The sequence below is a fragment of the Triticum urartu genome, chromosome 1A (assembly GCF_056163025.1).
Source record: "Triticum urartu cultivar PI428250 chromosome 1A, HENAU_Tu73, whole genome shotgun sequence".
In the NCBI taxonomy this organism is placed as follows: Eukaryota; Viridiplantae; Streptophyta; class Magnoliopsida; order Poales; family Poaceae; genus Triticum; species Triticum urartu.
In genome coordinates this window covers 581,075,782-581,147,870 of record NC_141873.1, presented here as the reverse complement: position 1 = coordinate 581,147,870, position 72,089 = coordinate 581,075,782, and the positions used below count along the sequence as shown (strand labels likewise).

Below are 72,089 nucleotides of genomic sequence, written 5' to 3'. Positions count from 1 at the left end.
TCTCCAGACAGCAATAGCTCGGTGCATGTGTATCGAGGAAAAGCACTTCCGGTTTAGGCCTCACATTCTACCTAGGTTGCATTATTACTAGAACTTAGCCCGCAATAATTGGCAAAAGTTTAGATGCAATTTGCCAAACCAAATACTCAACAACAATTGCTAGAGTACTCGATCTTATTGCACAACTGTATTTCCACACATATACTAGGCATTATTTGCATTTCCCGGGACAAGTAAATATGCATGTAAGCAATTTGACTAGGCTGGAAAATTAAGGAGCAGGTAAAGGAGGAGGGGATGTCCTGGCCCGTAGTATGTCTTCTGAAGATGAGGATTTTTTACATTCCCTCGTGCACTCATCCATAGTCGAGTAGCAGATCGAATCTACCAAACAACAGTCGCATAGTCCATGAGCGCCGCAATGAATTCAACTCTCATGGGCGCATAGCCCGTTTGGTAAATTGATCTTCTCGATATCCATGTCAACCATGATTCGGCCTATGGAATAACAAACAAATATTCAATTGTTATGCAATTGTATACTTTAGAGTAGAATAAATAAACACACAAGAGATTAAACAAAAAAAAACCTCCTTACTAGCTGTACTACATATAGACTTCCAAGAGAAGTGAAGAAATAAAAATTGATTGGTGTGCTTACATTGTACAACAGTAGCAGAGCATATGAGCTGTAGAGACAGGAGGGCTAGTGCAAGGATGTGAATTGTGTACTTGTCCATACCCCACCTGATAAAACACTAGGTTGTCAATCACTTAGGTTGTTAAAAAAAATACCAGCGAAAAAAAACCACTTTGGTTGTTGATGTGAAATATTTGCTAGCAACACATGACATGACCCGTATATATAGAGAGAGAGGTTAAGAGAAGAGAGATCCGGTGCTATAGCTCATCCCGATCCCATGCAGTAGACATCGAGCGATAAAATTGAAATTATTTATTGTCTTTTCGTAGTATGAACCTCATTATATAGACATAAATGAAGTAAAATTAAATTTTCTCCTCTTTTAGACAAGTTCCCAAAATTAGGAACTTATAATTTGTCAAAGTTATCTCGTACAATGTTTACATTTCTGAACTGTACTTCTCCAATATTGATTGCCTCGTTTGAAGTTATTGTTTGGCAATAGCATTAATTAGTTCTATAGTTGGAAGGAGAGATTTAAGGTGGTGTTTGGTTCTTCTCTAGTCCTAGGACTTTTTCTAATTCCTAGGATTTTTTGAAAAAGACTCTCAAGCAGGTGTTTCTAAAGACTTTTAGCAAAAAGTCCCGCCCTGTTTGGTTTGCTAGGGACTTTTTCTAGTCCCAACACAAAAAAGTCCCTGAAACCAAACACCCCCTAAGTAACACTTCTCCTAATTTTCAGCCATCTGTTTTTCATTTTTCCTGTGTGAGTCAGGTTTTTCTTTCATTTTAGAGCATCTCCAATAGATATGTAAATTTGGAGATGTAAAAATGGATGTTGTATAATAGACTTCACCAAAAAGTGACTTTTACATCACCAAAAAAGAGCCAACCCCAGCAAATGATGTATATTTTTGTGATGTAAACCTCCTACTCCAACAGATGATGTATGTTTGGTGATGTAAACCTCCTACTCCAACAAATAATTTGGTCGAACACATTGCGTGCGAGGTGGAAGAAACCGGCCAACGGCGGGTCGGAGCATTGCAGGGCAGCACAAAGCCCGTTTGGGGTGGGTGGCAGCTGCTTCAATAGCCTCTGGACAGCCACGCGGCTACCGGAGGACTCCGTCGTGGCGACGTAGTGGTGGCGGCAACGATTGAGAGACCCCTAGCTCGGCGGGTTGTGGTGGTCACGTGGCTTCCCTACTAGCTTCGGCGGTATGCAGCAGTACCAAGGAAGGCGGCCGTGAGCTAGTACAACCATTACGGCCGTCGGAGCTCCAACGAAGCTCTGAATCGGCCGTGCGGTCATTGGCCTAGCGGATGCAAATCGGAAGGTCATCGGCATCTGGGATAGCCCGCCTGGCCGCGACGGGGTGGGGGATGGACGGACGGGCGGCGGCGGAATTTCCAGGCACAAATCGCCGGCGACGGAGGTGGGCGGTCGTCGGCGGGGCGGACCCAAATGGTGGGTCGTCGGTGGCTAGGGCGGCGCGGCTGGCGGCGGGGACGAGGATGGACGGATGGGCGGCAGCGGCGTTTCCCGGCAGAAATCGCCGACGGCTGAGGTTGGCGGGCGTCGAGCGGAAATGAAATGAACGAGGTTGGGTGGTTGGCGCGCGACTGGACTTTTACATCACTTGGGAGATTAAGATGCAAATTTGCATCTCCTAGTGTTGAATTTTACATCATTGAAGGAGGTGATGTAATTTTTTGCATCTAGATCATCTATTGGAGCAACATTTTGGGACCTTGAAGATGTATAAGTTAATTATTTTTGTGTCTGCATCATCAATTAAAGATGCTCTTAAGGTTTGTAGGTCCCCATCGGGATTTTGCTCCCCGAGTCGCATGCACAATTGATTTTTTTTCTACTAGCACATATGCCCGTGCATTGCAACGAGAGAGATTTTTTTTACGAGAAGCAGCAGAGAGATAATTGATATGTCCATTAAAACAGTCTCCGCGGTGGTGGGGCTACAGAGCGAGGAGCTGCGATGTTCTCACGGGTCATGTTTGGCCCATGAGATCTTAATAGTGATGAGGTTGGTCGGAGTGGTGGCCACCACCCAACTTGTGCCTTTTTTTGTTTGGGTCCGCCACCGTGTCTAGGTTGTGGTTGCCTCATTTTGTGGTAGTACGGCGACCTTTAAGGCATAGTTGCTTCAACCACCCACTCCTATGATGGCGTAACGGATATAGTATGAATTGCAGTGAATCCTGTTTCATTGGTATAATCAATACATAACCATCTAGTCCCTATTTTACCAGGGTCTATTCTCTGTAATTATTTCAGCGCTCACTTGTCCAAATATTCTTAGTCAGCCAAATCAACATATCCTCTTTTAGTGACATGTGCCCACAATTTCTTTTACTTATAATCAACCAACATATTCTCTTTTATTGTCAAATAGCACGTCGGATGCACAACAGTTCGAGTCTGCCTAGGCCAATGGCAGGCACCAAAATGACATGTGTTTGTAAGGTGCGAACAAAAATCGAAAACAACCACTGAGTTGAAGGATCAAACTCACAACCTAAAAAACTCGACCACGTGCTGCTAGCCACTTGAACAAACAACTCTTGTTAACAAATGGCCAGCGCGAATGTTTAAGAATATACTGTAGCATACCATTCAAAACATTTTTTATTTCTCTCATCTTTTTTGAACTTATCAAAAAATAAATTAATAATTATGATATTTTGAATATTCTTCAAAACGTGAACAATTTCTTGAAATTAACAAAAAAATAGAAAACATTAACCTTTTGTAAGAAAACAAACATTTTTTGAATATGTGAACAATTTTTGAAAATGAAAACATGTTTTGAACATTGAAACAATTTTCAAAAACATGTTTTATAACACAAGCATTACTTTGAATTTGTGAACACTTCAATAAAAATGAATATTTTTTGAATTTGTATCATTTTCTAAAATGCAATTTATTTTAAAAATATCAAACAATTTTGGAAAACATCAAAATACTTAAAATGCGTACATTTTCTGTAGTTTTGAATAAATTTTGGAATGGGAAAAAAAATTTAATGTTTGGAAAAAAATTCAAAATGGGAACAAAAAGTTAAATTCTAGAGATTTTACGAAAACTTAATCAAAAACTAAAATTCTGAAAAATTGAAAATTTAATTTATGAAAAAATAAAAAAATAGAAATAAACCTGGAAGAGAAAAAAGAAAAAGTAAAGAGAAAAGAACAAGGGAAAAGAAGCATAACAGAGAAAAAAAATGAAAACGGGCCTTCCCAATACTGGGCGCCATATGTGAAACTTCGTCTATTTGCCGCCCTGTGTGGTAAATAAGGGTTCTCGGCTGAATGGGCAGGAAATAAAGGGCTGGCTTCGCTGTGTGCGGCCACGTATGAAATTTTGGATAAAACTGTTTTTTTTCTAGCAGTTGGACAGACAAAAAATTAGTATCACCTTGGATAGAATGAAAAAATTGATGGTGAACGGATGAAAAAATGAAAGAAACGCACCTTGCTTTATTAGTAGGGGTATAGATATAGATATAAATATAGATATAGATTCAGTTCGTCCGCAGCCTATGTTTCACTTTTTGTCCTTGCATAAATGACGTAGGGACTGTAAAGCAGAGGGGACGGAGTCGATGGAGGAAGGGGCATCTCCCCTGTGAATGAACAACATGGATTGATAGAGATGGTTGGCGGTGCTATCGCACCCGGGCTCACCATTAGCAAGCAACCGCCGGGTCGCAGGCACACGCATGTGTCCCAGGCAAATTGAGTGTTTACATTTGTAATTCTATGTGGTGTATGGTTAACCAGAACTGTATAGAGCCTCCGTCTGTTAGTTATTGTAAGGCTAAGGCATCTGAAACGGCAATGCTTGCTGATGTGATTATGATGCACTGTTGATCAGAATGAGGGTTAGTGTCAAGGATGATGATACGTTTAGAGCATCTAATTAAACTGCAGTTACTGATGTGATGTGGCTTAGATTGATATGCTTGTTTGGTTCTTGCTTAGTTGCAAGTAGCAACTGTAAATGCTTATTTTTCCAATTATGATGAAATGAAAAGGTCCTTGTACTTCCTAGAACTTTTGAAGATTATGGCAATGTGATGTGATTTTTAATTGTATTGCCACGGTGCCTTTTGTTAGACTTGCCTTGCCCGTGGATGATATCTGTGATTCGACAAACAAACTACTCGTAGTAAAACTAGGTAGAGTTGGTGCAATCCAAACTCCAAACTAAACAAGTGGCAATCAGTATTTATAGAGGAAGTGTTTGATGTTCCTGATCTCAGCATTACTTCAACACATCAAGACTAAGTTTTAGTTTTCATATTTAGATTAGATCCAGTTTTAATTGTTTTCTTATATCATTTTCTCAGCATTAGTTCAGTTTCTTAAGTCATTCAGTTTTCAACCATGAATGTGATTCATTTTTTTTAAGTTAACACTATTCGTTATATTGAGAAAGGACTTTTTTGCGAGAAACTTTCAATCTATTAATTTTCAATCATGGCAGTGCAAAGAACAATAGTTATAATAAAAATTACAACCATGTTAGTGGACCACCTAGCGACAACTACAAGTACCGAAGCGAGCCGAAGGCGCGCCGCCATTATAGCCCGTCCCTCGCCGGAACCGAACAAACCTTGTCGTAGTAATCAGTTGGGAAGTCGTCGTGCTAAGGTCCTATAGGACCAGCGCACCGGAGTAGCAACCATCACCGATGAAGAAAATCATAGATCAGAAGTATCAAATCATGTAAACACCCAACGAAGACGAACGAAGACCGGATTCAAACAGATCCACCGAAGACCAGCACCGACCGAATCCCGCGAGATCCAACAGAGACAAACCTCCACATGCCCTCCAACGATGCTAGACACACCATCTGGCTGGCGATAGAACGTGGGAGACATTATTCCTACCAAGGGACATTGCCACGGCCACAAAGCCCCAACCAAAACGCTGAATCTAACAAGAATAAGAATGGGGTCGCTCCCGTCGGCGAGGGGCCGAGATCCTCCGCACCTCCATGGCCCAGTGGCAATCGGAGATGGGGCGGACCGGCGGTGGCACCGACGGGAGGAGAAGAGCTTCTTGTGAAGGAGGAAAGAGGAGCCATCTTTAAAAAAAGGACTTGTCATAATTAATGTTTGTTCTTAGTTGTTCAGTCAGGTTTATGCTAACAATTATTTTTCTGCCATAGGTCTAAGAGGGATGGTGTGCAAATCAGCAAGGCTGACTGCTCTGACGGTACCTGGCGAAAACCATAGATTGTGCATTCCACGAGTACCGGAGCTTCATCGCCTCCTGGCAGCCCCATTTCAGTTACCACATCTCGGAAGCCGCTATTAATGGCGAAGATCATTTCATCCTGATACCCCGCACGTTGTTGCGGGAATATTTGCAATACATTTTGATGATATGTGATTTCTATGGAACGTGAATAGTGATACTACGAAAACTAAAATTGCAAATCCATATGCTTTATTGTGTTTGATTAATGTATTGTAAAATATCTAATATATGTTTGCATGTTGAGGTGGATATTTTCATGTGCATGAATGCATGTTGTGGTGGGCCGTTTGCCATGCATGTTGCTTGATGATGTGGCATGCTTGCATGTTGAGAGAAATATGTTAATGGGGGCTAGCTATTTAGATATAGAAGATGTGCCAAACCAAATACTCAACAACAATTGCTAGAGTATTACTCAATCTTATTGCACAACGGTATTTCCACACACATATCAGGCATTATATTTATTTCCACACACATATCAGGCATTATATTTATTTCTTGGGACAAGTAAATATGCAAGAAAGCCAATTTGACTAGGCTGGAAAATTAAGGAGCGGGTAAATAAGGAGGGGATGTCATCGTCCGTAGTATGTCTTCTAAAGACAAGGATTTTTTACACTTTCTCTCGCACTCATCCATAGTTGGATAGCACAAATCATCTACCAAACAACAGTCGCAATATCGTTCAACACTACAATAAACCCGACCCACATGAGCGCATAGGCCGTGTGGTAAACTAATCTTCTCGATATCCACGTCAGACATGATTCGGCCTATGAAATAACAAACAACCAGTTAATTGTTATGCAACTATATATTTTAGAGTGGAATAAATAAACGCACAAGAGATAGACAAAAAAAGTAAAACAAAAAGCCTCCTTTATGGGAGGGGCGCTTTGACTCCTGGGTGAACAGTATCCCGAAGAAAAGAGTAAATATTTTCAAAAAATTCTGAATTTTCTTTTGTAGATGATGGTGTTGGTGTCGCAAGCATTCTTGACAATTTAGGGCATCTCCAGCCATTCGGCCCCCAGGGCGCCTAAATAGAGCGGCCTGGGGGCGTGCCGACGCTAGTTCGGCCCCTGGGGGCGACCTAGCTCCCAGTCACGCCCCCAAGCGCCGGCCCCAGGATGTGAGAAATTTGAACTAGGTCGTTCCCGCTCACAAAAGACGCCACAAATACGGCGATCGGACGTAGTCTGGCGTTACAAAAACAGAGCGCCGCACGCCGCAAGTTCGCGTGCGCAACGAATCACTCGGCAGGGTCGGCTCCAGGCGTTGGCGGAGTCGGCATGCGCGGGCTCGGCGGTGTCGGAGCTGCTTCGGTGTTGGGCTGTGTCGGCGCGGCTTCGGTACTGCTGGGCGGCGATGTAGAGGTGTCGTTCGGGCTTGGCGTCTGTGCGGCCGTGGGCGCGGGAGCTGGCGTCGTCGGCGTTGCCGTCTGCATCTGGTTCAGGATGAGGCCGCACTCCGCCATATACCACGCCCTGAGCTGCTCGTCGTTGCTCTGGAGCATGTCCGCCCCGCCCATCAGAAAAGCCATGTCGGTGTTCCTCTTCTTCGCGGCGACGTTCGTCCGGAGCAGGTCGTCGTTGGTCCGGAGCAGGTCGAGCTTGATGGCGCTGTTCGTCATCAGCAACGACCACCGCGCCTCGGTCTTCTCTTCACGTAGGATGGCCCGGGCCTGGGCGTTGGCGAGGCAATGCTCGATGGACTCCTGCCCTCGCGCGGTTGCCGCGTCGGCGTTTTTCCCCTTCTTTGCCAATTTGTGGCCGTCCGGCCGCCCCTCTGACGCGCCCGGAGTCGTCGCGTCCGGCTTGTATGTCTCCTTGGCCTTGTCGAGGGTACGTCGGACTTCCGCCCACTTCTCCCACTTGTCAATGCGCTTGTAGACGTGGAGGAACTTGAAGTCGGCGTCGAGGTTGTCGCGCCGATACATGGTGAACATGCGCAGCAACTGCGCGGAGGAACAAACAGTTGGCGGGCGGCGGGCGTAGACGACGAAGAGATGCGGGCGAACGGCGTGCGTACCTGATCCTCAACGCTGACGCCGCTCTCCGGGCGAGCCGCGACCTCCTCGACGATTCCATGCCATTTGTTGCACGCCCCCTGGATACGCCCCCAATGGTTCGCCATCGCCTTGGAGCCGCGCTGCATGTAGACGCCTTTGAAGTAGGGGTCGATGAGCTTCCGCTCGTCGAACTCGGCCTTGATGCGGTCCCAGTGCGTCTCGAAGCTCTGGTTCGTGCCGGTGGTCGGGTCGAGGTAGACGACTTTCCATGCTTCGGCGAGGCATTCCTCCTCCTTGGACGTCCACTTGATGCGCGGTTCGCTTGGCCTAGCCGCCCGCTTCTTCTTCTGGCGCCCCTTCGTCGGATCAGGAGCCGGCTCCTCCTCCTCCTCCTCGTCGTCCTCCTCCTCCTCCTCCTCGGGTTCCTGCGCTTCGTGCGCGTCCTCGCCGTAGACGTAGCCGAGCTCGGCCTCCATGTCGCCGCTGAGATCCACTACCTCGTCCTGGGTGGCGAACCCAGGAGACGCGGTGGCCGCGGTCGATCCTGTCGCGATGATGTCGTCCATGTCGGCTCCTGTGTCGTCGGTGTCGCCGAGGTGCGAGAAGGGCAGCGGTCCACGGTGGAGATGGGGCGTCGGCGTGGACGCGTAGGCGGGCGGCGAGTAGTTGTATGAAGGGTACTGCATGCCGACGAAGGCGGGCGAGGGTGTGCGCGTCGCGGGGTGGCCATGGGGGAAGGTCACGTTTGGGTTGAACCCACTGTGCGCGTCGCCGTCGGCGTAGCCGGACGACGACGATCCCCATGGAGATCCGACGCCTTGCTGTCCCCAGGGCGCGTACTGGGCGTGGCTAACGACAGGTGGGTTCATCATCCCCGCGTGGTCGGCCGATGAGGAGGACGCCGCCGTGAGCGCCGCTTTGTCGCGGGCCTTCTTAGCGATGGCCCTGTTCCGCCGGTCAGCGGTGACTGCGTCGCGTCGCTGAACTTCCACCCTCCACTCGGCGTTCGACATGCCCAGTGGCTTCAATCGCGGCGCCCTCGGCTTCCTCTGCTTCGGCTGGGCCACGATGCCAGTCGTTGTTGCCGCCGTGCGCGGCATGGCGTACTTCTTCGGCGGCATGGCGGCGACTGGAAGGCGAGCGGGAGGGGGTTTGGCGGGAGAAAGGGAGGGAATGGCGGGAGGAAGGCGAGCGAGCGGGAGGGATGCGAGGGAAAAAGCGTCAAGAAACGGCGGGAAAAGGCCCTCGGGTCGCCGCCGGGGCGAACCCACGCGCCTTTTTCGCTTGTGCCGGCTCCCCAAGCGCCCCCCAGGGCACCGGGTTCGGCCTGGGTCCGCCGGCACCAGTTTTGGCCCGAGCCGGCGAAAAACGGGTTTCTGGGGGCGCGACTAGGCCCTTTTTTTGGCGCCGGCGCGGCAAAAACGTCCGGGGAGGGCCTGTTGGGGGCGCGACTGGAGATGCTCTTAGTCTTTGTCTATGAAAAAAATATTGGGGTGAAATTTGGTCGGTGAAAAAATATTGGGGTGAAATTTGGTCTTTGATTTGTTTTTTTTCTTTGCGCAGGCCAATATGCTTAACCTTTTTCATCAAAATTTAGCGGTAGCATTTGTATGACACAAAGATCACAAAAAAATTGTTTGAATTATTTTGACATTTGAAAAAAAATCGGCCCCGCCGGGAGCATGTGCTCCTGGAGCCAAATTGGATTTCCGCTTCTTCACTAGCTATACTGCACATATTCTTTCAAGAGAAGTGAAAAAATGAAACTCAATTACTGTGCTTACATTGAACAACAGTGGTAGAGCATACGAGATGTAGAGACAGTAGGGCTAGTGCAAGGATGCGAATTGTGTACTTGTCCATACTCCACCCGATACAACACTAGGTTGCTGATCACTTTGATTGCTGATGCGAAATATTTGCTAGCAACACATGACATGACCCGTATATATAGAGAGAGAGGGGTTAAGAGAAGAGAGATCTGGTGCTATAGCTCATCCCGATCCTGTGCAGTAAACTTCGAGAAATAAAATTGGAATTATTTATTATCTTTCCATAGTATGAACCCTCGTTCTATAGACACAAATAAAGTAAAATTAATTTTTCTCCTCCTTTAGACAAGTTGCAAGATTAGGAAGTTATTGTTTGTCAAAATTATCTCGTACTATGTTTATATTTCTGAATTGTAATTCTCCAATATTGATTGCCTTGTTTGGTGTATTACCATTGCCAATAGCATTAATTAGTTCTATATTTTGAACGAAAGATTTAAGTAACATTTTTCCTAAATTTGTGCCATCTAATTTTCATTTACCTTTAGGTTGTTTTTGTGGCCGTCTGTTCCTTTTTTCGGAAACCGTCGATATATTCATTTTCAATCATGGTAGTAGAACAAACACTGAAAATAATAAAAATTACATGCAGATTCATAGACCACTTAGCGACGACTACAAGCACTGAAGCGAGCCGAAGACGCACCGCCGTCATCACCCCTCCCTCGCCGGAGCCGGGCACAACTTGTTGTAGTAGACAGTCGGGAAGTTGTTGAGGTAAAGTCCCATAGGACCAACGTCCTAGAACAGCAACCGCCGCCGAGGAAGAGAATTTTAGATCGGAAGGATCCAACCTGAAGACACATGAATAAAGACGAACAAAGACCGGATCCGAGCGGATCCACCAAAGACAACCACCAACCAAATCTTGTGAGATCCGCCGGAGACACACCTCCCCATGCCCTCCGACGATACTAGACACACCATTGGGACGGGGGCTAGGCGGGGAGAACCTTATTCCATCTTCAAGAAGCCGCCGTCGTCTCGTCTTCTTGAGTAGGACACAAACCCTAACAAAACTTGATGAAGCACCTGAAAACGGAGCCTTCCCGCCGGCAAGGGCCAGGATCCACCGCGCACCCATGGCCCTAAGGCCACAGGAGACGTGGGAGATCGGCGGCGTCACCGACGGGAGGAAGAAACCCTAGCCACTTTTTCTTGGAGGAGAGACAAAGGAAGGAGACGTCTTGTTCATTTAGATACATGTTGGCCGTCTGTTCCTTACGAACCTCAGCGCTCGAGGGGTCGCCTCATTCGAGTGTCCAGCATGTGTGAGTCGGGTTTTTTTTTCATTTTCATGTTTGCAGGTCACCCATCTGGGTTTTGCTCCCCGGCTCGCATGCACAATTGAGTTTTGATATTTTTTATGTTCAGCTAGTCAATAGCCTATGTTTCACTTTTTTGTCCTTGCATATCTGAGGTGGGACTGGAAAGCGGCGGGACGGGGACATAAAACTTTCCCCTCTCGCGGCTCTCCTGCGAGCGCCCCGAGGGGAACCCCAAATCACCGCCCCCTCCTCTCCATCCTCTGCCAACCTCCTGATACGTCTCCAACGTATCTACTTTTCCAAACACTTTTGCTCTTGTTTTGGACTCTAACTTGCATGATTTGAATGAAACTAACCCGGGCTGACGCCGTTTTCAGCAGAACTGCCATGGCGTTATTTTTGTGCAGAAACAGAAGTTCTCAGAATGACCTGAAAATCCACGGAGACACGTTTTGGAATTAATGAAAAATACCGGCGAAAGAATTAGCATCAGGGGGCCCATACCCTGTCCACGAGGGTGCAGGGCGCGCCCCTTGCCTCGTGGGCCCCTTGGGACTCCATCGACCTCAACCCCAACTCCATATATTCACTTTCGGGGAGAGAAAAAAAATCAGAGAGAAGGATTCATCGCGTTTTACGATACAGAGTCGCCGCGAAGCCCTAATCTTTCTCGAGAGGGCTGATCTGGAGTCCGTTCGGGGCTCCAGAAAGAGGAATCCGTCGTCATCATCATCATCCACCATCCTCCATCACCGATTTCATGATGCTCACCGCCGTGCGTGAGTAATCTTATCATAGGCTTGCTGGACGGTGATGGGTTGGATGGAATTTACCATGTAATCGAGTTAGTTTTGTTAGGGTTTGATCCCTAGTATCCATTATGTTCTCAGATTGATGTTGCTATGACTTTGCTATGCTTAATGCTTGTCACTAGGGCCCGAGTGCCATGATTTCAGATCTGAACCTATTATGTTTTCATGAATATATATGTGAGTCCTTGATCCTATCTTGCAAGTCAATAGTCACCTACTATGTGTTATGATCCGGCAACCCCGAAGTGACAATAATCGGGACAACTCCCGGTGATGACCATAGTTTGAGGAGTTCATGTATTCACTGTGTTAATGATTTGGTCCGGTACTCTATTAAAAGGAGGCCATAATATCCCTTAGTTTCCAATAGGACCCCGCTGCCACGGGAGGGTAGGACAAAAGATTTCATGCAAGTTCTTTTTCATAAGCACGTATGTCTATATTTGGAATACATGCCTACATTACATTGATGAACTGGAGCTAGTTCGGTGTCACCCTATGTTATAACTATTGCATGAGGAATCGCATCCGACATAATTATCCATCATTTATCCATTGCCTACGAGCTTTTCACATATTGATCTTTGCTTAGTTACTTTTCCATTGCCACTGTTACGATTGCTACAAAAACTACTATTGTTACTTTTGCCACCGTTACCGTTACTTCCATACTACTTTGCTACTAAATACTTTGCTGCAGATATTAAGTCTTTTAGGTGTGGTTGAATTGACAACTCAACTGCTAATACTTGAGAATATTATTTGGCTCCCCTTGTGTTGAATCAATAAATTTGGGTTGAATACTCTACCCTCAAAAACTATTGCGATCACCTATACTTGTGGGTTATCAAGACTATTTTCTAGTGCCGTTCCGGGGAGCATAGCTTTATTCTTTGAGTCACTTGGGATTTATATCTGTTGATCACTATGAGGAACTTGAAAGATGAAAGAACCAAGATTTTTCACTCAACTACGAGGGGAGGTAAGGAACTGCCATCTAGCTCTGCACTTGATTCACCTTCTATTATGAGTAAATTTGCGACACCTACACCTGTTATTGATTCTGATATGTTGCATGGTATTGATGATGCCACTTCTGCTATGCATGATGCTTATGATGAAACTACTTCTATGCTTGATAATACCGTGCCATTAGGTGAATTTCTTGATGAACAACTTGCTAGGGTTAGAAAGAATGAGATTATTGAAACAGATAATATTGATGAAAGTGATGATGAAGATTCTCCCCCTAGATATGAATTGCCTAATGTGCCTGAGGGATATGTTATGGATGAAGAAACTACTAGAGATCTTTTTGCTTGCGAAGATAGATATGATTTTAAGAAACTGTTAGCTACGTTGAAAGAAAAGTCTTTGATTGCTAGAATGAAATATGACCCTGCTTTTGCTACTTCGCCTATCTGTATTTCTGATAAGGATTATGATTTCTCTGTCGATCCTGAGTTAATTACTTTGGTTGAATCTGATCCTTTTTATGGCTATAAATCTGAAACTGTTGTGGCACATCTTACTAAATTGAATGATATAGCCACCCTATTCACTCATGAGGAAAAAATTCGTTACTGCTATATCCTTAAGTTATTTCCGTTCTCAGTAAAGGGTGATGCTAAAACATGGTTTAATTCTCTTGCTCCTGGTTGTGTGCGTAATCCCCAGGATATGATTTATTACTTCTCTGCTACATATTTCCCTGCTCATAAGAAACAAGATGCCTTAAGGGAAATATATAATTTTGTGCAAATTGACGAAGAGAGTCTCCCACAAGCTTGGGGGGCTTCTCCGAGTACTTAATGCTTTGCCTGATCATCCTCTCAAGAAAAATGAAATACTTGATATCTTTTATAATGGACTAACCGATGCTTCCAGAGACCACCTGGATAGTTGTCCTGATTGTGTTTTCAAGGAAAGAACTGTTGAGCAAGCTGAATTTCTATTAAATAATATATTGAGTAATGATAATGATTGGACACTTTCTGAATCAACTCCTAAGCCAAATCCGAAGAAAGGGGGTATTCTATTTCTCAGTCCTGAAGATATGCAAGAGGCAAAGAAATCTCTGAAAGAAAAGGGTATTAAAGCTGAAGATGTTAAGAATTTACCACCTGTTGAAGAAATACATGGTCTTAATAACCCGGCACAGGTAGTAAAGGTAAATTCTCTCTACAGATTTGATGAAGGTGATATTCCTCGTAATAAGTCTGCTAGCCAATGTTTGGATGAGTTTGATAATTTTATTGTTAAACAAGAAAACTTCAATGCTTATGTTGGTAGACAATTGAAATGTAATGCTTATATGATTGAACACTTGAGTGATTATATGTCTAGAGTTAAAGGTGACCTTAAACTTATTAGTAAACATGCTTCTATGGTTACCACTCAAGTAGAACAAGTGCTTAAAGCACAAGATGATTTGCTTAATGAATTAAATAATAAGAAAAATGATAATGTTGTTAGAGTTATGACTAGAGGGGGTAGAATGACTCAGAAACCTTTGTATCCTGAGGGCCACCCTAAGAGAGTTGAGCAAGATTCTCAGAGAACTAATGTTGATGCACCTAGTCCTTCTAAGAAGAAGAAAAAGAAAAATGATAGGACTTTGCATGCTTCTAGTGAACCTATTGTTGACACACCTGAGAATCCAAATGATATTTCTATTTCTGATTCTGAAAGACAATCTGGTAATGAACATGAACCTAGTGATAATGAAGATGTTCATGTTGATGCTCAACCTAGCAATAACAATGATGTAGAGATTGAACCTGCTGTTGATCTTGATAACCCACAATCAAAGAATCAACGTTATGATAAGAGAGACTTCGTTGCTAGGAAGCACGGTAAAGAAAGAGAACCATGGGTTCAGAAACCCATGACTTTTCCTCCTAAACCATCCAAGAAAAAGGATGATGAGGGTTTTGAGTGCTTTGCTGAAATGATTAGACCTATCTTTTTGCGTATGCGTTTGACTGATATGCTTAAAATGAATCCATATGCTAAGTATATGAAAGATATTGTTACAAATAAAAGAAAGATACCGGAAGCTGAAATTTCCACCATGCTTGGCAATTATACTTTTAAAGGTGAAATACCAAAGAAACTAGGAGATCCCGAAGTACCAACTATACCATGCTCCATTAAAAGAAACTATGTTAAAACTGCTTTATGTGATCTTGGAGCTGGTGTTAGTGTTATGCCTCTCTCTTTATATCGTAGACTTGATTTGAATAAGTTGACACCTACTGAAATATTTTTGCAAATGGCCGATAAATCAACTGATATACCTGTCGGTATTTGCGAGGATGTGCTCACAGACATGACGAGGAGTCTCGAAATGGTCAAGACGTAAAGATCGATATATTAGACGACTATGTTCGGACACCGAAAGTATTTCGGGAGGTTTCGGACATATACCGGAGTACCGAGGGGTTACCGGAACCCCCAAGGCGTATATTGGCCTAATGGGCCTTAGTGGGAGAAGAGAAGGGCCAGCCAGGGTAGCCGCGCGCCCCCTCCCCCTCTAGTCCGAATTGGACAAGGAGGGGGGCGCCCCCCTTTCCTTCTCTTCTTCTCTCCCTTCCTCTCCTACTCCTACTACTACTTGGAAGGGGGGAGTCCTACTCCCGGTGGGAGTAGGACTCCTCATGAGGCGTGCCATAGGAGGTCGGCCCCCTCCCCCTCCTCCACTCATTTATATACGGGGAGGGGGCACCCCTTGGAGACACAACAATTGATCATTGATCTTTTAGCCGTGTGCGGTGTCCCCCTCCACCATAATCCACCTCGGTCATATCGTAGCGATTCTTAGGCGAAGCCCTGCGTCGGTAGCTTCATCAACACCGTCACCACGCCGTCGTGCTGGCGAACCTCTTCCCGGAAGCTCTACTGGATTGTGAGATTTGCGGGACGTCACCGAGCTGAACGTGTGTTGAACACGGAGGTGTCGTACGTTCAGTATTAAGGGTCAGTCGATCGTGAAGACGTACGACTACATCAACCGTGTTATCATAACGCTTCCACTTATGGTCTACGAGGGTACGTAGATGACACTCTTCCCTCTCGTTGCTATGCATCACCATGATCTTGCATGTGCGTAGGAAAATTTTGAAATTAGTACGTTCCCCAACAATTGTACCCCTGGGGGTAGGCCTATATAAATCCCTCAGGGCACCCATGCAATGGTTCAGATTCTTAGAGAAACACACACACATAAAGAGAGAGTTAGGGCTAGCCTTGTTCTTCTTCCTCCTCTAGAGAAACAGCTCAAGGAGCATCTTGTAGCCACTCTTGTTGAGTTAGTGATCATGCGGAGACCCTGCAGAGCAGGACTAGGGGCGTTATCTCCTAGGAGAGACCCGAACCTGGGTAAGATTTGCCAGCGTGCATGTCTTCGCCTCATCCCGTTTCCTGGCACCGGCGACGTCTTATTAGCCCCCTGCATGATAAGCCATCCTTTGGCATATGTCGCACGACACCCCCGACAGGACCGGCGGCGGCACCGGCGGGAGGAGAAGAGCTTCTTGTGAAGGAGGAAAGAGGAGCCATATTTAAAAAAAAGACATGTCATAATTAATGTTTTCCTTAGTTGTTTAGTCAGGTTTATGCTAACAATTATTTTTCTGCCATAGGTGTAAGAGGGATGGTGTGCAAAATCTGCAAGGCTGACTGCTGTGGCGGTACCTGGCGTAGATTGTGCATTCCACGACTACCGGAGCGTCATCACCTCCTGGCAGCCCCATTTCAGTTACCACATCTCGGAAGCCGCTATTAATGGCGAAGATCATCTCATCCCGACATGCTAGTAGCTCCATGAAGAACGGGTAAGGGAATGCCTCATATTTATTGCAACTTGCCAAACCAAATACTCAACAACAATTGCTAGAGTATTACTCAATCTTATTGCACAACTGTATTTCCACACACATATCAGGCATTATATTTATTTCTCGGGACAAGTAAATATGCAAGAAAGCCAATTTGACTAGGCTGGAAAATTAAGGAGCAGGTAAATAAGGAGGGGATGTCATCGCCCGTAGTATGTCTTCTGAAGACAAGGATTTTTTACACTCTCTCTCGCACTCATCCATAGTCGGATAGCACATATGATCTACCAAACAACAGTCGCAATATCCCTCAACGCTACAATGAAACCGACCCACATGAACGCATAGGCCGTGTGGTAAAGTAATCTTCTCGATATCCATGTCAGACATGATTCGGCCTATGAAATAACAAACGAACAGTTAACTCTTATGCAACTTTTAGAGTGGAATAAATAAACGCACAAGAGATTAGACCAAAAAAAGTAAAAGAAAAAGGCTCCTTTATGGGAGGGGCGTTTTGGCTCCCGGGTGAACAGTATCCCTAAAAAAAGACTAAAAAAAGACTAAATATCTTGCCTATGTCCCAATTGCTTACACTTCTTACACTAGCAAATCTTTTTCTTCCCATCTCTCAACAAAAGCTGTTAGCAGCTTCCAATAATTATCAATCCTCCCAACTGATTCAAAGTGATTGTCTTGCACAAAATATGGACCTCTTGCCTACTTCCCCAAATAATTTTGGACCGAATGAGTTCTACCATTTTTTCAACCGTAAAATGTTTCATGTTAACCTCAAACTCAATATCATGCTCGGCAACCTGATTCTCGCTGCCATCGTCAAGCTTTGCGACAAATTGGAGAAGGAGAACTCTAACAGTTAATTTATAAATGACAATGCACGACTCTGCACCTTCTTCCCTACAAAATTACACAGATTTTTAAAACACAAACAATGGTTAGGTTAACTATTCATAAAAAAACTGACGTTAACAATTCACAGGGTTTATGGCTAACCCTTCTGGAACTGCACGGTGGCTAAAAAAATTACAGTCGTGAAGCCAACACACTAGCTGTCCTCCACAAAATCTCCATGATCCAAGGTTCCTGGATGACTCGGCTTCCTGATTCCACATGTGAGATCAGATTAGAGGAAGACAGATATATAGAGATAAGGGGGAGAAAGAGAGATCAAGAGAGAAGATGGGAGACTCATGGCAAGATGAGGCGGCGGCGGCAGAATGGGTGGAGCGACGGGAGACGAGAAGAAGCGAGGCGAAGCAATGGGTGATGACGGCAGCACGTCGGTGCAGAGGCACGGCGAGGCAACGGCGATGGAATTCACGACGCGTGTGGGAGGAAGCCGGCGAGGCGGCGGCCCGTCTTCCTCTCTGCCGCGCTTGCGTCGCTTTCCTCTGTCTGTTTCGATTGAACCTATTGACCGGGCAGAAAAGACCAAAGGGAAAATTTGTCCAAAATATTATGAAGCGTAGGTCCATACCAGAAATCTGAGGAAAAAAGGTCAGTTTGTGCCATTTTATCCAGACATGGAGGAAAAGTGTGCCATTTAATCAAACAAAAAGAAAAGTGTCCTATTTTATCAAGGTACGAGGAAAGATGTGCTATTTTATCAAATTGCTCGGATTTTAGGGTGGCGCCGCCAAATGTATCACAGGGAAAGGGCAATGGTTTCGCTGCAAATTTAACATGGGCCGAGCCCACCATGCGAGGTACGGGCTTTCACATTTCTTTTTTTTCTACTCTATATTAGGAAAGAGGCCATCACAATGCGAAGTAATTATATTTCAAAGTTTTTTTAAAAATATTTACATGTTCACTAGGGATCAGTAAAATTGTGTTTCAAATAATATGGTGATTGGTAAGCTAACAAAAGGTCTTGGAACAACAACAAATCTTCCAATTTTGATATAGGCATTTGCCTTTTTGTATGCCACGCATGAAAGTGTATTATTATAAAAATTCATATTTATGCAGTATGCACATATATGCGTATGCACAATTTGTTTTTGAATTTATTAGGAACATAAATACAATAGTTGAATACCGGCGACCGTGGAGCCCATCCTCCAATAGACCTGTTGGAAAGCCATCATGACTATATTTATTAATTTAAATAATAGTTACAGCATCAATCAATAAAATGAATTCCTAACCTCTCCTTTCTCTGAGGAGGAAATTCGGACTGCGGTATTTCAAATGGAACATAACAAATCTCCGGGCCCGGATGGTTTTCTGGCGGAGTTCTATCAATATTTTTGGGATATGTTAAAATCTGACTTGGTTTAGTTGTTCAATGAACTGCATGCTCATAGACTCGACATTTCCCGTCTTAATTTTGGTGAAATTATTCTTGTACCCAAGACGAAAGATGCTAGTCGGATTCAACAATACAGACCGATTTGCTTATTATATGTAAGTTTTTAAATCTTCACTAAAGTTGCGACTAACCGGCTGAACGGGGTGGCAGACCATGTAGTCAAGCCAACCCAAACAGCTTTCATGCAAGGACGGAACATTTTGGACGGTGTTGCTGTCCTACATGCACTACAACAAGAACCCCCCTTCAACAACACATCGATGCGTTGTCGTATGTCCATATAATCGTTGCTAAGGTATACACCAACGGATTATTATGCGTTGCCGTTGGTGGCGTTGCAAGGGTCTACAACAACATATATACATGCGTTGGTAAATGATGTGAATAAGCGTTGCCGGGTAGCTACATATAAAGTTAGAACCTAACAACGCTTCATATGCGTTGGTGACTACCCTGCACAAAATGTTTTTCAAATGGGCATAAATGGTCATTACAATGCCTAGAAGCATTCCTTCATAGCATGAAAATTAATGGTACTTCATATATTGCCATCTAGAGTTACCATGTCAATGCTGATAAAGCACATATATGAACCACAATATAATAAGCAAAAAAAGTCTCATTTATTAATTTGACTGTTGCATTACAAAGAACGCGATCCAAAGATTACAAGATGTGAACTATCTAGTAGCAGCAGCCTAATTCTCGACCTTGCAATTAACATCTCAGCCATTGTAAAAACACAATGTTTGAAGCATTGATCTTGCAAAAAAAATTCTAAAACATCAAGTGGAACTATCTAGTAGTAGCTTCATTCTCGACCTTGCAATTAACATCTCAGCCATTGTAAAAACACAATGTTTGAAGCATTGATCTTGCAAAAAAAATTCTAAAACATCATGTGGAACTATCTAGTAGTAGCTTCATTCTCGACCTTGCAATCCACACCCGAGCCATGCATATTAGTTTATCTTCGCAATCTGCAACAGCAAAGAAATGAGATAACTTACATTAGAGAAAATCAGATTAACAGAGAAGTAAAATTTGGAGGAGCAACGTACAGAGAATGTCATGCGATACTCAATTCCACTACATCTATTGAGCAGCATGTTCTAAGCCATCAACATTTTTCCACCTTCTATAGTGAATAACTGTCTTGATACAATGTAAATTGTGGGTTTTTTAATCAAAAGTCAGTAGGGAAGGTCATACAAACACATAAAGGCTCACAAGTTACTTACCTTACATCTGTTGTCCAACCGAGGCTGCCACCCTCAAACCCAGCACCATATAACCAATGAAGAATGAATGCTGAGAGGTGGTAAGCCAAAGGAAGAGTTAGGCGAAGAATAAAAACAAAAAAAAGGTTATCTAGTTTACTGAATTTACAATAGAGAATATAGCTGGCCCTAGATCAGCCTTGGCTCTATGTAGCAGAAGGGAATAGTCTCGCTTAAATACAGTTTTCCAGGAATCAAATGATGGGTCAATATTCCAAAATATCTTGTGATTTCTTTCCTTCCAAATGATCTAGGTTGCAGTTATGAAGACTAGATGCATTGTGTGATTATTGCAAAAAGAAAAACAAACATAGAACTTCATAGATAGCTTGATGTCACATCGTTAACCTATTAAAATATAAAGCTATGTTGTATGCTGAGTTGCAAACATAAGACATTAAGGAGAAAATAATTGATATTCCAAAATTTAGGAATTAAAGATGCATTGGCTCTTATCCATTTTTAGAGGCATTATATGCTTGAAAATAATAGAAAAGAAGGCATGACTGATATATAATTTCTACATTTAGGGGTAGTAATAGGAAGATATGCCAAAAAAGCAGATTTAAAATGCTTTGTGAAACTGAATGGGAAATATGTGCAAGCATTATGTTATTAGTTTGTCATAAGTTTCAGTTTCAGTATAGTATGGTACAAGAAAGACAAAAAAATAAAAAGGAAGAATTTCAAATGCTAGAGCCAAATATATTATATGTTGATAGGTTATAAATCTTACCATCTTACTTCTACAAGAGTGCAGCTAGCTATCATTATGTAGTCCTCTCCTCCGACGAAAAAAATAAGTCCCCTGCAGTACTCCCGTAACTGTACTCTTGTACAAATAAGGTGGGGAAAAAGATGAAGGCATATGGTAGATAATAAAAATATTTAGGATTGCTATTAATAATCCAATTTAGTATATATACATTTTGTAATTAACCTGCAGATTCATTGTACGGATTGGTAAATTTTGTAATTAACCTGCATATTCATATATAATATGGATTGGTAACTTAGAAGTCCACGAATCATTATTTCAAATGTATATATACTGAAATCAAATATGTCTAGACAAGCCGTCGCCTCAGCTAATACCCTGGGTGGACCAGAGAAGCAAATTTTAGGTTCTGCTATTACAATCATGCAGTAGCTGGGTTGCCAGTCATCAGAAAATCATTACTCAAACAAAGGTCTCTAGCCTAAAATGGTTTTTTCTGAAAATGAACCTTCTAAGTTAATCCGGATACTGAGAATTTGATGCACGTTCGTACTGTCAATATATATGACAAGTAAATAAATTTTCTCTAGGGAGATGGTTCAGTATTTCAGGTATAAGATTATGGTCCTAATTGGCAAGCAACTTTTTCAATAGTAGTCCATGTTGTTTCAAAGAGGAAAATTAGAGACTGCAAGTTGAAGATTGTGTAATCAGTTTCTAGTATATTTCTAAATAAGATCGGTGATGTAAGAAAGAATATCCTCGTACTTGCCTAGGTATCTAACTGTTCCTCCTTGGTTCTAGTATCCATGTAACTTCTAACTTCTGCATCTTCAGTCTAGTGTAGGAATATGACTAAGTTCCGCTTAAAAATTATACATAAATCAACAGAAATGCAAAAAACACAAACCACAAATCAGAGGAAGACGAGCAGCAAAATGCCCCATGGCTGTCCCTGAACTTGATGGTGTCGTAGCGGAGCATCCCGGGGACGACGACAAATGACAGCATAGTGCACACGTTCTTCCACTCAAACGCTCTGCTGATGCACGAGTAGCACTGCTACACGAACATTGGCCCCACTGTGTCCCCCACCGTAGACCCCTCTACGTGCTCCGGCAAGCTCACCACCACCCTGCACGCAGCACCACCCAAATTCACAGAGTGTGTGTTCATCACATCTTATACATCTGCCTTTGTCCCCGGCCGTCTTCACATACTCATCAGCCGCAAAATCCAAGAAACTTAACCACAGGCCTCGTGTCCTAAGAAGATCCTATGAAACCGAAAGTGATTCAGGAACAAAGTTAGTAGCAGGTACTACACTTTTGTACTTCTGAATCCTTCGCTGTATACGTACCTTGCCTTGCAAGGAGATGATGTCGGTGTGGCAGGGATTGGTGCAGATGACCTTCATGTGGATCTCATAGGCTTTTGCAGTCCATCGAGGATCCATCAACCCTGCCCCTGCACTGTTGACACATCATCCAAATTCCAATCCAGCGAGGGTCAACCAGATGGATTAGTATTGGTAAGAATGATGATTGACACTAGCTGGATCAGAGGGGCAGCACAACAAAATAGGGAAGTAGAGATGCAGACCTAGGCGGAGATTTGGAATGGAAGGCGCCGCCGCCGATTATGGATCAAGAGATTCTTCCAGGGCTTCTCGCGGCAGAAAAGTTGGGAAGTTTCTATTACGGGCGGGAGAAGATGAGAGATCTACGGAGACTCTTCTCAAGACATGCGAGAGGTCAAATAAAAAACATGGGAGAGGTGGGATACGTGGGGCTACTTGCAACACATCTGATTTTTCGTTGGAAACTATCCGTTGCCATAGGGGGGTTGTTGTTGTAGTGATGAAACTGTCCATGAGCTTCATCATAAAAAGTTGAACAGTGTCATTTTTAAAATTGACTTCGAGAAAGCTTATGATAAAGTGAAGTGGCCCTTTTTGTTACAAACATTACGTATGAAAGGGTTTTTCGATACTTGGTGCCGATGGGTTGAGAGCTTTGTGTCCGGAGGTAGCGTGGCCATTAAGGTAAATGATGATGTAGGCAACTATTTCCAGACAAGGAAGGGGCTCCGTCAAGGGGACCCCGCATCACCCATCTTGTTCAATATTGTGGCTGATATGCTAGCTACTCTCATTGAGAGGGCCAAGTCAGCTGGTCAAATCACCGGGGTCATTCCTCATTTAGTAGAAGGAGGCCTATCAATTTTACAGTACGCGGACGACACTATTTTGTTTTTGGACCACGACTTAGAAAAGGCTAGAAACCTCAAATTGCTGTTATGTGCTTTTGAGGATCTTTCTGGACTTAAGATTAATTTTCACAAGAGTGAACTCTTCTGCTTTGGCGAGGCCGCAGAAAACTCACAAGATTATGCTGAAATCTTTGGCTGTCAACTCGGACAATTTCCGATTCGCTATCTAGGTATCCCTATTCATTATCGGCAATTGACAATCGCTGAATGGAAGCATGTTGAAGAGAGACCGGAGAAACGGTTGGCTAGCTGGAAGGCCAAACTCTGTCCTACGAGGGTTGATTAGTTTTGATCAACTCTGTCCTTACCAATATGGTTCTTTACATGCTATCATTCTTTAATCTGCCAAAAGGAGTGCTCCAACGTCTTGATTACTTTAAATCAAGATTTTTTTGGCAGAGTGATAATGAAATCAAGAAATATCATTTGGCTAGGTGGAATATATTATGCCGTCCTAAAAGCCAAGGGGGCCTTGGAATCCAGGATCTTGAGATCAAAAACATTGCATTGCTCAACAAATGGGTATACAAATTACTCATTGAGAATGGTGTTTGGCAGGAAATCATTCGTAATAAAAACGTGGGCTCTAAAGCAATTTCTCAAGTCTACTGGAAACCGGGCGATTCACATTTTTGGAGTTGGGTAATGAAAGCTAAAGAATTCTTTTTCCAATTTGGAACGTTCTCGGTTAGGGACGGCTCCCAAATACGTTTCTGGGAAGACACCTGGCTCGGGACCACCCCATTAAACGTGCAATACCCAAGCTTATATCGAATAGTTAGACATAAGTTTGTCACGACTAAGCAGGTGCTGGGCCAAGAAAACCCAGATATTTCTTTTCGCAGAACCCTCAGTGGACCTCGTTTCGTAGCATGGGATGATTTGCTAACCCGATTGGGAGCCATCCAACTGTTGGCAGAACCGGATATCTTTAAATAGAAACTGCATCAGAGTGGGAAGTTTTTGGTCAAATCTATGTATGATGCATTGGTTCATAACGAGGTTCCAATTGACAATAGAAAATTGTAGAAGCTGAAGATTCCTCTAAAAGTGAAAATTTTCCTATGGTTTCTCAATAAAGGAGTTATCTTAACTAGGGACAATTTGGCACGACGAAATTAGCAAGGTTGCAAAAAATATGTTTTCTGCCACCATGATGAGTCCATTCAACACTTATTTTTTGATTGCAAGTTTGCTCGATCTGTATGGGCCATTGTCCAAATAGCTTCAAATCTATATCCTCCATGTAGTGCACGGAATATGTTCGGCAATTGGTTGAGGGGTATAGATAAACAGTTTTCTAAACACATTCTTGTGGGGGCGGCTGCCTTATGTTGGGCGCTGTGGCTCACTAGGAATGACATTGTTTTTAACCGTAAATGCGTTTCATCTCCTATGTAGGTTATTCATATATGTTCACGATGGCTCCGTATGTGGTCTATCCTGCAGAGGCCGGAGGACAGAGACCTTTTTATGATGGCTTCTACTCGGCTGGAGCGTTCGGCCAGGGAGATTTTTTACCCCCATGGATGGCGGTGTGATCTTCGGTTAGGATCGGCCTCCCTATAGGCATTTTTATTTTCTCTTGTTCTGGCTATTTTGCCACTTTATTTCGGTTTACAGTACTTCGAACTTTTGGCTGTGTGCATCTAACTATGCAGAGGCCGGGTGATCTTTGATGCGGTTGTATCAACTCGATATTTCAATTCAATGAAAAGCCCTTTATCGAAAAAAATCAATCAATAAAAATTGAATTGAAGTCTGAGAGACATCTAGCCGCAAACGAACACTCGAGACTACTCCTAGTATGTGTCCAGTATGTGGTCTAGAACCCGAGGATAACTTTCATCCCTTCTGCAGATGCCCAAGAGGCCGTCAACTCTGGAAGTGCATGTCGGAAGTATGGCACCTTCCGGCTGTGGATCAGGTCAAGCATACTGGGAAGGAATGGCTATTTCATATATTGGAACCCCTATCTGAGATTGAGAGAAGCAGGCTGCTCATGACTCTATGGCGTTGTTGGTTCATTCGGAATGATATAGTTCATCTAAGGAAGCCACCCCCACTTGAAGTTTCCAAGAAATTCCTCGTCAGTTATCTTGAGTCGTTAGTTGCTATTAAGGTGAATTCAAATTGTGACCCACTGAAAGGAAAAAACGGTTATTTCTTATGATCATTTGCTACACAAAAGACCGAATCAGAATGTGGAACCCTTGCCTCCTTGGGCTCCCCCACCGGCTGGTTGGGTCAAACTAAATTCAGATGGATCATATGCTGTGGATAGTGCAGGAGCAGGTATGGTACTGCGAGACTCTGAAGGTAGTATCATCTTTTCTGCTTGCAAGAAGTTATTATCGTGTCGTGAAGCACTAGAGGCAGAGTTGTGTGCCTGCATGAAAGGATTATCATTGGCAATTCAAAGGAGTGATCTCCCGGTTATTATTGAGCTGGACTCATCAGTTGCAGTTAAGATGATCCAAGGTCGAGACCACGATAGATCGATTTATGCTTTTTAGTTAAAGAGATTAGATATCTCTTGTCTCTTTGAGAAAATTGTATTACTCATGTTAGCCGGTCACAAAATAAGGTTAGCGATAGTCTAGCAAATTTCGCTCGTGTTGAGGGTAGAACCATGACTTGGATCGGCTCTGGTCCCTCTATTGTGGTTGTGCTAGCCTCTGCTGATTGTAATCTGTTGGTGGTTGAGTAATACAAATTTTTCACTCGCAAAAAAAAAGACATCTAGCCGCACTCCAGGTGGCTTATCCCTTCAAAAATGAGCTAGCTCATGAGCCATCGCGGTCGACTCATGATAAGAGTGTTGAAAAATAATCTTGTGACTACCAGAGGGGATTTCCATATTGTTAATGTTAAAAATACTATTAACGTTCAAAAAAACTAAGACTGACTAAACAGACCACACTTCCACAATTTCTCCAACCAACTCCCATACTTCCTTGAAACAAAGGACTCACAAGCTGCATACACAGATGCGCCCCAACACATGCTTCAGGTCAATGTGGAGAAAGAGCAAGAAGCCTTCAGGTCCTTACTGTCACCCTTGCGGCTCCTGTACTTCTACAACATCCTCCTCCCCCTATTTTTTTAACACACATAAAAGGATCTGTCCAAACTAAAAAAGCAAACCAAATTGTTACCACAACAGTTTGTTTTGACCTTCCGTGGTGGGTGCATCCCTCTTATAGGAGGAGAAAGGCGACATCACACCCCACCACGATACCATTGGTGCAATCGGTAGCGACAGACCCACCGTCTTCTTCAAATAACAAATCGATTCAATGAGGCACATCATAATTTTACAAACATACAACTGAATCAACAGGAAACCATAGCAAATAGAAATAGAGTATGAACATGTATAGCTCGACGGTGGACGATGCGCAAGTGAAACGTCCCTTGGAGCAAGCAACACCAGTGATGTGTCAACCGCAAAAAAAAGAAAAAAAAACACCAGTGATGTGAGAGCGGTAAATGGCCCCAGCAACCGCCCAGCCAGCCCCGCATAAAGTCGGAGGAGATGCATGTAGGCATAAATGCAAGTTTGTGTTGGTTAGGATTAATTAGCAGGAGCTGTCTTGTTGTGAGTCAAGTTAGTTTCCAAGTTCTAGGAAATGAGTCTTGTTTCGGTACACCTCCCCTTAAAAATTTGCATGAATCTTAAAGTTATTTAATAAAGCTATGATCATATCAGCCTTTTTTTTAGAAATGGAGGAAGATCATCGGCCTCTGCATCTGGAGGATGCATGCAGCCATTTTATTAATGGTTCACATAAGATCTTACAAAGTAATACAACAGTAAGACTAAAGCCACCGTCTAGACAACATCCGTCGCTACACCTATCCAATTGATGAAGGGATGCTGATAGTCTAGGCCTAATACCAAACAGACCTCACAGCCAAACCTAACATCTAAGACCTGAGGTCCCATCCAGGACACCTGCTGGGTATGGGTCACCCACCGGTCCGGCGCACTCCTCACCCAGGACGTCTGCCGGGAATGAGGCCGCCGCAGCCACCTGTCATCAATCCATCTTCAGAACTGTACTGCTGCATCTACCTTGCCCAGTCTAGCTTTCGTCGACGCCACCACGACACCAGACCACGTCACCCTCCTGCGTGAGTCCATCTCCGTGCATCGGACACCGAGTCACCACAGCGCCATGCCGCCGAGACCCGCCGCCATCAATGAGTGAGATGACACACCGCTCCACCAAAGAATTCGTCCTCTGGTCCCTCGATCACGTGTGTGCCTCCAAGAAAGATGCCCCCAAGGGGGGAACGACACCAGAGCGCCACCGTCATCCGATCATCCAATCTAGGGTTTCCCCCGGAGGTAGTAGAGAGTGGCCTTGAACTTCTCCACGACGATGCCTTCAAGAAGGGAACGATGCAGATAGCGCCGCTACCGCCGGCCTTGGCAGTAGCCGAAAGCAAGTTTGCACCCAGATCTATTCGAAAGAATCCAACTCCCATGCACGGCCGCCGCCACCACCAGGCTAAGCACACGCCGCCTCTGGTACCTCCACGATCGAAGTCACCGGCGGAGCCTGGCCACCAGATGCACCACCACCGCCATCCCGCAGGGCCACCAGCCACTCCCATCTCCAAGCCTCCATCCCCGATCCAATCTGGGAGTACCTAGATCCGCCGCCAGGAGGCAGCGCCCATGCCAGGGACGCCGCACCACCGTAAGGGATGCCACGCCGTCGCGCTAGCAGGGCGTCAGGGGAAGGCGCTGGGGACGGAAGTGACCTGCTGCCCTACGGCGTTGTTGAGGAGAAGGAGCCCCGCAGCCCACCACGCGGAACAGGTGACGAGTTGCCCCGCCGCCGCCAACGCCACGAGGGCTTTGCCCAGTGGCGCCCGTCAGCGGTGGCGAGGGGAAGGGCGGCGGGGAAGGAAACCCCTAGGCGGCGGCGGCGCCCTCCTGGGTCGCCCATGGAGGGGGGGGGGGTTGGTGGGGGACACGGGAGTCGCGTATTGTCTGCAGATCAAAAATATTGAGTAGTCTAATTTGATTGGAAAAGATTATATTATCATTCTTTATTGAAGGGTACCTTCTGATCTTCACCTTTAATCTACGCCGAGATCCTTAAACTTTTCTGAGGGGGAGGGGGGGTACCAAATAAAAGTTTGATAGATTATACTAATAAAATGTGCCATTACATAACTAGAAGTCAGTGAAGCCGATACTACCACATAAGAAAGCTTGTGCAACCATGTGGCCCGCTTGACATGCATGAGTACATTTAGGGATCACAATCAACCGAACATTTATGTTTCAAGCTACAGGTGTAGTGGTGCAAACACAAAAGAAGATGAATCCTACCATGTAGATACCACTGCAAGCTGAGAAACAAAGAAGGCCGGCCAATCCATTTCAAAGGGCACAGTCTTTTCCCGATTGAGGCGACGAGTGTGTGGCGAATCTATCACCTCTTGCACCACCCCCGTGTTGATATCGATAACGTAGGCATCATGATGGTTGTCCTTGATGATCAATGTTCCGTTCTTCTCTCCCAAGCAAGTGTAAAGAACTTCTCCTTGAGTCTTGTTCTCATTTTTCTTCTGGTTCGGTTGTTTTAGCTTACGCGCCAAGGCATGGTGCCACCTCCCGTTGTTGTGAGACGTGCATATCTCCAGCCAGTAACCTCTCTTGTTCAAGTAGACCAACATGAGCCTCCCGTTCCCGTTGACAGCGAGGTAGGGTGCATCATAAGTAGGGCGACCAAAGTAGTTATCGATCCGTCCCATGTCCAACAAGTTTGTAAAGGACACGTGATCAGTCCGGGCGTCTACATCTAGCGTGTACAAGCCCGATGTGCTCGAAAAGAGCCAATGCGCCATTCCGCGGCACACCACCGCGTTGTGCTGCCTAAGTACCATGTAGATGCTCTGGCTCTTGTTCTTCTCGAGACTCCCGAAGGATATTCTCCATCCCGACTCATTGGCCGATGAAATTGTTTGGAGATTGTACTGCATCATGTTCACATCGATGGTCAGGATCATCACCTTGAAAAAGGGCAACTGCTGCTCCTCGGGGTGGTCCCCCGAGCTCGAACAACCTCTAGCCGTCAGTATAGCATAGCCAGCCAGGTGGTTGCTGTCGGAACTCCATGTATGCTGTAGAGGGGGGAGCACGTCGAATGCGCCGGTGATCAGGTTGCACACGCCAAGGAGGCCGCAACCCTGATACCGGTTCAGGCGCACGAGGAGGAGGCCCTGGCGTGAGGTGAGCGGCACCGGCTGGTTAAACTTGTCGTTGATGTTGGGGACGAGGGAGCCAAGGAAACGGCGACTGGGGTCCAGAACAGGACGCGCCCCTGGAATGAAGGGGACGCCGTCGCGGCACCGTTGCTGCGTAAAGAAGCCAACAAAGGGATAACATGCGTCCTCCGGCAAGCAGCGGCGAAGGAAGGTGGGGTTGGCGACGACAAGGCGGCACCAACCCTTGCATGCCGTCGCGCAGCGGAAGAGGGTGGCTACGTCTTTGACACGTTGGAGAACCTCAAGGACAAGGTCGTCCGGCAGCGACGCCGAGGCCATCTTTCTTCGATCAATCTATGCACGGCTGTAGGGAGGCACAAAAGTAGCTAATCGATTAGCCGGGTATATATAGTAGGAGTGGTATATTTAATCTTGATTGTTTCGCGATGTTTGTACACGAGTCCGAATACTAGTTCCTCCCGATCACGGCACGAGGTAGCTAGCCTGCTGATTACTTTCATATGTGGATTGTGGTGGGTACGTACTCCTCAAGAGGAGACTAATTATGGGCCCCGATCAACCTCTTTTCTATTATATACGGGCCCCGAGCATCATCTAAGTATACCTTCTCTCGCGACTCGTTCAAATGTTTTCTCCCTCCTGTATCGACTGATCCACCTGCCTCTCAAGCCAGACAGCTGGCCCATCTCCCTCCGACAGTGAGAAGTAAAGAACATGTGGGTTTTTCGACAAAGGGTGTATTTTATTAACTTAAAATAAAACATCAAGAAAATACAAAACATAACAAGTACATATCTGACCTCTGCATAGGTAGGATGCACACAACCAACATCAAATATGCACACAAAAACACGCCAGCAAATAATTCATATGTTGTTATTAGATCACTTAATGAACATAATGTACCGACTAGCCCTAGTTTTATCAATCATGCATCTAATTAGGTGCAAGGGCCGATTTAAAGTAACTTACGCGCCTCAACTTCTTATGAATACTAGTAACATGCACCATATGTATTCCAACTCTCATGCATCAGCAACCCCACAAATTCATATGCCGATGAACAACATGATCAGTTCGGTTAATCAACTTGAAACACCTCACATAAGAACTTCCAATGGTATGCAACAAAGTGTTTCACCTTTTTATTCAACGGCAGTCATCCTCCTCCGATCCATTTCTCCTCTCCACACCACGCCCTCCATGGCCTCCTGGCACTCCAAAGCCCTCTAGGACAACCTCTCGTCCGAGCAGAAGAAGAAGATGGCCGCCATTGCTGCCGGCTAGCAGGCCTGTAGGCAGACGGAGGTTGATGACATCCCAATGGAGGACACGTCCGAGGACGAGCTGACCCCACCCTCCTCGACGGTGCATCCCGGCATCACCATCGGCGAGGCCCGTTCCCACTACATGGACATGCTGCAGGAGGAGCAGGAGGCCAAGTTCCGACAGGCGTAGGTCGATGAGGACTACAACCTTGGCCTCCTGGATGAGCACTGGCCTGCGAAGGGAGCAACTCGCCGCAGGCATGGACATTGTGCCGGACGTGGACGTGGTGGAGCAGGAGGCACTGCTCTACTCCTACCGCTCCACCCGTGACATCCACAGCGACCGCTAGCTGCACCGCCACCATCAGGCAGAATTACAGGTCGCCTTTAAGGAGACTGATGAGGCAGAGGATGAGGTGTTCGGCAAGAGCGACGACAAGGAGCACATCGCCATCTCCGCCATGGCCGCGCCCCGTCGCCACGACCACGAAGTTGGCATGTCCGCGGGCGCCACCGACAGCTAGGAAGAGTAGTGCATGGTAGGTCTCCGTAGCTCGGGGCCGAAGAAGGCCACCCCTCCTTCCCTCCCGCTGATGCTAAGCTTGGCGGAGGCAGAGTTGGAGAGCGTCGATGCGGAACTAGAGAAGATGAAAGCAGGAGCCAGAGCTTCAGTTCTCAGGGTTTATGGTCGGACATGGGGAACGGGCGCCGGCAATCATTTATATTATGTTGAGAGTGGAGCTTAGTTAAATTTGTTTAAAATATAATGAATTGTGTCCGGTTTATATAAAAAATGTCCGAATTATAATGAGTGTGCTCCGGTTTATATGAAAATTTGCCAGGTTTGCATGAATTTCGTCTGATTTATTGAAATGTGTTTTCCATTGTATGCGGGCAGCCTTGGATGGCCAGCTGGAGCATTTCGTATTCGCGGACTGGTCCCCCCCCCCCCACCGCTCCCGCAGTGCACGGACGGATCCAGGAGAGAATTTACGGGTCAGCATTGAAGATGTCCTTACATATTACTGCTTTATCTTTTACAAACCACCAGTTCCGATTATAATTTATTTTTATTTTTATTTTTTTTAAAAGAAGGATGTATACCCGGCCTCTCCATCTGGGCGATGCATGCAACCATTTTATAATTACCGGAGTGTATTAACAAAATATGCATATATTAATCAACTTCTTAAATCAATGTGTAAATTTTTCTTAGGTATCTTCGTAAAACATGAGATGTGTTTTAGTGCTGATCAGAACCAATTAAGATCTTGTTTCCATGAGACTCATGGCCGCTTTTCTCCAGACAGCAATAGCTCGGTGCATGTGTATCGAGGAAAAGCACTTCCGGTTTAGGCCTCACATTCTACCTAGGTTGCATTATTACTAGAACTTAGCCCGCAATAATTGGCAAAAGTTTAGATGCAATTTGCCAAACCAAATACTCAACAACAAGAGTACTCGATCTTATTGCACAACTGTATTTCCACACATATACTAGGCATTATTTGCATTTCCCGGGACAAGTAAATATGCATGTAAGCAATTTGACTAGGCTGGAAAATTAAGGAGCAGGTAAAGGAGGAGGGGATGTCCTGGCCCGTAGTATGTCTTCTGAAGATGAGGATTTTTTACATTCCCTCGTGCACTCATCCATAGTCGAGTAGCAGATCGAATCTACCAAACAACAGTCGCATAGTCCATGAGCGCCGCAATGAATTCAACTCTCATGGGCGCATAGCCCGTTTGGTAAATTGATCTTCTCGATATCCATGTCAACCATGATTCGGCCTATGGAATAACAAACAAATATTCAATTGTTATGCAATTGTATACTTTAGAGTAGAATAAATAAACACACAAGAGATTAAACAAAAAAAAACCTCCTTACTAGCTGTACTACATATAGACTTCCAAGAGAAGTGAAGAAATAAAAATTGATTGGTGTGCTTACATTGTACAACAGTAGCAGAGCATATGAGCTGTAGAGACAGGAGGGCTAGTGCAAGGATGTGAATTGTGTACTTGTCCATACCCCACCTGATAAAACACTAGGTTGTCAATCACTTAGGTTGTTAAAAAAAATACCAGCGAAAAAAAACCACTTTGGTTGTTGATGTGAAATATTTGCTAGCAACACATGACATGACCCGTATATATAGAGAGAGAGGTTAAGAGAAGAGAGATCCGGTGCTATAGCTCATCCCGATCCCATGCAGTAGACATCGAGCGATAAAATTGAAATTATTTATTGTCTTTTCGTAGTATGAACCTCATTATATAGACATAAATGAAGTAAAATTAAATTTTCTCCTCTTTTAGACAAGTTCCCAAAATTAGGAACTTATAATTTGTCAAAGTTATCTCGTACAATGTTTACATTTCTGAACTGTACTTCTCCAATATTGATTGCCTCGTTTGAAGTTATTGTTTGGCAATAGCATTAATTAGTTCTATAGTTGGAAGGAGAGATTTAAGGTGGTGTTTGGTTCTTCTCTAGTCCTAGGACTTTTTCTAATTCCTAGGATTTTTTGAAAAAGACTCTCAAGCAGGTGTTTCTAAAGACTTTTAGCAAAAAGTCCCGCCCTGTTTGGTTTGCTAGGGACTTTTTCTAGTCCCAACACAAAAAAGTCCCTGAAACCAAACACCCCCTAAGTAACACTTCTCCTAATTTTCAGCCATCTGTTTTTCATTTTTCCTGTGTGAGTCAGGTTTTTCTTTCATTTTAGAGCATCTCCAATAGATATGTAAATTTGGAGATGTAAAAATGGATGTTGTATAATAGACTTCACCAAAAAGTGACTTTTACATCACCAAAAAAGAGCCAACCCCAGCAAATGATGTATATTTTTGTGATGTAAACCTCCTACTCCAACAGATGATGTATGTTTGGTGATGTAAACCTCCTACTCCAACAAATAATTTGGTCGAACACATTGCGTGCGAGGTGGAAGAAACCGGCCAACGGCGGGTCGGAGCATTGCAGGGCAGCACAAAGCCCGTTTGGGGTGGGTGGCAGCTGCTTCAATAGCCTCTGGACAGCCACGCGGCTACCGGAGGACTCCGTCGTGGCGACGTAGTGGTGGCGGCAACGATTGAGAGACCCCTAGCTCGGCGGGTTGTGGTGGTCACGTGGCTTCCCTACTAGCTTCGGCGGTATGCAGCAGTACCAAGGAAGGCGGCCGTGAGCTAGTACAACCATTACGGCCGTCGGAGCTCCAACGAAGCTCTGAATCGGCCGTGCGGTCATTGGCCTAGCGGATGCAAATCGGAAGGTCATCGGCATCTGGGATAGCCCGCCTGGCCGCGACGGGGTGGGGGATGGACGGACGGGCGGCGGCGGAATTTCCAGGCACAAATCGCCGGCGACGGAGGTGGGCGGTCGTCGGCGGGGCGGACCCAAATGGTGGGTCGTCGGTGGCTAGGGCGGCGCGGCTGGCGGCGGGGACGAGGATGGACGGATGGGCGGCAGCGGCGTTTCCCGGCAGAAATCGCCGACGGCTGAGGTTGGCGGGCGTCGAGCGGAAATGAAATGAACGAGGTTGGGTGGTTGGCGCGCGACTGGACTTTTACATCACTTGGGAGATTAAGATGCAAATTTGCATCTCCTAGTGTTGAATTTTACATCATTGAAGGAGGTGATGTAATTTTTTGCATCTAGATCATCTATTGGAGCAACATTTTGGGACCTTGAAGATGTATAAGTTAATTATTTTTGTGTCTGCATCATCAATTAAAGATGCTCTTAAGGTTTGTAGGTCCCCATCGGGATTTTGCTCCCCGAGTCGCATGCACAATTGATTTTTTTTCTACTAGCACATATGCCCGTGCATTGCAACGAGAGAGATTTTTTTTACGAGAAGCAGCAGAGAGATAATTGATATGTCCATTAAAACAGTCTCCGCGGTGGTGGGGCTACAGAGCGAGGAGCTGCGATGTTCTCACGGGTCATGTTTGGCCCATGAGATCTTAATAGTGATGAGGTTGGTCGGAGTGGTGGCCACCACCCAACTTGTGCCTTTTTTTGTTTGGGTCCGCCACCGTGTCTAGGTTGTGGTTGCCTCATTTTGTGGTAGTACGGCGACCTTTAAGGCATAGTTGCTTCAACCACCCACTCCTATGATGGCGTAACGGATATAGTATGAATTGCAGTGAATCCTGTTTCATTGGTATAATCAATACATAACCATCTAGTCCCTATTTTACCAGGGTCTATTCTCTGTAATTATTTCAGCGCTCACTTGTCCAAATATTCTTAGTCAGCCAAATCAACATATCCTCTTTTAGTGACATGTGCCCACAATTTCTTTTACTTATAATCAACCAACATATTCTCTTTTATTGTCAAATAGCACGTCGGATGCACAACAGTTCGAGTCTGCCTAGGCCAATGGCAGGCACCAAAATGACATGTGTTTGTAAGGTGCGAACAAAAATCGAAAACAACCACTGAGTTGAAGGATCAAACTCACAACCTAAAAAACTCGACCACGTGCTGCTAGCCACTTGAACAAACAACTCTTGTTAACAAATGGCCAGCGCGAATGTTTAAGAATATACTGTAGCATACCATTCAAAACATTTTTTATTTCTCTCATCTTTTTTGAACTTATCAAAAAATAAATTAATAATTATGATATTTTGAATATTCTTCAAAACGTGAACAATTTCTTGAAATTAACAAAAAAATAGAAAACATTAACCTTTTGTAAGAAAACAAACATTTTTTGAATATGTGAACAATTTTTGAAAATGAAAACATGTTTTGAACATTGAAACAATTTTCAAAAACATGTTTTATAACACAAGCATTACTTTGAATTTGTGAACACTTCAATAAAAATGAATATTTTTTGAATTTGTATCATTTTCTAAAATGCAATTTATTTTAAAAATATCAAACAATTTTGGAAAACATCAAAATACTTAAAATGCGTACATTTTCTGTAGTTTTGAATAAATTTTGGAATGGGAAAAAAAATTTAATGTTTGGAAAAAAATTCAAAATGGGAACAAAAAGTTAAATTCTAGAGATTTTACGAAAACTTAATCAAAAACTAAAATTCTGAAAAATTGAAAATTTAATTTATGAAAAAATAAAAAAATAGAAATAAACCTGGAAGAGAAAAAAGAAAAAGTAAAGAGAAAAGAACAAGGGAAAAGAAGCATAACAGAGAAAAAAAATGAAAACGGGCCTTCCCAATACTGGGCGCCATATGTGAAACTTCGTCTATTTGCCGCCCTGTGTGGTAAATAAGGGTTCTCGGCTGAATGGGCAGGAAATAAAGGGCTGGCTTCGCTGTGTGCGGCCACGTATGAAATTTTGGATAAAACTGTTTTTTTTCTAGCAGTTGGACAGACAAAAAATTAGTATCACCTTGGATAGAATGAAAAAATTGATGGTGAACGGATGAAAAAATGAAAGAAACGCACCTTGCTTTATTAGTAGGGGTATAGATATAGATATAAATATAGATATAGATTCAGTTCGTCCGCAGCCTATGTTTCACTTTTTGTCCTTGCATAAATGACGTAGGGACTGTAAAGCAGAGGGGACGGAGTCGATGGAGGAAGGGGCATCTCCCCTGTGAATGAACAACATGGATTGATAGAGATGGTTGGCGGTGCTATCGCACCCGGGCTCACCATTAGCAAGCAACCGCCGGGTCGCAGGCACACGCATGTGTCCCAGGCAAATTGAGTGTTTACATTTGTAATTCTATGTGGTGTATGGTTAACCAGAACTGTATAGAGCCTCCGTCTGTTAGTTATTGTAAGGCTAAGGCATCTGAAACGGCAATGCTTGCTGATGTGATTATGATGCACTGTTGATCAGAATGAGGGTTAGTGTCAAGGATGATGATACGTTTAGAGCATCTAATTAAACTGCAGTTACTGATGTGATGTGGCTTAGATTGATATGCTTGTTTGGTTCTTGCTTAGTTGCAAGTAGCAACTGTAAATGCTTATTTTTCCAATTATGATGAAATGAAAAGGTCCTTGTACTTCCTAGAACTTTTGAAGATTATGGCAATGTGATGTGATTTTTAATTGTATTGCCACGGTGCCTTTTGTTAGACTTGCCTTGCCCGTGGATGATATCTGTGATTCGACAAACAAACTACTCGTAGTAAAACTAGGTAGAGTTGGTGCAATCCAAACTCCAAACTAAACAAGTGGCAATCAGTATTTATAGAGGAAGTGTTTGATGTTCCTGATCTCAGCATTACTTCAACACATCAAGACTAAGTTTTAGTTTTCATATTTAGATTAGATCCAGTTTTAATTGTTTTCTTATATCATTTTCTCAGCATTAGTTCAGTTTCTTAAGTCATTCAGTTTTCAACCATGAATGTGATTCATTTTTTTTAAGTTAACACTATTCGTTATATTGAGAAAGGACTTTTTTGCGAGAAACTTTCAATCTATTAATTTTCAATCATGGCAGTGCAAAGAACAATAGTTATAATAAAAATTACAACCATGTTAGTGGACCACCTAGCGACAACTACAAGTACCGAAGCGAGCCGAAGGCGCGCCGCCATTATAGCCCGTCCCTCGCCGGAACCGAACAAACCTTGTCGTAGTAATCAGTTGGGAAGTCGTCGTGCTAAGGTCCTATAGGACCAGCGCACCGGAGTAGCAACCATCACCGATGAAGAAAATCATAGATCAGAAGTATCAAATCATGTAAACACCCAACGAAGACGAACGAAGACCGGATTCAAACAGATCCACCGAAGACCAGCACCGACCGAATCCCGCGAGATCCAACAGAGACAAACCTCCACACGCCCTCCAACGATGCTAGACACACCATCTGGCTGGCGATAGAACGTGGGAGACATTATTCCTACCAAGGGACATTGCCACGGCCACAAAGCCCCAACCAAAACGCTGAATCTAACAAGAATAAGAATGGGGTCGCTCCCGTCGGCGAGGGGCCGAGATCCTCCGCACCTCCATGGCCCAGTGGCAATCGGAGATGGGGCGGACCGGCGGTGGCACCGACGGGAGGAGAAGAGCTTCTTGTGAAGGAGGAAAGAGGAGCCATCTTTAAAAAAAGGACTTGTCATAATTAATGTTTGTTCTTAGTTGTTCAGTCAGGTTTATGCTAACAATTATTTTTCTGCCATAGGTCTAAGAGGGATGGTGTGCAAATCAGCAAGGCTGACTGCTCTGACGGTACCTGGCGAAAACCATAGATTGTGCATTCCACGAGTACCGGAGCTTCATCGCCTCCTGGCAGCCCCATTTCAGTTACCACATCTCGGAAGCCGCTATTAATGGCGAAGATCATTTCATCCTGATACCCCGCACGTTGTTGCGGGAATATTTGCAATACATTTTGATGATATGTGATTTCTATGGAACGTGAATAGTGATACTACGAAAACTAAAATTGCAAATCCATATGCTTTATTGTGTTTGATTAATGTATTGTAAAATATCTAATATATGTTTGCATGTTGAGGTGGATATTTTCATGTGCATGAATGCATGTTGTGGTGGGCCGTTTGCCATGCATGTTGCTTGATGATGTGGCATGCTTGCATGTTGAGAGAAATATGTTAATGGGGGCTAGCTATTTAGATATAGAAGATGTGCCAAACCAAATACTCAACAACAATTGCTAGAGTATTACTCAATCTTATTGCACAACGGTATTTCCACACACATATCAGGCATTATATTTATTTCCACACACATATCAGGCATTATATTTATTTCTTGGGACAAGTAAATATGCAAGAAAGCCAATTTGACTAGGCTGGAAAATTAAGGAGCGGGTAAATAAGGAGGGGATGTCATCGTCCGTAGTATGTCTTCTAAAGACAAGGATTTTTTACACTTTCTCTCGCACTCATCCATAGTTGGATAGCACAAATCATCTACCAAACAACAGTCGCAATATCGTTCAACACTACAATAAACCCGACCCACATGAGCGCATAGGCCGTGTGGTAAACTAATCTTCTCGATATCCATGTCAGACATGATTCGGCCTATGAAATAACAAACAACCAGTTAATTGTTATGCAACTATATATTTTAGAGTGGAATAAATAAACGCACAAGAGATAGACAAAAAAAGTAAAACAAAAAGCCTCCTTTATGGGAGGGGCGCTTTGACTCCTGGGTGAACAGTATCCCGAAGAAAAGAGTAAATATTTTCAAAAAATTCTGAATTTTCTTTTGTAGATGATGGTGTTGGTGTCGCAAGCATTCTTGACAATTTAGGGCATCTCCAGCCATTCGGCCCCCAGGGCGCCTAAATAGAGCGGCCTGGGGGCGTGCCGACGCTAGTTCGGCCCCTGGGGACGACCTAGCTCCCAGTCACGCCCCCAAGCGCCGGCCCCAGGATGTGAGAAATTTGAACTAGGTCGTTCCCGCTCACAAAAGACGCCACAAATACGGCGATCGGACGTAGTCTGGCGTTACAAAAACAGAGCGCCGCACGCCGCAAGTTCGCGTGCGCAACGAATCACTCGGCAGGGTCGGCTCCAGGCGTTGGCGGAGTCGGCATGCGCGGGCTCGGCGGTGTCGGAGCTGCTTCGGTGTTGGGCTGTGTCGGCGCGGCTTCGGTACTGCTGGGCGGCGATGTAGAGGTGTCGTTCGGGCTTGGCGTCTGTGCGGCCGTGGGCGCGGGAGCTGGCGTCGTCGGCGTTGCCGTCTGCATCTGGTTCAGGATGAGGCCGCACTCCGCCATATACCACGCCCTGAGCTGCTCGTCGTTGCTCTGGAGCATGTCCGCCCCGCCCATCAGAAAAGCCATGTCGGTGTTCCTCTTCTTCGCGGCGACGTTCGTCCGGAGCAGGTCGTCGTTGGTCCGGAGCAGGTCGAGCTTGATGGCGCTGTTCGTCATCAGCAACGACCACCGCGCCTCGGTCTTCTCTTCACGTAGGATGGCCCGGGCCTGGGCGTTGGCGAGGCAATGCTCGATGGACTCCTGCCCTCGCGCGGTTGCCGCGTCGGCGTTTTTCCCCTTCTTTGCCAATTTGTGGCCGTCCGGCCGCCCCTCTGACGCGCCCGGAGTCGTCGCGTCCGGCTTGTATGTCTCCTTGGCCTTGTCGAGGGTACGTCGGACTTCCGCCCACTTCTCCCACTTGTCAATGCGCTTGTAGACGTGGAGGAACTTGAAGTCGGCGTCGAGGTTGTCGCGCCGATACATGGTGAACATGCGCAGCAACTGCGCGGAGGAACAAACAGTTGGCGGGCGGCGGGCGTAGACGACGAAGAGATGCGGGCGAACGGCGTGCGTACCTGATCCTCAACGCTGACGCCGCTCTCCGGGCGAGCCGCGACCTCCTCGACGATTCCATGCCATTTGTTGCACGCCCCCTGGATACGCCCCCAATGGTTCGCCATCGCCTTGGAGCCGTGCTGCATGTAGACGCCTTTGAAGTAGGGGTCGACGAGCTTCCGCTCGTCGAACTCGGCCTTGATGCGGTCCCAGTGCGTCTCGAAGCTCTGGTTCGTGCCGGTGGTCGGGTCGAGGTAGACGACTTTCCATGCTTCGGCGAGGCATTCCTCCTCCTTGGACGTCCACTTGATGCGCGGTTCGCTTGGCCTAGCCGCCCGCTTCTTCTTCTGGCGCCCCTTCGTCGGATCAGGAGCCGGCTCCTCCTCCTCCTCCTCGTCGTCCTCCTCCTCCTCCTCGGGTTCCTGCGCTTCGTGCGCGTCCTCGCCGTAGACGTAGCCGAGCTCGGCCTCCATGTCGCCGCTGAGATCCACTACCTCGTCCTGGGTGGCGAACCCAGGAGACGCGGTGGCCGCGGTCGATCCTGTCGCGATGATGTCGTCCATGTCGGCTCCTGTGTCGTCGGTGTCGCCGAGGTGCGAGAAGGGCAGCGGTCCACGGTGGAGATGGGGCGTCGGCGTGGACGCGTAGGCGGGCGGCGAGTAGTTGTATGAAGGGTACTGCACGCCGACGAAGGCGGGCGAGGGTGTGCGCGTCGCGGGGTGGCCATGGGGGAAGGTCACGTTTGGGTTGAACCCACTGTGCGCGTCGCCGTCGGCGTAGCCGGACGACGACGATCCCCATGGAGATCCGACGCCTTGCTGTCCCCAGGGCGCGTACTGGGCGTGGCTAACGACAGGTGGGTTCATCATCCCCGCGTGGTCGGCCGATGAGGAGGACGCCGCCGTGAGCGCCGCTTTGTCGCGGGCCTTCTTAGCGATGGCCCTGTTCCGCCGGTCAGCGGTGACTGCGTCGCGTCGCTGAACTTCCACCCTCCACTCGGCGTTCGACATGCCCAGTGGCTTCAATCGCGGCGCCCTCGGCTTCCTCTGCTTCGGCTGGGCCACGATGCCAGTCGTTGTTGCCGCCGTGCGCGGCATGGCGTACTTCTTCGGCGGCATGGCGGCGACTGGAAGGCGAGCGGGAGGGGGTTTGGCGGGAGAAAGGGAGGGAATGGCGGGAGGAAGGCGAGCGAGCGGGAGGGATGCGAGGGAAAAAGCGTCAAGAAACGGCGGGAAAAGGCCCTCGGGTCGCCGCCGGGGCGAACCCACGCGCCTTTTTCGCTTGTGCCGGCTCCCCAAGCGCCCCCCAGGGCACCGGGTTCGGCCTGGGTCCGCCGGCACCAGTTTTGGCCCGAGCCGGCGAAAAACGGGTTTCTGGGGGCGCGACTGGGCCCTTTTTTTGGCGCCGGCGCGGCAAAAACGTCCGGGGAGGGCCTGTTGGGGGCGCGACTGGAGATGCTCTTAGTCTTTGTCTATGAAAAAAATATTGGGGTGAAATTTGGTCGGTGAAAAAATATTGGGGTGAAATTTGGTCTTTGATTTGTTTTTTTTCTTTGCGCAGGCCAATATGCTTAACCTTTTTCATCAAAATTTAGCGGTAGCATTTGTATGACACAAAGATCACAAAAAAATTGTTTGAATTATTTTGACATTTGAAAAAAAATCGGCCCCGCCGGGAGCATGTGCTCCTGGAGCCAAATTGGATTTCCGCTTCTTCACTAGCTATACTGCACATATTCTTTCAAGAGAAGTGAAAAAATGAAACTCAATTACTGTGCTTACATTGAACAACAGTGGTAGAGCATACGAGATGTAGAGACAGTAGGGCTAGTGCAAGGATGCGAATTGTGTACTTGTCCATACTCCACCCGATACAACACTAGGTTGCTGATCACTTTGATTGCTGATGCGAAATATTTGCTAGCAACACATGACATGACCCGTATATATAGAGAGAGAGGGGTTAAGAGAAGAGAGATCTGGTGCTATAGCTCATCCCGATCCTGTGCAGTAAACTTCGAGAAATAAAATTGGAATTATTTATTATCTTTCCATAGTATGAACCCTCGTTCTATAGACACAAATAAAGTAAAATTAATTTTTCTCCTCCTTTAGACAAGTTGCAAGATTAGGAAGTTATTGTTTGTCAAAATTATCTCGTACTATGTTTATATTTCTGAATTGTAATTCTCCAATATTGATTGCCTTGTTTGGTGTATTACCATTGCCAATAGCATTAATTAGTTCTATATTTTGAACGAAAGATTTAAGTAACATTTTTCCTAAATTTGTGCCATCTAATTTTCATTTACCTTTAGGTTGTTTTTGTGGCCGTCTGTTCCTTTTTTCGGAAACCGTCGATATATTCATTTTCAATCATGGTAGTAGAACAAACACTGAAAATAATAAAAATTACATGCAGATTCATAGACCACTTAGCGACGACTACAAGCACTGAAGCGAGCCGAAGACGCACTGCCGTCATCACCCCTCCCTCGCCGGAGCCGGGCACAACTTGTTGTAGTAGACAGTCGGGAAGTTGTCGAGGTAAAGTCCCATAGGACCAACGTCCTAGAACAGCAACCGCCGCCGAGGAAGAGAATTTTAGATCGGAAGGATCCAACCTGAAGACACATGAATAAAGACGAACAAAGACCGGATCCGAGCGGATCCACCAAAGACAACCACCAACCAAATCTTGTGAGATCCGCCGGAGACACACCTCCCCATGCCCTCCGACGATACTAGACACACCATTGGGACGGGGGCTAGGCGGGGAGAACCTTATTCCATCTTCAAGAAGCCGCCGTCGTCTCGTCTTCTTGAGTAGGACACAAACCCTAACAAAACTTGATGAAGCACCTGAAAACGGAGCCTTCCCGCCGGCAAGGGCCAGGATCCACCGCGCACCCATGGCCCTAAGGCCACAGGAGACGTGGGAGATCGGCGGCGTCACCGACGGGAGGAAGAAACCCTAGCCACTTTTTCTTGGAGGAGAGACAAAGGAAGGAGACGTCTTGTTCATTTAGATACATGTTGGCCGTCTGTTCCTTACGAACCTCAGCGCTCGAGGGGTCGCCTCATTCGAGTGTCCAGCATGTGTGAGTCGGGTTTTTTTTTCATTTTCATGTTTGCAGGTCACCCATCTGGGTTTTGCTCCCCGGCTCGCATGCACAATTGAGTTTTGATATTTTTTATGTTCAGCTAGTCAATAGCCTATGTTTCACTTTTTTGTCCTTGCATATCTGAGGTGGGACTGGAAAGCGGCGGGACGGGGACATAAAACTTTCCCCTCTCGCGGCTCTCCTGCGAGCGCCCCGAGGGGAACCCCAAATCACCGCCCCCTCCTCTCCATCCTCTGCCAACCTCCTGATACGTCTCCAACGTATCTACTTTTCCAAACACTTTTGCTCTTGTTTTGGACTCTAACTTGCATGATTTGAATGAAACTAACCCGGGCTGACGCCGTTTTCAGCAGAACTGCCATGGCGTTATTTTTGTGCAGAAACAGAAGTTCTCAGAATGACCTGAAAATCCACGGAGACACGTTTTGGAATTAATGAAAAATACCGGCGAAAGAATTAGCATCAGGGGGCCCATACCCTGTCCACGAGGGTGCAGGGCGCGCCCCTTGCCTCGTGGGCCCCCTGGGACTCCATCGACCTCAACCCCAACTCCATATATTCACTTTCGGGGAGAGAAAAAAAATCAGAGAGAAGGATTCATCGCGTTTTACGATACAGAGTCGCCGCGAAGCCCTAATCTTTCTCGAGAGGGCTGATCTGGAGTCCGTTCGGGGCTCCAGAAAGAGGAATCCGTCGTCATCATCATCATCCACCATCCTCCATCACCGATTTCATGATGCTCACCGCCGTGCGTGAGTAATCTTATCATAGGCTTGCTGGACGGTGATGGGTTGGATGGAATTTACCATGTAATCGAGTTAGTTTTGTTAGGGTTTGATCCCTAGTATCCATTATGTTCTCAGATTGATGTTGCTATGACTTTGCTATGCTTAATGCTTGTCACTAGGGCCCGAGTGCCATGATTTCAGATCTGAACCTATTATGTTTTCATGAATATATATGTGAGTCCTTGATCCTATCTTGCAAGTCAATAGTCACCTACTATGTGTTATGATCCGGCAACCCCGAAGTGACAATAATCGGGACAACTCCCGGTGATGACCGTAGTTTGAGGAGTTCATGTATTCACTGTGTTAATGCTTTGGTCCGGTACTCTATTAAAAGGAGGCCATAATATCCCTTAGTTTCCAATAGGACCCCGCTGCCACGGGAGGGTAGGACAAAAGATTTCATGCAAGTTCTTTTTCATAAGCACGTATGTCTATATTTGGAATACATGCCTACATTACATTGATGAACTGGAGCTAGTTCGGTGTCACCCTATGTTATAACTATTGCATGAGGAATCGCATCCGACATAATTATCCATCATTTATCCATTGCCTACGAGCTTTTCACATATTGATCTTTGCTTAGTTACTTTTCCATTGCCACTGTTACGATTGCTACAAAAACTACTATTGTTACTTTTGCCACCGTTACCGTTACTTCCATACTACTTTGCTACTAAATACTTTGCTGCAGATATTAAGTCTTTTAGGTGTGGTTGAATTGACAACTCAACTGCTAATACTTGAGAATATTATTTGGCTCCCCTTGTGTTGAATCAATAAATTTGGGTTGAATACTCTACCCTCAAAAACTATTGCGATCACCTATACTTGTGGGTTATCAAGACTATTTTCTAGTGCCGTTCCGGGGAGCATAGCTTTATTCTTTGAGTCACTTGGGATTTATATCTGTTGATCACTATGAGGAACTTGAAAGATGAAAGAACCAAGATTTTTCACTCAACTACGAGGGGAGGTAAGGAACTGCCATCTAGCTCTGCACTTGATTCACCTTCTATTATGAGTAAATTTGCGACACCTACACCTGTTATTGATTCTGATATGTTGCATGGTATTGATGATGCCACTTCTGCTATGCATGATGCTTATGATGAAACTACTTCTATGCTTGATAATACCGTGCCATTAGGTGAATTTCTTGATGAACAACTTGCTAGGGTTAGAAAGAATGAGATTATTGAAACAGATAATATTGATGAAAGTGATGATGAAGATTCTCCCCCTAGATATGAATTGCCTAATGTGCCTGAGGGATATGTTATGGATGAAGAAACTACTAGAGATCTTTTTGCTTGCGAAGATAGATATGATTTTAAGAAACTGTTAGCTACGTTGAAAGAAAAGTCTTTGATTGCTAGAATGAAATATGACCCTGCTTTTGCTACTTCGCCTATCTGTATTTCTGATAAGGATTATGATTTCTCTGTCGATCCTGAGTTAATTACTTTGGTTGAATCTGATCCTTTTTATGGCTATAAATCTGAAACTGTTGTGGCACATCTTACTAAATTGAATGATATAGCCACCCTATTCACTCATGAGGAAAAAATTCGTTACTGCTATATCCTTAAGTTATTTCCGTTCTCAGTAAAGGGTGATGCTAAAACATGGTTTAATTCTCTTGCTCCTGGTTGTGTGCGTAATCCCCAGGATATGATTTATTACTTCTCTGCTACATATTTCCCTGCTCATAAGAAACAAGATGCCTTAAGGGAAATATATAATTTTGTGCAAATTGACGAAGAGAGTCTCCCACAAGCTTGGGGGGCTTCTCCGAGTACTTAATGCTTTGCCTGATCATCCTCTCAAGAAAAATGAAATACTTGATATCTTTTATAATGGACTAACCGATGCTTCCAGAGACCACCTGGATAGTTGTCCTGATTGTGTTTTCAAGGAAAGAACTGTTGAGCAAGCTGAATTTCTATTAAATAATATATTGAGTAATGATAATGATTGGACACTTTCTGAATCAACTCCTAAGCCAAATCCGAAGAAAGGGGGTATTCTATTTCTCAGTCCTGAAGATATGCAAGAGGCAAAGAAATCTCTGAAAGAAAAGGGTATTAAAGCTGAAGATGTTAAGAATTTACCACCTGTTGAAGAAATACATGGTCTTAATAACCCGGCACAGGTAGTAAAGGTAAATTCTCTCTACAGATTTGATGAAGGTGATATTCCTCGTAATAAGTCTGCTAGCCAATGTTTGGATGAGTTTGATAATTTTATTGTTAAACAAGAAAACTTCAATGCTTATGTTGGTAGACAATTGAAATGTAATGCTTATATGATTGAACACTTGAGTGATTATATGTCTAGAGTTAAAGGTGACCTTAAACTTATTAGTAAACATGCTTCTATGGTTACCACTCAAGTAGAACAAGTGCTTAAAGCACAAGATGATTTGCTTAATGAATTAAATAATAAGAAAAATGATAATGTTGTTAGAGTTATGACTAGAGGGGGTAGAATGACTCAGAAACCTTTGTATCCTGAGGGCCACCCTAAGAGAGTTGAGCAAGATTCTCAGAGAACTAATGTTGATGCACCTAGTCCTTCTAAGAAGAAGAAAAAGAAAAATGATAGGACTTTGCATGCTTCTAGTGAACCTGTTGTTGACACACCTGAGAATCCAAATGATATTTCTATTTCTGATTCTGAAAGACAATCTGGTAATGAACATGAACCTAGTGATAATGAAGATGTTCATGTTGATGCTCAACCTAGCAATAACAATGATGTAGAGATTGAACCTGCTGTTGATCTTGATAACCCACAATCAAAGAATCAACGTTATGATAAGAGAGACTTCGTTGCTAGGAAGCACGGTAAAGAAAGAGAACCATGGGTTCAGAAACCCATGACTTTTCCTCCTAAACCATCCAAGAAAAAGGATGATGAGGGTTTTGAGTGCTTTGCTGAAATGATTAGACCTATCTTTTTGCGTATGCGTTTGACTGATATGCTTAAAATGAATCCATATGCTAAGTATATGAAAGATATTGTTACAAATAAAAGAAAGATACCGGAAGCTGAAATTTCCACCATGCTTGGCAATTATACTTTTAAAGGTGAAATACCAAAGAAACTAGGAGATCCCGAAGTACCAACTATACCATGCTCCATTAAAAGAAACTATGTTAAAACTGCTTTATGTGATCTTGGAGCTGGTGTTAGTGTTATGCCTCTCTCTTTATATCGTAGACTTGATTTGAATAAGTTGACACCTACTGAAATATTTTTGCAAATGGCCGATAAATCAACTGATATACCTGTCGGTATTTGCGAGGATGTGCTCACAGACATGACGAGGAGTCTCGAAATGGTCAAGACGTAAAGATCGATATATTAGACGACTATGTTCGGACACCGAAAGTATTTCGGGAGGTTTCGGACATATACCGGAGTACCGAGGGGTTACCGGAACCCCCAAGGCGTATATTGGCCTAATGGGCCTTAGTGGGAGAAGAGAAGGGCCAGCCAGGGTAGCCGCGCGCCCCCTCCCCCTCTAGTCCGAATTGGACAAGGAGGGGGGCGCCCCCCTTTCCTTCTCTTCTTCTCTCCCTTCCTCTCCTACTCCTACTACTACTTGGAAGGGGGGAGTCCTACTCCCGGTGGGAGTAGGACTCCTCATGAGGCGTGCCATAGGAGGTCGGCCCCCTCCCCCTCCTCCACTCATTTATATACGGGGAGGGGGCACCCCTTGGAGACACAACAATTGATCATTGATCTTTTAGCCGTGTGCGGTGTCCCCCTCCACCATAATCCACCTCGGTCATATCGTAGCGATTCTTAGGCGAAGCCCTGCGTCGGTAGCTTCATCAACACCGTCACCACGCCGTCGTGCTGGCGAACCTCTTCCCGGAAGCTCTACTGGATTGTGAGATTTGCGGGACGTCACCGAGCTGAACGTGTGTTGAACACGGAGGTGTCGTACGTTCAGTATTAAGGGTCAGTCGATCGTGAAGACGTACGACTACATCAACCGTGTTATCATAACGCTTCCACTTATGGTCTACGAGGGTACGTAGATGACACTCTTCCCTCTCGTTGCTATGCATCACCATGATCTTGCATGTGCGTAGGAAAATTTTGAAATTAGTACGTTCCCCAACAATTGTACCCCTGGGGGTAGGCCTATATAAATCCCTCAGGGCACCCATGCAATGGTTCAGATTCTTAGAGAAACACACACACATAGAGAGAGAGTTAGGGCTAGCCTTGTTCTTCTTCCTCCTCTAGAGAAACAGCTCAAGGAGCATCTTGTAGCCACTCTTGTTGAGTTAGTGATCATGCGGAGACCCTGCAGAGCAGGACTAGGGGCGTTATCTCCTAGGAGAGACCCGAACCTGGGTAAGATTTGCCAGCGTGCATGTCTTCGCCTCATCCCGTTTCCTGGCACCGGCGACGTCTTATTAGCCCCCTGCATGATAAGCCATCCTTTGGCATATGTCGCACGACACCCCCGACAGGACCGGCGGCGGCACCGGCGGGAGGAGAAGAGCTTCTTGTGAAGGAGGAAAGAGGAGCCATATTTAAAAAAAAGACATGTCATAATTAATGTTTTCCTTAGTTGTTTAGTCAGGTTTATGCTAACAATTATTTTTCTGCCATAGGTGTAAGAGGGATGGTGTGCAAAATCTGCAAGGCTGACTGCTGTGGCGGTACCTGGCGTAGATTGTGCATTCCACGACTACCGGAGCGTCATCACCTCCTGGCAGCCCCATTTCAGTTACCACATCTCGGAAGCCGCTATTAATGGCGAAGATCATCTCATCCCGACATGCTAGTAGCTCCATGAAGAACGGGTAAGGGAATGCCTCATATTTATTGCAACTTGCCAAACCAAATACTCAACAACAATTGCTAGAGTATTACTCAATCTTATTGCACAACTGTATTTCCACACACATATCAGGCATTATATTTATTTCTCGGGACAAGTAAATATGCAAGAAAGCCAATTTGACTAGGCTGGAAAATTAAGGAGCAGGTAAATAAGGAGGGGATGTCATCGCCCGTAGTATGTCTTCTGAAGACAAGGATTTTTTACACTCTCTCTCGCACTCATCCATAGTCGGATAGCACATATGATCTACCAAACAACAGTCGCAATATCCCTCAACGCTACAATGAAACCGACCCACATGAACGCATAGGCCGTGTGGTAAAGTAATCTTCTCGATATCCATGTCAGACATGATTCGGCCTATGAAATAACAAACGAACAGTTAACTCTTATGCAACTTTTAGAGTGGAATAAATAAACGCACAAGAGATTAGACCAAAAAAAGTAAAAGAAAAAGGCTCCTTTATGGGAGGGGCGTTTTGGCTCCCGGGTGAACAGTATCCCTAAAAAAAGACTAAATATTTTTTTTAAATCTATATTTTTTGTAGATGATGGTGTTGGTGTCGCAAGCATGTTTGGCAATTTGGCCTTTGTCAGTGAAAAAAATATTGGGGCAAAATTTGGTCTTCAATTTGTTTATTTTTGTGCAGGCCAATATGCTTAACCTTTTTGCATCAAAATTTACAGGTAGCATTTGTATGAGACAAAGATCACAAAAAAATTGTCTCAATTTTTTTTTTGCATTTGAAAAAGAAAATTGGCCCCGTCGGGAGCATGTGCTCCCCGGAGCCAAATTGAATTTCCGCTCCTTCACTAGCTATACTACATATATACTTCCAAGAGAAGTGAAAAAATTAAACTCAATTAGTGTGCTTACATTGAACAACAGTTGTAGAGCATACGAGATGTAGAGACAGTAGGGCTAGTGCAAGGATACGAATTGTGTACTTGTCCATACTCCACCCGATACAACACTAGGTTGTTGACACTTTGATTGCTGATGCGAAATATTTGCTAGCAACACATGACATGACCCGTGTATATATATATATAGAGAGAGAGGGGTTAAGAGAAGAGAGATCCGGTGCTATAGCTCATCCCGATCCTGTGTAGTAAACTTCGAGAAATAAAATTGGAATTATTTATTATCTTTCCATAGTATGAACCCTCGTTCTATAGACATAAATCAAGTAAAATTAATTTTTCTCCTCTTTTAGACAAGTTTACAAGATTAGGAAGTTATTGTTTGTCAAAATTATCTCGTACTATGTTTATACTAGGTGATACCCCGCGCGTTGCTGCGGAAATTTTGTATTGAAGACTGGATGCAATGATCAATATGAAAAATGATGGAAGGAATTTATTTATTGGAACCATGTATGGACTGATGCATATTGTTTAATTATTTGAGCTAGAGCTGCATGTTAGTTTGCAAAGAATGAGACCAAACTTTTTGACATGGCATACTCTTAATTTTATAGTAATATTTAGAGAAGCCTAATTATGGAGACCAATTTGAAGCACAACCGACAACATTAGCTCAAAAACCTTTGCAAGGAATTTGACTAAAAAAATTGACATGACCTTTCCTTAATTTTCTAGCATTTGAACATGTCACAGGAAGATAGTATATATTGAGAACAAAACGTCACAGGAAGATAGTATATATTTGAAACAATTGTAAGGAAAAGTTTTGACACCAGTTGGAAGCAAAACTGACATGATCAGCTTAATAAAAGTGCATACAAATCCATAGATTTCACAATTCAGACTTATTACATAATCTTAGTCGATATCTGACGACATGCTTAGGCTGATCATAAGTAGTTCTAATGATAGTTTGGAGGTAATTTTCAATGGAAGGTGGTGCAATCCGTAGGTGCTTTTTGTGCATCTTGAAGATGCCCTGGTCCTTGCATGGTTGTTGACGGTGCCATGTTAATAGAACAACATTATTGGTAAGGTTATTGTTGTAGCAAAGGGCGACAAAACTTTATATAATTTTGTTTGGATATGAGAACTGATAGTACCTATGTGTTTTTATTACTGTTATCCTCTTGCCCTTCATAGTTGTTCATTTTCACATTGTTATCTGCAATGCTGTTTGATTGATGATAGAAAGTTAGATTGTGAATCTCATGTTTCTATGTGATATGAGAAGAAGCACGTACTCTTGCTTATGCTTTTTGACAACCTGGAGATGCACTTGTGTATCCTGAAGATGTTCCTGTTGATGTTCCTGTTGTTGACTGACATGTAAACAGGAAATATTGTTATCAATGCGTACTCTGTTTGTTGACTGGCATGTAAACAGGAAGATGTACTTTTCAGAGAACTTCAATGATAAACAGGAAATATTGTTATCAATTAGTACCCCTCTTTGTTGGTGGCTCCATCTTCTGTAAATTCGATGCTTCTTTTCGCTGAAGAGTACCTGCAACCAAAAATCGCCATTTGAATTCCATATTGAATGTAAGCTGAATGTTCTTTAGTAGAACTTTAAAAAGTATTACCTATTTATGTTTTTGTCGGTGTCCATAGTTGCAGATTGGCAAGGGGGAGGAATAGTATTGCCCAAGTGGACTTGTGTTAGGCTCCCCGGACTGTGAATAGGAAAAGTTTGGTAAACATTGTGTAGACAGAGGGTGTAACTTCTATTTTGTGATTGATGGCAAACCTCTGGATGCTCTTTGGTGATGATGGACTGTTCACCAGTTCTTTGCTTGGAGTTGACTGGAAGTATTTAATGGTTCAAATTAAATATTTTAGGTAATACAATTGTAATTAGGAAGGTGTTACTTTCTGAATTGATGAAAATTGTCTAACCTTTGTGGAGGGAAGCATTTGTGCATTGTCAACTGGGAAGCTTTTCTTTATGACATAACTTATGGGGAATCTGGATACTAAATCAACCTTCATTCCTATGTAGAACAATCTAGTTTTCCCAATGGCATTATCTAGTGCGGTCACATGTTCCGCGATATCAACTTTCATGTTTTGAGAAGCTTGGATGGCATCTCGCTCAACCAGTTCTTCAGCAATTTTAAAGAAAGCAATGGCATCTAAATCTCCTGAGTCATCTGTAAGTGTAATTGGTAGCTTGTACCTAGAGAATTTGATAGTTGTTTATATGGAACAGAATATGTAAATGAAGGCAAATGTTCCATAAAAACAGATATCGTACAATGGCTTTGGAGATGAATTTGTGCAAAGGCATGTTGGAGTATCTGAATTGTTGTTGTATCCTCTGTCACAATGTTTGCATCCTTTGTAGTACCAATTAGTTGAAGGTACAATAGATTTAACTTTTGCAATGGTGCTGTAGGTAGCTCCTTCCTAAGAGTTTGCAAAAAGGGTGCATTGAGAATCTACTGTAGAAGTTCACTGATATACAAATAATAGGGTAGATAAGATGATGTTGACCTGAAAATTTGAGTTCGGCATATCTGTTATTTGTTGAAGTGTGTACATTTTCCCTGCTGCTTGAATAGGAGATAAATGCATAACCTGAGGTAGTTGTTGTCGCAGAGCTGGAGATTCCCATTTATAGCTTCAAAAAGAATCAATGAGAAAAATGTCAGCATGTTAGATTTTGGAAAAAGAAGGTAGTAGTTGCAAAGAGAAAGGAGAATGGCTGACCTGGTTTGGTAGTTTTTAACTTCAGATGTATCCAAGTCAATGTAAACTTTTGTTGCAGAGGTTGATGATGCATGCAGGGTACCTATATGTATATATGGTTGTATGTCGTATTAGTTTTGGCTCTTATAGTCATTTTAAGAGAGAATATTTGAGCAGTTACCTAGAAAGCTCCCAGCTGTGAGACCCGCAAAAATGCCAACTACAATGCCTTCTTGTGATTTTTTGAGTACTGCTTCTTCATCAAATGTTTCACCATGGTGGCCCCAAAGACGTATTTCTTGTGTCTGTTCACTGGATATGTGGAACAAACATTTGTTGACACAAAGTGTATAGGGATGGAAAAGTTTTAACACACTGTAGTAGTAGGAGAAACATACTCTAGGTTTCGAATTTTGATTTCCCTGAGTTTATTTGTAGATGTCTGACTTGCATAATCAAATGGCCCAACGTGGCTAATGACTCCTATTATATCTGGAGAGAGAAACCACATACACAATTAATTTATGTTTTAATATTAGTATGAAAGAAAAAAAGGAAATGCAAGCGTTACCTTGAAGTGGTTTTGCAAAAGTATCTTTTTCTGGTAGATTATCAAATGGACAAAAATTGAAGGAAAACTTTGGTATATTTGTTCCTCTGCTTTCAAGTCGGTGAACCTTAGTGCTGTGCTTGAATTGCAACATATAGTTTTGGTGGTGGTATATATGGGTTTTGTTTTTTATATCAACAGCTGCAATATCATTGAAGATGTAGACATGTCCTTCTGTGAGTAAGGGGCGGAATTGTCTATGAAATTTTTTGGGTACACTGATCTGCGCCATATTGCCCTGCCATAATATTCGATGAGGATGTGAAAATCAGTAGTACATTTGTACAATAATATTATTATTATGTTGGAAATAGAAATAATAATGATGGACTTACATCTTCATCTAAAAGGACACCATCAATGCTGATGAGAGGATCCGCAAACTTGGATTTCATGTTTATTGCATCCCATAGGCGCAAGAGTCGTCCAAATACCTTACAACTCTGTTGACCAAGAGTGATGGTTTTAAGGGCTGTAGTGGATTCCATTGATGTAATTTTCCTGAAAAGAAAGCAAGTAGTTGCATAATAATCAAGAGATAAGAGAAGGATGTTCCTACAAGGCTCCACAGAGATCAGCAATTCTGGGCCGTTGGATCGGTTCCCTTGATGCGTTTTCGTCCGTTGGATCGAGAGGTGGGAGGATCTGGGCCGTCGGATCTGGAAGAAACACTGCTGAAATGAATAGTAATGGCAACAGAATGTAAATACCATGCCCCCACCAGGGCATTTTGGTCATTTCGCATGGTGGGGGTATAAAAGGGGCCACGCCCGTGGAGATGACCTAGCCGCCTCTCTCTCCCACACTCGCGCAACCGCCTCCCTCCCTCCCACGCAGACGCCTCCCTCCTCCCTCGCTCGCGCCTCCATCGGGCCCAGCTCCTCCCGCCTCGCCGCCGCCTCCTCTTCCCTCCCGCACGCCTCCTCTCCCCTCCCCTCCCCTCCCGCGAGCCTCCTCCCTCCCACCCACATCGCCGCCGCCGCCACCCACCGCCTCGAACGGCACCGTCGGCGGCCAGATCCGCCGCAGCAGAGCGCCCCCCCCCCCCCCCCCCCCCCCCACGACGACCAGCAGCAGAGGAGGGAGGACGAGGAGCATGACGGCGGCGGCGGGGAGCAGCAGTAGCAGGCGGAGGCGCTGTGCTCGCGGAGGCGCTGCAGATCCCCGCCGAGCAGGCCGCGCTGGTGCTCGGGGTGCTCGGAGCCGTGCTCCCCGGCGACGACGACGAACCCGCAACCGAAGGAGCTGGCGCCTCCCCGCCCCCATCTATCCACTCCGTCCAGGTCTCTCTCTCTCTCTCTTCCAGTTCCCGTTCTTACATCCACTCTCGCTGCCAGATCCTCATGTACCCGCAGCAGATAGAGAGAGGGATGATGTGAAGGAGACCAGATAGAGAGAGGGATGATGTGAAGGAGACGAGAGGAAGGAGAAGCCATGCCCTGTCCACTGCGTCGTGCGCGACGACCGGCTGGGCTCTGTTTCAGCACCCCAATCTTCCTACCTCTATCCCCTTCTAATTTCTCCATCCCTTTCTTTCAGGTACTCTCTCTCCCTCCTGATTAGCCTGCTCTCCTCTCTTATGCATTCCTTTGTTTGATATAATACCTGAAATTTCCCATCTTTGTGTTGCACTGGCAGATTTTTTGTGTGTACATGCATACAAGACGCTTGATGAAAATCCAAGCAGGTTGCAAGGGAAGGCAAATTCCATTTTATGCTCATGTGTAATCATTGATTCTTTTTTCCTCACATTTAGCATGCAGTCAACTTTTACTTATATGTACAATATATTACCTCTTTCAGTTATATGACTTGCACACACACAATATATTGCATCTGTAGGTCATGTGACTTGCCTACAGAAGATATGAGTGTCCTCGGAAAATATATTATGCCGGATCTACTATGGTTGCCACATTATGCAAGTCAGCATTTAGTGATCTAAAAGTTTAGACCATGGCATTATGTTCAATGCTCAGCAAATCCACCCTTGCAGGTATGTTTGGCAGTTCATTCACAAGTGACTTGCAATATCTGCTTACTGAATTTTTGGTGTTAATTTTACCTTCTGTTCAAGCATTGTATGTTTTGTCTGAAGCTTTGAAGCAATCCAGCATTAGCTTTGCTAAAAAATGTAGTTATGTGATGTGGTTACTGTTTGATGTCACTTGGTTGTTTATTCCTAACCATTACGTCTTGCCGATGTCGTTCTTGCGGGCCTGAACTATTTTGACAGGATGTTTTTTAACTCCCCCTCCATCCCAAAGGGGCCCAAAACATATGCACTTATGTTCAACAACTATATTATGAAGTAACTGCGTTCTTGCTTGATCCAGCTAAAGTTCTAAATCAGTGTTCATGCCTATAAATAATTTAGGGGTTGATAAAAGATTGTTTATCTTTGTGTCAGTACTCAAATTTTGAAGTTGATTGCACACATCCTAAAATGACATCCAAAGAAAACTAGAGATAGTAAATAGCTAGCATAGTGACAAGTCTGGACAATATCATGTATATGGGCTTATCAAGCTATCATGCAGAAAGATTCAGTTTTCGTACATTTGCAGGTTAACTTGCCATAAAACACCCTTGATAAAAAAAATCATTAAGTTTGGCAAGTGAATCCCAGTGAAGATGATACTAAAATTTACAAACTTGCAAGTATTAAATGCCATCAATTGCAAAACAAAATTATCTGAAATCCTGCAAGTTTTACTACCTTTTTTTGTTGTATAGTTCTACTTGCTTGAAAAGAAGAAATGCACAACAGTCACCACAAAGAACACAATATTGTGTGCGCAAGCTAGACTATAACTATCTAATTGATTTGGTTTGGCATCTGGTGTTTATCTAATTTATTTGTACCAAAAGGAGTAATTCTGATGCACCTCTTCTTTCCTAATAATAGTTGCTTCTGACTAGCGACTGGTGGCGCTGGATGTGCTTGCTTCCTTTGTCGTGCAACTTCTTCGACTCAACCCGACCGTGTTACAAGTTTCTCTCCCCCTCCCTCTCTCTTGACCCCTATTATTTTCCGGATTGGAAGTGGCCTAAAGAATATGAAGTCACTTGGAACTAGCATTCACACATGTTTTCTCTCTCAGATTTTGAAGGTTGATTCTCTCCATAATCTTTACCTTTGATGACATTTCCTTTTCTGGGTATTTTACTTTGTCATGTGCATTGCGACCTGGAGACCTTTATCTGCAACATAGTGATAGGGAGGTGTTGCATATGGTGACTTCCAGTCTGATGTGTACATCGATCTCCTTTTTGAATACCAAAATAGTTGGCTGTAACTAAAAAAATGCTTACTTTCTTGGCTGTAATTTATTTGCCAAACTTACTTTTTTGGCCGTAATCTATTTGTCATTTGTAACAGCCAATTCACATGCAAAAAAATGCTTTGAAGATTTTTATTGACATTTTATTAAAGTAGTTTTCAAATGCAACCTCACCTATTTTCCATTTCTATTGTTTCTACTAGGTTTAAACTAAAAGGAGAAAGAGCTAAAAAAGTCCTTTATCTTTATAGTATTTTATGTTGAAGGGGCTATGTAGTATTTATCCATATTTTTCCTCCTTCGGATGTGATGTGGATGATGTCTTGGGATCCGGACATCGTCTTCTCTCTGCTGGCCCTGCCATCGTTCCTTAGGTGTGGTCCCTTTTTTCCGCTTGCCTTTTCTTCATTAAGATGTGTGTTGTCTCCTGATTCACTCGTGCTTATCTTTCGTTTCTAAGTCTGGTGTCGCCATCTTTTTTGGTTCTTGGTCTCTTGTTGCCGCATGGTACTGGACTTATGCTTCCAAGGGCTAGGATCTGGTGTGGTTGCTTCTTTCTAGGATGTTCGTCGTCGACCTGGGACATGTACTTTACTGCTTTCTTATCTTTGGTGTGTACATGTCCTGCCTGTTTATTTCTTACTACTCACACGTGTTGGTTGTAATAGCCACTTTAGTACTTTACTACTTTCTTACCTTTGGTGTGCATCTGTCCTACCTTTCTATTTCTTATATTCACCATTTTGGTTGTAATAGTCGGTTTAGTTGGTCCATAGGAGTGGTCTGTGTGGTTATGCTTTGTTGTATGAGTAGATGATGGTGGATTTGATCTGTTTGACTGCCTTTGATATGTTTTCCTGCCTTTGGACGCACTATTGCCATGTACTGCAACATTTATTCAGTGTAAAATGTAGATTTTCAGAAATATCAAAGATTGAGAGAAGCACATTTAGGCCTGAAACTTTTATTTTGCCACAACTTTTATCGGTGCATGTCGTTTAGTGAACTTGGCTTCGCTTGGTGGTTTAGCTTAGGCTGGCCTTTTTGGCATCACTCATCAGTTAGATTGTCCTCTTATATGAGAACCTATGATAGTCAGTTCAATAGAAAGCAGAGAAAATGATAGATAACATGAGCTAATATTTGGTTGATGTACTATTCAGGTGTGAAGATCCATTGGTAAAGTTTATTTGAGGAAACTGTACCGTTCCATGGACCCATTATTTCGGCGAGCCGGTCCTATTATTGCACTGAAGAGGCCATCTCTTAGCATTGAACCACAAGTTCATGTTCGCAAGCTGAAACATGAACTTGAACCACATGCTCGCAAGCTCGGTTTTTATCCGACGGCCGAGGGCGTTCCGGAGGGGGATCGGGCGGCCGAAAATGCATCAAGGAGCCGATTCGATGGCCAGGAGGCTCAAATCGCTGAGGAGCCGTGTGAGGTGCTTCGATTCTTCCTCGGTCCACATGGTTGCCACCTAATAGATTTTCTGTATTTTTGTACATTTTGCTCAGGGTCATGCTCCATTTATGCCTTTGCTATACTTTTTAAATTTTCTCAGCTTCATGAAAGTGGAACATTTCAGTTCTCTTGCTGCTTCTGAAGATAACAGTTCAGAAGTTCTTTTTATTCTTACTATATTTTTGTAATTGCTTTTCCATGTACTTTTTCAACATTGAAGGGGTGCCACTTGGCTGGCAGCAGGAAGTACGCCATCAACATCATCGAGATCCGCTTGAAGGACAACACCATGGAAGATGCTCAATGACCAGATCGTCGTCCTCTCCGAGAGGAGGGGCCAGCTCAAGCAGGTACAACTAGCTCACCACAGCTCGCTCCTCCTCCCTCTTCTCTGTTTCATGTTCGATTGTTCAGAAACGTAACTTATATTTATGTGGTGGATGACTAAGCAAGTGGTTGAATGAGAACTGAAACCTTTCACTTTTAAGGTTTGAGATTGTTGTGAACTGCGAGTATTTCATAAAAAAAATCAGTTCATATAAAGCAAAAGAAAGGAATGTAGTAACTTACATTGACAGTGTGATTGTTAACCCCTTATGATATTGGAAACCTGATAAATAATTCATTTTATGACTGAATGTTTGGCGTGGGATTGGGAGACCCCCGGTTCTGTTTGGTACATGCATCTTCTTATATTATTAGTGATATTTGTCATTTACTTTAAAGTTATGCAGTTTTCAAGCACACATTTAGTTTAGGTAAATCTAAACTAAATCTGTGAGCTTTGTCATTTTTCAAGCACACATTTAGTGATATTTTTCATTTACTTTGAAGTTATGCAGTTTTCACTGGGAGAATCTCACAGATTAGATAGCACAAACTGTGAGCTTTGAGCATCATATTTCTTTAAGTGGAATCATTGTGATTTGGACTACAGGAATGGCCGTCACTCCTGAAGTTCATTTTGTCTCATTTTTTTGAAGGTGGCACTACCACAAGCCATTAATCCTTGAAGCATTGACCCACCTACATGTCCTGGATCCGACGGTCGTTAGTAATTTTGTATTGTGTGCAGTGGATTAGAATAAATATTTTGGTTGAGAGTGAGAGGGAGAGGGAGAGGGAGAGAGAGAGAGGGAGGGAGAGGGAGGGAGAGTCATGTTTTTGCTCGGGTCCAATACTCAGAGTTGGTAGTGCTGATGGGAAATGGTCACATTGCCCTTGCTATACCTTTTAGTACCCGAGGGATGATTTCAGTTGCACTTACTTGCCTAATGAGAATTACTGTGGTACTGACTTTGTGAAATGTACCATTTTGAACTAGGTTCAACGATCACCAGAAATCAAATGTGTGTATCTATTGCAGTTAAGTTAAATAAATTTTTGTACTCCCTCCGTCACGGTTTAGAAGGCGCGCTTGGAAATTCTCTGGGACCTAGGTGGTTATCTATTGGTTGTGAGATGGGCTAAAAATAGCATTCACACTACGCATGCATATAGAAATAGTATATCGGAGTACTAATTAGCTACTAGAAATAAATGCAATGCGCCCTAAACCTTGTCTATTGTGGAAACACACGCAAATTTAAATGTGCCTTCTAAACTGTGACGGAGGGAGTAACTAAGATTTTGTTTTGCGGGACATGTAACTTAGGTTAAATATTGATTAATTGATACACAATACTTATGATGGTCTTCTAATTGAAGAAGACATTTACAGAAATTTGGTTGGAGTGGCTCTCAGGACACTCGGCATCAAAGAGTTTCCTGTTTCTATCACATGTTGCTACTCTATGTTAGATGATCATTACCCATATATCGACACTGTGATTAATCAGGAGGTTATTACATATTGTTGTGTAATGTATGACATGCCAGATACGCCTATTCACCATATATTTGTCTTGCTCTTCCTTCTGCAGTAAACCTTCCGGTTAAGTTTTGCAATCATCACCTCATGTTTTTCCTTGCAATATTATCTCTATTTGATCAAAGCGCATGAATTTCTAGACACCATAAGGCATCTTAGAATTAACAGTGCACATGACCACCTGTTGTTTAAAAAATATTCTTGAAATTGATACTAGCTCTGGTTAATATGGCCAGACTGATTGCTTAGGATGGACCATATCAAACTCATTGACAAATTAAAATTAGAATGATTGCTTAGGATACGTACATGAGCACAGTCTCTCTCTCACTCCCACAGTGATTGCTTAAGATGCATATTGTTCAAGCGCTTAAACAAAGCATTTATGGTTGCCATTTGCTTAGATTGAATGAGTTTTGTATGGTTTTATATCAGTTTTTTGAGGCTCAATCATCATGCCTTTGTTTGTTTGCATCTCGTGTTGGTTTGTGCTTATATGATCCCTTTAGCTGTGTAAGTTTTGCACAATCATAAGCCTTTTGGAATGCTAAACTGAACTATTCAGGATATAAGGCCTCTACAGGAAAAGTAAGAATCCAAATTCCTAAGTAATCATAACAACTCAAGTGTGATATATATCTTATCACATGGATGCAAATATTTTCTCTGTACGCTAGATCATTGCAGGCCAACTGTTTGATCTTTATATGCTTGGACAAGTCGTTGGGACCGGGACCCTCGCGCCAAGGCGCGCTACTGATCTCCTTGCTTCAAGGTCAAGGAAGGAAACCGTGTCATCATTGGCCAATGTAGATATTACTCTCTAGCTGATATATTGTTTAGTTTCTTAAAGGTTTTAAAAATTGCTTGGGAACACGAGGCTTAAAAGTTTCAACCCCGATCAAGGGCTCCAAAGCTTTGCACGTCTTCTGTTTTCTTTTAAATAATTGAACAATTGAAGCAACCATGAATTCTATTGGTTTTTACCCATACTTACCTTTTATGGGAAAATAGTTTGTGAATTACCCATTGGGGTTGGAGTATGTGTTGTATAACTTGTATTGACGTGGTCATAACGACGCAATCGTAAATATTTTTTATTTCCTTGTGCTGAAAATACTCTTATGTGACAACCATACGTTTACCAACACATAGTGGGGTTTTGGAAACTGGTAGTTACTTTTATGTCTTGACAATAAATTATTGTGATTCTAGCAACTGTTTGATTACCAGTCCACATGTTTGTTTGGATTGATGAATCGGGGAATCGAATTTTCATTTGATGTTATATGTTTGTCAGTTGCTATGTAATTTTAAGAAAGATCCTCAATTCTCTAAGTGCACCGAAGCTTATAATAGATTTTTGCAAGGATAGATATAGATAGTTTTCTTGTGGCCTCCCTGTCGGATTGCATCTATGTTCTAAAATCTTATCCAGACCTAAGCAACATGTGAAATTTTTGGGAGGGGCGCACCTTGCTACTCACGCCGCTGATCGAGGTTCACCTTTCTCATACAGCTGCTCCTCCCATTTTATTGACTTGCAGGTTGCCGCTGGAACTAGATGGGGTCTCCAGCCAGCCTGCCATGTGGCTTGCAGTAGCGGTTGATGCAAGTTATCCTTACATACGTATAAGGGTCTTAGTACTTAGTATGACAAAGTGAATATAGAACTGATGTATTGAATTATTAATGGGGTGGTTTCGATGAGAACTGAAACCTTTCGCTTTCAAGGTTGGACACTGATATGAACTGTGAGTATTTAATAGAGAAATTCAGTTCATGTGGATCAAAATGAAGGCATGTAGTACCTTACATGGACAGTGATTATTTGCCCATTGTAGTACTTCAAATTTGATGAAGAATTTATTTCATGACCGAGACATGGGACTTGGAGAATCTCAGTTCTGACATGTATATTAATCACCTTTATTTTGTCATGGTAATGGTACTGAATGTTCTGATATGGCACTATATGTTTTGTTTATCTCTTATAAATAATGAAATGGCCTATATGTAAAGTTTTCTATTTTAATTATATTATGTCGTTGATGATGTATGTGGAATCTGTAAACATTCAGGCTCTCGCTATCTCGTGAACGCGCTAAACTCGATTTTGCTTTATGATAATCTCATGGTGTTGTTGTACTATATAATGTTTTCCTAATACAATATGTGAAATTTTCTTCTTTTTTTATTTTGTTATATCGTGTTTGAGTAAGTACGTTAAACCTAGATTACTACTAACTTGAGCATTACCTACATGACCACAACATAGGGACCGGCACCCTCGCGCCAAGGCGCGTTACCGATCTAGTGATGTATGAAATGGACAGATAATTATGTAGGGTAAACACGCTTGAATGTAGGAAATTCCTTTATTCAGTTCTCATAGTCTATTAATTTGACTAAAAACTTCAGCATAGACTACATTATGGGTGCAATTCTCATAAGAAACTTGACTATTTTCGATTAGAACTCTCAACCCCTTTGGTGAAGTAACTCTGGAAAATGCTACATATAGTTGACCATGAGAGAACACTGGAGATGGCAAATAGACTCCAACTCTATTTAAGGTTTGCCCTTGACTCTTGTTTATTGTCATTGCATACGAAAGGCGCACGGGAAACTGGCGCCGTCTCAATTTGAAGGGCCACCTTGAATGAGTTGATGTTGTGACAATGCGTGGGATATATACTTTTGAACCTGTAGCCTTCCCTGTTATGATTTCACCTTCAATCACACGATTTTTCAATTGGGTGACAATCAGCCTAGTACCATGACAAAGTCCCCTTGATGGATTAAGATTGCGCAAAAGCATAATTGGAACACCAATCTTCAAGTGCAACTTATGGTCAGGAAGTCCGGGCATCGAAATTGTGTTTAGAAACTCTGTTGGGTATAATGCTTCAAGAGTGGAATGATTAGCAGTGCTATCGTCAATTGAATCAGAACTATAGTAAGATATTTCAGACGTTGTTAGCTGAGCAATCATTCTGGTATTTATATCTGAAACCACCTCATTTGTAGGTGCTAAAATTGCACGTTCACACAAATATGATGAAATATTTGCTGGCTCAGAACCTAAGTCATAGACAAATGATATCAATCCATCAAGGTTCCTACAATTTGACGATAGAAGCAAAGACTCTGGAATCTCTATAAATGAGTTACTGGAATCATTTGGGACAGAAACAATAGGTTCTGTTCCATTGCCCACCCTAAGAAGCCATTCAGCAAAATTACTTAGCTCCTGTCTGTCTGAGGTGGAGAGATTTCCTGACTTCAGCCTCATATTTTCAGTTAACTCGAGAAGCTTACATTGTCTCCATAAATAAGAATTAACAATGCAGGACCTCAGAATTTGGGGTTTTGTTGCATTCTGTATTACTGGAAGTGTTTGTCGAAAATCTCCACCAAGCACAACAGTTATACCACCAAATTGCTTATTTTCTGCATTTTGCCTTGTTTCTGATAATATATCTCTAAGTGTACGGTCCAATGCTTCAAAACAATATCTATGATTAACAAGGGCCTCATCCCATACAATAAGAGAAGTTTCCTGGATAAGTTCTGCCAAGTGTGTATTTTTGTTTATACTACACACGGAACTCTGAGAAATGTCTAATGGAATTTTAAAACGGGAATGAGGGGTTCGACCCCCTGGTAGCAGTAGGGCAGCAATTCCCGATGATGCAACTGCTAATGCAATTTTCCCTTTGCTTCTTACAGAATTAAGCAAAGTAGTCCATAAGAAAGTTTTTCCAGTTCCTCCATATCCATAAACAAAAAATGTTTGACCTTCATCATTCATCACAGAATTGTAAATAGCATCAAAAACATCTTTCTGGTTGTTGTTCAACATTGAAAGATTGTCATTTAAAGTGGCAGTCATAGCAGGCACATCATAATTGAGCTCATCTAGTAGTAGCCTATTTTGTCCAGAAATATTAGCAATGTCATCAGGTAGCGGCAAATTAAAATTGGATAAACAATATCCTACATCTCTTAGCAATTTATCCAATTCATTCAAAAGATAAGATGAAATATATATATCGGCTAAGGGATTGCTAGGTTGACCACGGTTCTGATTCAATTGATGGGCTGCATCTTCAGACATTTTTGACGCGTGGTCATCAAAAAGTTTTCTAGGATTTGTTACCTCACAAAAGAGCAAAACTATGACAAACAGTTGGCGTAACTGGTAAGGCATGGCCCATTGAGCGGCATCTTTTAAGGCATTGGACCATTCTTCATCATCACCAAGGAGACCTAAAGCCTCACATGCAACACGAAATGTAGGATATTCATGGCCATTGATAGTTCTGATTTGAGCGAAGGAGGTTGGACCTTTGACAATGTTGAGCAACAAACGTAGATAGTGAAGGTCCCCTTGGGAAGGGTTGACATAAGCAATTCTGCCAATTCTTCTAGAACCACGACGATAATCCCAGTATTTGCCATTTGAGTTGGAGTGCCATGTAAAATATTCAGAAAATTCTATGTAGGTATATTGTTTAGCCCGAGGGTGTTGCATATTAGCTTCTAACCATGCAGTCAACTTAGTTGTCATATTCCTTGGATTTTCAATCACTGCTTCAAGGTCATCATCTTCTGAGTAAATTACATTATTCTCAAATGGAAGATGAACTGGAAGTCTTTCTACGAAAGGGTCTGCATAGTGAATATCATACTCTAGCAAGCGCCAAGCAGCCTCATTTGGTGTGATACAGCGACATTCTAGATAATTTTCTATTTCATTGACTGTTTCACTTGATGAATTGGATGATCCAGAATTTGAATGGATTTTAGTTCTGGCAGAATCAAATCCTTTTGTGACATACTTGAAAAGATACTTGTGCATGCCATCATGATTAACCTTCTCTACATTTATGTGAGCTTGATATTTAACTACCAAGTCCACATTGTGAGGAACAACAAATCTGTTATCAATGTCAACTCCATTTTTGTTGACAGTTATTCCATTGTTTGGCCGAGCATATTGTGTGAAACCATTCTCCAATATACTTGTTTGCTCACAGAAATCTTTAGGATAGAATTTTGTGCATTTTCCTTCAGACATACAGGGAGATTTAGTATTCAGATTTCCATAGGGCCCATGTATCATGAATGAAGATACAACATCATAACCTATTGGATCATTTTTAGGATCTGGCAACTGAGCCGAAATAAGAAAGTCTATCTTTTTCGCATCTAGGGGTTCATCTTTGGATAACCATATGATGATATGGACATGAGGAAGTCCAAGTTTCTGAAATTCAATGGTGTAGATAACTACAAAAGATAGGCATGTTATTTACGTAAAAGAAATGTTGGATTCATGCAATATTAAATCAATTAATGATGTGGGGGAGACAAATTACCTGCATTCGTTGGTCCAAAGAATTGTTTCTTTTTAATATCATCCATTAGCATATTTAGCTTCATTTTGAATACCCTATTGACAATATTTGGACGGTCAGAAGGTTGTTGCCCTGGAATGGATGATAGAGCCTCTACTATCTCAGGCCAAGCTGCATTTGAAGTGAATGTGACAAAGAGATTTGGGCAGCCATATTTCCTACATATAGCGATGGAATCTTGATAATTTTGGTACATATATCGCGGGCCTCCGGTGAATGAAGATGGTAATATAATCCTTTGACCAACTGAAGAACCGGATGTATTACCTCTTGAGACAGAATTGGCCAAGTCATTATATGGGGATGATCTATATTTTTCCTGAAATCCAGGCTTGCGATAGAATGCAATACGAAACTCTTCAACACAGCAATAACCACCCACTTCATAAGCTTGTGTCAATCTTTTACCTCTCAATGGCGTGTTGAAATCACCTAGTCTATCATGTAATCTATATGCATAGTACTCTAGCATAGTTACTTTCTGACGGCTTATAGCTTGACTTTGTGGCGAGGTGTGGTACATGAGGTCTTCATGGTAACCATCCTCTCCATATGGAAATAATAGAGGATACTGCATTGCCATAAACTTGTAATGTTTTTCACTGATTTGTTGTAATCCTGATGAACGGTTATCTATTATAATGTCCCGCCCAACATCAGTTGACCCAATATCACCAACAACCGACCCTACAACCTCAGATGCGACCGAAGCACTATAGATGTCTCCATGTGCGTCAGGTTTGCCATATAATTTGATAAAGAATTGATCAGGAGCATCTTCAGTCAATCTTTCCTGTGCTGTTCTAAATAGTTTCACTATGGGATTATGGGTGTTAAGCATCGATATAAGGGACTGGACAATATCTTGATTAGCATTGAAAGAAGGGCGGGCAGACGAAGACCGAGATGATGAAGGCCGAGAAGATGCAGTAATATTTATGCGGTTTCTAACCTCATGCTCTGTATCATAGATGTACAATTGTGCATATTCTGGTCGACGATTCTCAGGTCGCATTAGAGAACTGATACGATGGCAGACTTGACCACTAATCTTGAAAACATAGGGTGCTCGGCCATCATTTATGGATTCAATAACTTTAGCACCCATTGAAGTCATCGCAAACATGGTATTATACTGCCGGATATGATAAAAAAAGTGGTTCGAAGTTGCAGTGTTCTGTGAGGTTAATAAATCCAATAGAGGCTGGGGAGGAGGATCATATGGTTTCAGCAAGATTTTCCCTCCTTTACAACACAAATTATATGTTGGATCAGAAGTATGTCTCTCTCTGCGGATATGCTCTTCATACCAAAACAAAGAACCACAATGTTTGCATGAATGTGTGGGCCCCCCAAGGTTTAAGGGTTGAAAGATAGTTCCTGAAAGATAGGCCATGTATATTTATCTCAATTTGTACAAAAAGGAGACTTCAATCTGCAATACACTAATTGGTAAATAATAAGAGCTTACGATTATGGATTAATGCCAAATTTGGTGTTTGGGAAGCTGACGTAGAGGACTCTCCGGTTAATCGTCGGCGTACTGAACGTTCATCTGTAGATGTTTTTTGCTAGTTGATATGAAGCATAGGTTGATGGAAACATGTATAAGGAACAAAAATATCCTAACTAACCTCTATTTCTAAGTTGTGTACGTCTGCGGCGGTTATCGGAAGAAGCAGATTGGTTTATTTCAGGTATGACAATTGGTTGTGACTGACGACGGGGGCTCCCACGACCGCGTTGGACTGAATGGCTACCACGATTTGTAGAAGAATTTGCGGTGCTATCCATCTTTGCAAAGCATGTGGGCAAAATTGACTTAAATGGAAGCAGATTGTAGCCTATATGATTGAATAAATATATCACACAAAACAATTCAGGGTAGGAAATTCATACGGTATCTGATATGCATGGAACAATATGGATGGTGCATATGTTCGCATACCAATGGAAGAAGCAGGAGACCGCTGCAAAAATGAATTGAAGCCAATCCGAGGAGCAAGAGACCTACTAAGCAGAAGTTGAAGAACCTTTCGATCCAGAGAGCAATCTGCAAAAAATTTAAACATAAGTTGAGGGATAGGAGAAATCCAGGCTGACTGAAAACAGGCAGCATGCTGCAGGAAAATAACTACAATGTACTGATAAAATAGAAATAAACAAATAAATTAGTAAAATATAATGATGATATTGGATTTTGTACTATGTCCATCCTAAATTAGAAACATGTGCAGGTCGCACTGCTAACCAATTTGTGTAAGCATGTATCATAATCAAATAGCAATTTTATGAAATAGGAATCTGAAAGAAATGCAAGGAGCAAGCGACCTGTGATGTAATGTGGCCAATCCGAGCAGCAAAAAACCTACACGCTCAGCATTCTTTCATCCCTAGCACAACCTGAGAAATTGGAAAGCATAATCTTGTGAGGATAGAAATCTTCAGAGAGGGCTGAAAAGAGGGAGTGTGCACCTAGTAGGGCTGAAGTTGGTTCCCAGCCGTGGATGTGAGCAGGCGTTCGTGGTCGACGATGCGTATGGCAGAGGGGTTATAAGCACAATCTTTTCCGCATTTGCAGGGTAATGAAGCAAGAGATAATGAGGGCCGTAAATTAAGTTGTGAGGCCGTTTCATATGCATTTGTGGCATGGAGGTGGAAGGGTTTGCGACATAAAAGCGGGGAAGACGAAGGAATTTGACGGAATTAATGCACATCTATGGAGCAGTGGTGACTGGCAGGGGGGGCATTGGGCGTGGTGGCGTAACTCACCGGCGGTGGCTGGCCATGAGGACGATCGATTGGGGAATGGAGGCGGAATCCATGGCGGCGGCGGCGGCTGGATGCGGTGGCTGGCCATGAGGACGATCGATTGGGGAATGGAGGCGAAATCTATGGCGCCGGCGGCTGGATCCCACGTATCTGTAGAGGTTGCTTGCCAGGGACCGCCGGCGGTGAGGGCGGCAGGGTCAACAGGGGCGGCTGGCCGGAGGCAAGCATGCTTGGCGGCGGCAGGTGGGAGAGCATGAGGGGCCGTGGCGGCTGGTCGGGGAAGGGCTTGACGAAAGGGAAGGGTGTGGGTCATACGTGTTATCCTGAACGATAGATGCCCATGGACTTGGAGCGGGCCTTTTAGTGTCCAAATGATAAAGTCTACGCCCAGCCCAGAAAACGGAGTCGGAGGCCAGCAGCGAGCGGTGTGGGCAGGGGACGAAACGGTACGTAACTTAGCGGTGGCAGCTCCTAGTAAATTTGACCAACACTTGATCTGACGGCTGTATAGCACCGATCTATGTTGCATCAACGGTTAGAACAATTGGAGTGTAGGATCTAGAAGTAGATGTGTCTAGAGGGGGGTGATTAGACACTTAGTGCTAAAGTTGCAATTTTTAGGCCTCTTTGGTTTGAGTGGAGTTTTAGGCACAATTTCAACATACACAATACATATCAAGCAAGCATGCAAAGAGTATATGAGCAGTGGAATGTAAAGCATGCAATTTGCAAGAATGTAAGGGGAAGGGTTTGGAGAATTCAAACGCAATTGGAGACACGGATGGTTTTCCCGTGGTTCGGATAGGTGGTGCTATCCTACATCCACGTTGATGGAGACTTCAACCCACGAAGGGTAACGGTTGCGCGAGTCCATGGAGGGCTCCACCCACGAAGGGTCCACGAAGAAGCAACCACCCACAAAGGGTCCACGAAGTAGCAACCTTGTCTATCCCACCATGGCCATTGCCCACGAAGGACTTGCCTCACTAGCGGTAGATCTTCACGAAGTAGGCGATCTCCTTGCCCTTACAAACTCCTTGGTTCAACTCCATAATCTTGTCGAAGGCTCCCAAGTAACACCTAGCCAATCTAGGAGACACCACTCTCCAAGAAGTAACAAATGGTGTGTAGGTAATGAACTCCTTGCTCTTGTGCTTCAAATGATAGTCTCCCCAACACTCAACTCTCTCTCATAGGATTTGGTTTTTGTGGAAAGAAGATTTGAGTGGAAAGCAACTTGGGAAGGCTAGAGATCAAGATTCATATGGTAGGAATGGAATATCTTGGTCTCAACACATGAGTAGGTGGTTCTCTCTCAGAACATATGAGTTGGAATTGTGTATGTGTTCTGATGGCTCTCTCAACGAATGAAGAGGAGGTGGAGGGGTATATATAGCCTCCACACAAAATCCAACCATTACACACAGTTTTCCAATCTCGGTGGGACCGAATCAACAAACTCGGTCGGACCGAAAAGGTAAACCTAGTGACCGTTAGAGATTTTTGGTGGGACTGACATGCAACTCGGTAGGACCGATATGGTTAGGGTTTGGGCATAACGTAATCTCGGTGAGACCGATTACACAAACTCGGTGAGATCGATTTTGGTAATTAGCTAACCAGAGAGTTGGTCAGGAAAACTCGGTGGGACCGATTTGCTCTTTCGGTGAGACCGAAAAGTTACAAAAAGGAAACACTGAATTTACATTGCAATTTCGGTGGGACCGATTCGCTTTTTCGGTGAGACCGAAAAGTTACGAAAGGGAAACAGAGAGTTTGCAATCCCATCTCGGTGAGACCGAGATCCCTATCGGTAGAACCGAATTGCTAGGGTTTGGCGGTGGCTTATGACAAGTGAAACTCGGTGGCGCCGAATAGAAAGAATCGGTAGGTCCGAGTTTGGCTTTGGGTTTAGGTCATATGTGGAAGTGGGAAAGTAGCTGAGGATTTTGGAGCATATCATTAAGCACATGAAGTAAGAGGCTCATTAAGCAACACCTCATCCCTCCTTGATAGTATTGGCTTTTCCTATGGACTCAATGTGATCTTGGATCACTAAAATGTAAAATGAAGAGTCTTGAGCTTGAAGCTTTAGCCAATCCTTTGTCCTTAGCATCTTGAAGGAGTTCCCACAACCTTTAGTCCATGCCACTCCATTGTTGAACTTATCTGAAACATGCTAGATAGAAATGTTAGCCCAACAAGAGATATGTTGTCATCAATTATCAAAACCACCTAGGGAGCACTTGTGCTTTCAATCTCCCCCTTTTTTGTAATTGATGGCAACATACATCAAAGCTTTAGATAAAGATATAAAGAACAGCAAGTAAAGCTTTGGAAGGACATGTAACAAGCATAGGCTCCCCCTACATGTATGCACTCATGTAAATATGAAATATAGAGGCATGTGAGAGCATAACCATGACAGAGTAGGCAATGTGTTACATGTATCTTGGCCATATGCATCAGAGCAAAAGATTATCAAGGAAAATACCTTCATGCTCATGAGTCCTTCTTGCAAAAAGTATGGACATAAGCAAGAACTCCTCATACTCATGATTTTGATGCATATACTTACCTTGTGGTCTTGAGTTGGCTTAGGATGGAATGAACCTGCACAAACAAAGTTAGATAACACAGGTACATCCACTAGCCAGAGCAAACAAAAGAAACCACAAGAATACCAAGACTGGGATGACATGTAGAGAGTGAGTACAAGGTACCACATTGGATTCAACATGTCCCCAAGAATAAAGATATGCAATGAATTTGACTGATTTCTTTCCCTTAGGTGTCTTGCTCCCCCTGAATCTTACATGGGATATTGGGAGAAGATAGGGAACAGAAAATCAGAGCTGAAAAATACATATGAACATGTCTTTCCCCCTAAAAAGACATGTGACATCTCTCCTCTTGAACATCAAGCATCAAGCATCTGGGACATCTGGGATCCTTGAGTATTCTCTCCCCCTTAATACTTTCTCTCTTGTAGGTTTGGTCCTTGAGACTTTTTCTCTCCCTTGATGTGATCTCTCTCTCCTACAAGCTTTGATGTGATCTCTCTCTCCCCCTTTGACATCAATTTCCAAGAAGGGCTTTCTGGAATCCGTCGTATAGGTTTGGTCCTTGAGACTCAGCACAAAGCAATGGATAAAACTGTGATGCTTGTAGAGGACAAGATTCATTGAGTAGAGCTGGATCAGAAAAAAAATATAGAACAAGTGACAAACTGTTTTTCCTGTTGCGAAGTCGGTGGCACCGAGTGGTATGTTTCGGTGGCACCGAAAAGATTCGGTTGGACCGAAAATTACAAGTCGGTGAAACCGAGTTCACACAGAGAAAAACACTTGTCACCTCAGCTCACTAGACATGTAGGATCTCACAAAGATTTGCAATGAATTACCTGAAGGATTTGCAAGGAATTGAATGCAGAAAATGCAGAACAAAAACAAAGAGAAAAGAGAAGAAACTGAAAGATCTAGATGAAGTTTTTTTTTTGAAAAAGAGAAAGAAAATAAACATGCATGAGACAAATGCAATAACACGGAAAAGAACACAGGAGAACTTCATCTAGAGTTGGGCGGTGACATAGTCACCTATGTTAGAGTATATTGACTTAGGAGTCAAGTGAGAACACTTGATCATAGGTCATACTGATCGTTTAAGCTCAACATGGGGTTACCATTTTTCGTTTAAGCATCTTGATGTATTCACATCTTGTTGAGTTGCTTTGACTCATGTCTTGGAGTAAAGCTTCTCTAAGATGGAATAACATACCTTGGGTGGTGGTGTGGTTCTTGCTCATGTAGTTGAACTTGTGTGGGTGCTCAAGGTTGATGTAGCTCATCAAGAGTTGGGAGCACCACTTGGAGTTTGAGTTCATCTACCTACATGGGTTAGTTCTTGCAAGGAAGAGCACTTGTGTATCCAAAAAGGACAATCATGAAGCTCAACATAGAACTTGTCAAGGGATATGTTCGAATGGTTTTGTGCTTCCTTGTCTTCAACCACCATTGTGTAGAGTCTTGGTGATGTAGAGATTGCTCAAGATGTGAGTGAATCGCAATCTCATGGAATTAGATTCAACCAAGCACCTACATGGGTTAGACAACATGCAAGGTGCAAATATATCCAAGACATAAGATAGTTATCATAAGAGATATATCATGGATTAGTCATAAGCTCATGTCTTGCAT

General features: G+C 43.6%; 2 protein-coding genes across 4 annotated transcripts; both read right to left on the bottom strand.

The window, feature by feature from the left end:
* Window positions 1-50,470: 50,470 nt before the first annotated feature.
* LOC125532084 (replication protein A 70 kDa DNA-binding subunit B) lies at window positions 50,471-68,231 on the bottom strand. Of its 3 annotated transcripts, XM_087533236.1 has the most exons (16): window positions 67,597-68,231; window positions 67,453-67,524; window positions 67,070-67,174; window positions 53,415-53,580; window positions 53,041-53,317; window positions 52,868-52,961; window positions 52,651-52,781; window positions 52,491-52,572; window positions 52,275-52,401; window positions 52,036-52,187; window positions 51,678-51,957; window positions 51,529-51,584; window positions 51,365-51,454; window positions 51,226-51,285; window positions 51,023-51,100; window positions 50,471-50,951 (listed from the first exon to the last, which is right to left on the bottom strand). In XM_087533236.1, exons 4-16 carry the CDS (start codon window positions 53,565-53,567, stop codon window positions 50,882-50,884), a joined length of 1,650 nt encoding a protein of 549 aa, XP_087389362.1. In that variant the 5' UTR covers window positions 53,568-53,580; window positions 67,070-67,174; window positions 67,453-67,524; window positions 67,597-68,231; the 3' UTR covers window positions 50,471-50,881. The 3 variants fall into 3 exon arrangements, with proteins under 3 accessions (XP_087389362.1, XP_087389367.1, XP_087389359.1); XM_087533241.1 differs by lacking the exons at window positions 67,070-67,174; window positions 67,453-67,524; window positions 67,597-68,231 and adding an exon at window positions 53,639-53,773 and having other exon boundaries at window positions 53,415-53,522; XM_087533233.1 differs by lacking the exons at window positions 67,070-67,174; window positions 67,453-67,524; window positions 67,597-68,231 and having other exon boundaries at window positions 53,415-54,637.
* Window positions 65,047-66,754, bottom strand: LOC147993032 (uncharacterized). The gene has a single exon (XM_087533248.1). The coding sequence runs from the start codon at window positions 66,515-66,517 to the stop codon at window positions 65,057-65,059; it is 1,461 nt and encodes a 486-aa protein (XP_087389374.1). The 5' UTR covers window positions 66,518-66,754; the 3' UTR covers window positions 65,047-65,056.
* Window positions 68,232-72,089: the final 3,858 nt, after the last annotated feature.

Bases quoted from the DNA above. Each gene is read 5' to 3' on its own strand.
- LOC125532084 (XM_087533233.1), bottom strand. From the start codon at position 53,792: ATGGTATTTACATTCTGTTGCCATTACTATTCATTTCAGCAGTGTTTC. The intron at 52,402-52,490 runs GTCAGCCATTCT...TTCTTTTTGAAG, and splicing joins GTTAAAAACTACCAAACCAG to CTATAAATGGGAATCTCCAG. The intron at 51,958-52,035 runs GTACGATATCTG...CAAATTCTCTAG, and splicing joins AATTCATCTCCAAAGCCATT to GTACAAGCTACCAATTACAC.
- LOC147993032 (XM_087533248.1), bottom strand. From the start codon at position 66,517: ATGGCCTATCTTTCAGGAACTATCTTTCAACCCTTAAACCTTGGGGGG.